This window comes from Rattus norvegicus, chromosome 1 (genome assembly GCF_021556685.1).
Source record: "Rattus norvegicus strain SHRSP/BbbUtx chromosome 1, alternate assembly SHRSP_T2T, whole genome shotgun sequence".
In the NCBI taxonomy this organism is placed as follows: Eukaryota; Metazoa; Chordata; class Mammalia; order Rodentia; family Muridae; genus Rattus; species Rattus norvegicus.
Window position 1 is genome coordinate 214157391 of NC_141534.1, and position 67787 is coordinate 214225177.

Genomic DNA, 67787 nt, shown 5'->3' on the forward strand with positions numbered 1-67787 from the left:
TCCCACACTGAGATGTGCTCCCTGCCTGGGTCCCGGAAGCCCCTGCTCCGTGTGGCTGTGACTGGGGGCACCCATGGGAATGAGATGTGTGGTGTCTACCTGGCCCGGTACTGGTTACAGAACCCAGGGGAGCTGCAGAGACCCAGCTTCTCAGCCATGCCAGTTCTGGCCAACCCAGCAGCCACAGCTGCCTGTCGCCGTTACATAGACCGTGATCTCAACCGCACCTTCACACTCACCTTCCTTGGGTGAGTACCCTCAGCCAGGTTTGCTGGTCCACAGCCAAGTACTAGCATTCCTACAGACTGGCCTCTGTGGCTAGCAAGGCACCTCTGCCTTTTCTTAATGACCAAATGATTTAGAGAGGCCCAGACCCATGTCACCTCTTTCAGGAAATCTACCCTGACTGTAGGCTGGCTCTATCACTGAACCTTAGGCCAGACTCTTACCAGCTGGAGTGAGACACACATGGAGAATAGGACTAACATGTGAGCCTCAGGTTACTGGAGACACAGCAAAAGACTGGGGTGGAGGTGGGACTACATGAAGCATCTGGCCTGGCCAAGAGCAATCAGGGAAGGCTTCTTGTAGGAAGTGGCATCTAGCTACACCCCCCCTCCCCTGCCCAAAAGTGAGAAGTTAGCCAAGGAAAGGAAGACTGCAAAGATGTGGACTGATGTCCCCCATTCCTTTCCCCACAGTTCCACCGCTACCCCCGATGACCCATATGAAGTGAAAAGAGCCCAAGAGTTGAACCAGCTACTGGGTCCCAAAGGCACATGTCAGGCTTTCGACTTTATACTAGACCTGCACAACACCACAGCGAACACTGGGGCCTGTCTCATTTCTGAAGTCTCCCAGAACCCCTTCAACTTGCACCTGTGCCACTACCTACAGGTGGTCCATAGAGGGCAGGGAGGAGGGCAGGGAGGAGGGCAGGGAGGAGGGCAGGGAGGAGGGCAGGGAGGAGGGCAGGGAGGAGGGCAGGGAGGAGGGCAGGGAGGAGGGCAGGGAGGAGGGCAGGGAGGAGGGCAGGGAGGAGGGCAGGGAGGGGACAGAGAGATCAGTGCCACCTCTCTTCCCCGGGGCCTGCCACCTGAGGTACTTCAGACTCACTGTAACCTTCCAAACAAGGAAAAGAGGTGGGTCGGGGCAGGTGACCCTGTGCTTCCTGTCCACTGCTTTTCCCAGCGTCAGTGCCTCAGTTCCCCCTCTCAAGAAGGCCTGGGTCCTGACTGGTCCCTCTCACTCCACAGCTGCAGAACCCGGGGCTGCCCTGCCGCCTTTTCCAGTTTGAGCCACCTGGGACAGAGTCCTACAGTATGGATTCTGTGTCGAAAAATGGAATCTGTGAGCTGAGGGGTGGGGAGGAGAGCAGGGGGTGGAGCTAGAAAGGCTAGAAAAGACCCCTGGGCCTGGGGTGTCTGCCTGACATCTTCTTTCCTGATCCCCAGCTCTGGAGCTGGGCCCCCAGCCTCAGGGCGTGCTGCGGGCTGAACTGTTCTCCCAGATGAGAGCGATGGTGGCCTCCATTCTGGACTTCATCGAACTCTTCAACCAAGGTGAGACTGCCCAGTAGCTTTTAGGGAAACTGAGGTCTGAGGAAAGGGCTGGCTTCTGGAAACCAGAGGAACAAGTGGTCACACACAGCCTCCCCACAGGCATGGAATTCCCCGCCTTTGAGATGGAGGTCTACAAGAACTTGGGCAGCGTGGACTTCCCACGCACCACAGATGGTCACCTGACTGGCACTGTGCACTCTAGGCTGCAGGTCAGTGTGGCAAGGGTTGGGGGGTAAGGGTACCCTGAACACCAGACTGAGCCCCCAGTACCTTGGAATCCTGAGCTGGAAGTAAGCTGGCCCAATCCACACTTGCACCTAGAGCCTCGCCCTGGGTCTGGCATTTGGAGAAGCTTAAATCTTCACTGTGGGATGAGGGAGGCTGGTGGATACTGTCCTCCTTTAACTGGAGAAGCAGAAGGGAGGAGACAAGACCCAAGTCACCTGCTTCGACGTGCAAACGTTCTTTTTCCATGCCTGTGAGCTGACTGTCCGCATGGGGTCGCTGTTAAACAGGGTCTTGTGCAGTCTGGTAGCCTTTTTCTACAGCAGTCTTAGTAGTTTTAATCTTGTTCTTGACATCTGGGAGAGCATCCTAAGCCAGCCCTGCCCACATGCAAATGTTGCATAACATCAGCTATATTGGAGAATCTACCTTAAAAACTATAAACACGCTCTCTATTTTGTCTGAGAAGAGACTGTAAGTATACAAGAATGATTCTGGTGAGAGTATTTCTTGATGGCATCATAGCCATTTTAATTTGCACAGTATGCACCATGATGTTCTTGAAACAGCAAAATCACCCTCGTGACACATTTCTCAGAACTAATCTTGTCTCTAAGCAGTGCTCCTTGGCAAGAGTAGGGTTACCCTCCTGGGGGAGCGTGGGGGCAGAGGTCACAGCCTCAGCAACCTTGGCCTCGGCTCTCCTCCCAGGACCACGACTTTGAGCCGCTGAGGCCTGGTGAACCTATCTTTAAGCTGTTCAGTGGAGAGGATGTACTGTATGAGGGGGACTCTGTTGTATACCCTCTGTTTGTTAATGAGGCCGCCTACTACGAGAAGCGTGTGGCTTTTCTGAAGTCTGAGAAGATCCGGATCTCGGTGCCTGCCCTGCCAGGGCTGACCCCCAGCTCCACCCAGACTCCATAATCCAAGTCATATGCCTACCTAACCTCAGTCTCCCTATCTGAGCAATGGGTCTCAAGACACAGTTCCAAGTCCGGGGTCTCCTGTCTCACTCTGGACACCATGTCCTTTTCCAGACAACTGATCTCATGATATAAAATAGACTGTGCCCCTCAAAAAGTCACGGTTGTTGTTCTTTGCCCAGCATGGATTTTGACTAGGAAGGTGGGTGGAAGAGGGGAGGGGTGCCCACAGGATCGTGCATGGACCTTCATATGTGGGCATACTGAAAGGGAAACTGGGAGAAAGCCAGCTAATGTAACCTTGGGTCTGGGGCCAGTGATAGCCTTCTCTGTGTCTGTGTTTAGTCACACATCCTGGGGATAAAGAAAGATCCTATATGTGAGGGAAGATCTGGAGATGGACTTCCAGGATCTAGGGGTAGGGGAATCCCCAGCCCCTCTACTGGCATGTGCCCATGTAAACGTACACAGCAGTGCTTGTCCATGTTTGTGCCTACCTGTGTTCTTCGAGTATGTGTGTGGTCCCAGGAATCCCGGGCCTGCAGTGTTCTTTTGAGGTGATCCCATGCATAGCTAGGTACATGGCCCGGGTGGCTCAGGGGAGTCAGGATGCAGGTGGGGTGCACCCAGGACAACTGCCCAGCTGCAAGGGCACTGGGAGGAGATGGCCAGGGTTGGGGCAGAAGTCAAGGTCCCTTCACCACAATCACACCACCTTCTCAACCACCCCTCACACCGGCAAGAAGGGACCAGTGAAAGGTCCCAGTGGTGTCCCTTAGTCCTTAACCAGGTGCTCTGCTAGGTAGGCACAGCATTAAAAACTACTCAGGAAAGGTCAGGATCTAGGGCCCAGAGCTCTGCCCTCCCACAGCTGAACTCTCTGGGCCTCTGCAGTCTGGCTGGCTCATTCATCTCCCCGCGGCCATGGCTGCCACGCTGCCTCCTGGTATTGAGCTGTGGGATGAGAAGGTGTGAAGGATATGGGTGCGCCAGGGAGCAGCTGGCAGGCAAGATGGATGAGAGGGCAGTGGGGGGCAACAGGAGCCTGGGGCAGGAGGGAGGACTGCAGGATGGCTTGCCTTGTACAGTGTGCATATGCTCATGTACTGGGCTGTGGGTCCTATCTATGAGACTATACATACAGAAGCCCCACCCACTGTCCTGTCATGGATAAGCCTTTGAGTTCATGAGTGTACATGTAGGAAGCGGCACACACACACACACACACACACACACACACACACACACACACTCAAGGCCCAGCAGAATCCAGGCTGGCTCACTTCTGAGAATCTGGGCTGAAGAGGAGCTGCTAAGACTGGGACAGGATCCCGAAACCTCTCCCTTTTCTCTCCTACTTCCCACTCACCACACTGAATTCTGGGGCAGGAGGTCTGGGGTACACGTCATTGGAGGACACTGGGAGATGCTGGCACCTTTTGACTTGCAGACAGCACCCTTTCTTGCCTGGCTGAGAGCACCAAAGGCAGGGCAGTGTTAGTGTCCAGTGGAGTACGGAACTGTGCAAGGTGTGTGCAAGGTGGGATCCTCCCAACTGCGCGCGCGCGCGCATGTGTGTGTGTTTTGTGTGTGTGTGTGTGTGTGTGTGTGTGTGTGTGTGTGTGTGACATGTTTCCAGCTTCAGACTGGAATCTGAGGGGCATTGAATGGATGGCAGGGAGAGGCAGGGCTATCTGTCACACTCAGACAAAAACACCCCTCCAGCCATGGCTTGTGTCCTGTCCGTTTGCCCCGGCAAAGACCATGGCCTCTATGAACACAGCCTTCTAGCACCAGACTCTGTAGAGGTCTGGATACTCCCTCCCAGGGTGGGCTGAGGTAGCCTGGCCTGCTGGGCTGTTAAGTACAGGCAAGGGATGTTCTCAATGAAGGAAGCATGGGCTTACAGGAAGCCCAACCCCTGGGCAGTGACTACATTTCCCTCAGAACAGATGGGGAAGCTTGGAGGAGGTGCCTTGCAAGGCTGGAGAGGACCAGCTCAGCCTGCCTCGGTGTACTTCCTGGAGACGGCAGGTGACTGTCATGTGAAGGATGACCCCTGCTATGCTACTCTTCAGCTAAGGCTGGATCATCAGATTGTTCACGGAAGTCAGCGACACTGAGACATTGGACTGGCAGGAGAATCTAAATATCTTCCACCCAATCTAGAGCTCTCCCTGCCTCCCTCGTGTCTCCTACCTGTCCATTACAGGGACAAGCTGTAGGCTTGTGGGGATGATACCAGTAGGCTGGGGTCTTAGGCTAGGAGAGAGGGCATCACCTCTGCACTTTGCCCGCATCTGCTGCCTCCCCTTCAGCCCTTCCATCTAGGCAGATCCTGGCCCCTGTGGACACCAGGCTGTCCTCAAGACAGCACCCCGCCCCCCACCTGCAAGGGGCCCATTGATCAGGAATAGCTGGGGGCCTCTTAGCTGGAGAAGGGAGAGAGAACCAGAAGAGGAGGGGGGAGTTTTGCGACGTCACAACCTTCTCACCTGCCCCCTTCCACGTGAGCCCGCCTTTAGAGCCAAACCCAGCCAGTGGCCCAGCTCCAGACACTGCAATCAGAGGTGGTTTGGAGACACCCCCAGAGCATCCTCCAGTGGGCTTTACGAACATCCAGACCAAGAGTCCAGCTCAGGAGGAAAAGCCTCAGCCAGGGATTCGGAGAGAAGACAGAAGGCGATCCAGGAGGGAAGTACTGAGGACTGGGCACGGGTGCATGCTTAAGAGTGAGGTGTGTTGCTGAGCTGAGCACAGGAACCAACCCAGTGTCACTCACTGGCTACCCCTCCCTGGGTGAGGCTGCAGCCTGAACTGAGACCCGGCTGTCTGCATGGCAGGTAGGTATAGGTTCAGGCTGTAGAGGTGACCTCGTAAGTGGATGGGCCATGTAAGAGGCTCCCTGAACTATGGGCTCAGCTCTTGCTGATCTTTCCTAAAGGCCTCAGCTCACTCTCTGTGGGTCAGGGCTGCAGAAGACATGACACAAACCCTGTCTGCACAGGCTCTGTAAGCAGTCCAGTGGCACTGCCTACCTGGTATCATGTTAGACATAAGACACTCCAGCCATCTGTCTCTTTATTACTTATAATTACTGCATGTGCATATTCCTAGACACACATGCATGTGGGTGTGCATGGTGGAGGTGGGTAGCCGTGGAATGTTTGCAGGGGTCAGAGGACAACTTTTGTGAAGCTGGCATTCTCCTGCCATCGCACTGGCTATGAAAATGAAACTCCGGTTGTCTGGCTTTCACCACCTCCATTTAGCCTGCCGAGAGGCCCCTCCACCCCTCCCACCTGTCTCTGCCTCTACCTGTCCAACGGTGTCCTTTGCTCCTGCCTACCAGGGGGCACTGCTGGCAATAGAGATCTTGCCTCCTGTCTCTTGGCCACAAATTCCGTGGATCCTCCCATGTGCAGCCCCTTACTGGAATGCTCACCATAAAGTTTTGGGGTTTTTGTTTTGTTTTGTTTTAATTCTTAACAGGGGTCTCGTGTAGTTGAGGCTTACTTAAATCAATATGTCACTAAGGATGACTTCAGTTTCCAAGCATTGGGAGTACAGACGTGCACCACATCTGACCCAAAAAAACCTTCTTTAAAATCCAATGCTGGGAGCTTGGGGATTTAGCTCAGTGGTAGAGCGCCTGCCTAGCAAGCGCAAGTCCCTGGGTTCGGTCCTCAGCTCTGAAAAAAAGAAAAGAAAAAAAAAATCCAGTGCTGGGCATTGAAACCAAATCCCCGCGCACGCTAGGCAGGTGGTCTATTGCTGAGCTGTGTCCCAGCCGCACCTTTAAACTGTGGGGCGTATACATAAGTGTTCACTACGTTTGAGCGCATAGCTCATGGCCTTAGGACAGTCACGGCTGTGGACTCCTAGCCACAGTCTGCTTAGGTTTAATTTTTTTTTTCATCTTATAAAGCTGAAACTCTCATCCCCACTGAACATTTCTCCTCCTGCTGCCCTGGCAACCACCACTTTTTTCGCCTTCTGTGAATAGAACTCTACGGACCGGCTCTGTGCTTCTGGCCTATCTAACGTAGCAGAATGGTCTCACAGTCTCTCCCCACTGCATCGGAAAGTCCTTTCTTTTGAAGGGTGAATAGTATTCCATTGTGGGATACATTTTCTTTATCTATTTATGTCAGTGGACACTCGATTGCTTCTGCCTTTTGGCTACTGATGCAGTGCTGCCGTGAGGTGGGTATGCAGACACCCGTGTGTGACAATTCTGTGTTTAGTTTCATAAGGAACCTCTGGTTCCAATTTCTCCATAATTTTGCTCACACCTGTTAAGTTCTAGATTTTTTTTTTTTTTTGGTTCTTTTTTTCAGAGCTGGGGACCGAACCCAGGGCCTTGCGCTTCCTAGGTAAGCGCTCTACCACTGAGCTAAATCCCCAGCCCCAAGTTCTAGATTTTTTTATTGTCCTCACAGATACCTTGACGGCTGGCCAGCATCTTACTGAAACTAGTACCTTGGTTTTGTTTGTAGTTTTTGAATCAGAGTCTTGCCTATTCTGTTTACTTGTTAAATTCCCTTTCCTTCCCTTTTGTTTTTATTTATTTATTTTTTTGGAGACAGGGACAGGGAGACAAGGTCTCATGTAGCCCAGACCAGCCTCAACTCACTATGTAGCTGAGAAAAGCCTTGAACTTCTGATCTTCCTGCCTCTACCTCTCACGTGCTGGCATTACAGAATGTGCCACCATGTGGTATATATTTTTAACGTCATGATGGGAATTGAGTCTAGCATTTTGTGCACAGTAGGCAAGTGTCCCCAGCTGGGGGTCATTATTTTGTAAATATTTATTTTATGTGTGCTGGTTAGGTGTCCACTTTATACCAACCAGTCATTTTGGACGTGGGACCCTCACCCAAGGGATTGCTTGCATCGGATTTGGCCTGTGAGCATGTCCTCGGGGCACTTTATTCATTAGTGATTGATGAGGATGCGGCCCACTGGTGTGCGGTGCCATCCCTGGGCAGGTGGTCCCCGATCGTATAACAAAGCAAGCAGAACAAGCCATGAGGAGAAAGCCAGTAAGCAGGCGTCTTCCATGGCCTCTGCCTCAGCTCCTGTCTCCACACTCCTGCTCGAGTTCCTGCCAGACCTCTCTCAATGATGGACTGAGAGTTATAAGCCAAACGAACCCTTGTTCCCCAACATGCTTTCAGTCATGTTTATCAGAACAATAGAAAGTACACTAGTCCAGTGTGTGTGCACACGGAAGTCAGAGGATAAGCAAGGTTGGTTCTCTCCTTCCACAACATAGGTCCTAGGAATTGAAACCAGGTATTCAGGCTTGGCAGCAAGCTTCTATCTCATAGCCCAAGTATTGTTACTTTAAATAAGAGATGGGGGGGGTTGGGGATTTAGCTCAGTGGTAGAGCGCTTGCCTAGCAAACGCAAGGTCCTGGGTTCAGTCCCTAGCTCCGAAAAAAAAGAAAAAGAAAAAAAAAAAAAAAAGAGAGGTAGGGGCGTTTGGAAGCTTTTGGCCAAGATTATGACTGAGACTGTCCAGAACGGGGAGGGGGTGCATACACAGCCACAAATGTCCTAATGCCATGAACTGTATGCTTAAACATGGCTAACATGGTCAGTTTTACACTATGGAAACTCTAGCCACAGTTTGAAGGCTTTGCTGGGGCTATAGCTCAGGTTTCGGTGTCTAGGGAAGATAATTTGTATGATCTGAGAGCTCCCGTCAGCGTCCTTCTCATCAAAGAGCACCAGGCTGCTGGGGCTCCACGGAGCTTCGTGAACTCCTGTCACACACTTCCTGCCCCCTCAGGTGTACACCATCTATAAACCTGCCACCTTAGAGCCTCCTGTGTGTCACATTCTGCTCTCACACATGTGTGTCTGCCCTCTGAGATGGGGAAACTGGGGATCCAAACAACTTGCCCAAGGCCGTGTGGCTGTTTGTCTATAACCACCACCCCCACCAGGAACTTGCTGGCGGAAGGATTTTAAATTAAACACGGTGGCCGTAATCCTAGCATTTGAAAAGCTAAAGCAGGAGGATTCCCTCTAGCTTGTAGCCAGCCCTGGCTACCAAATAGTTGTGGTGACACATGCCTGTCCCTAGCTCCTGGGAAGTGAAGGCAAGAGGATCAGGAGTTCAAGGATATCTGGGGGCTACATAGTGAGTTTGAGGCCAGCCTGGGCTACCTGAGACGATGTCTCACGGAAAAACTAAAGAAGATAAGTTCACAGTAAGGAACTGCACAGTGATGTTGGCTGACATCACTGGGGACAGAAGCCTGGCAGCAGGGGGCCTTCCAGAGGAAGAGGTCACAGACAAAGCCTGAAAGATGAGGCTGAACAGACAGTGGGTCAGGATGATCAGGTCAGGGATTCCTGCTCTCTCCACAGTCTTCCTGTCTGCTGGCCTTGGGGTACTCGCTCCTCCAGAGACCTATCCCCCTCCTGTGAACAGTGCCAGCTAGGAATCCCAGCTGGGGACACCATTCCCCTCAGGCTCCTGCACCATGTCCACAGAAGCCTACGCCATGGCAGAGCCCACTGGGCAGGGCCCCAAGAACCCACGTGTGTCCAGCGTGATGGTGCAGCTGGAGATGAAGCCCCTGTGGGAAGAATTCAACCAGCTGGGCACGGAGATGATTGTCACCAAAGCGGGCAGGTGTGGGCATGGACGATGGGGGCTGGGCCGGGGCTGGGGGGAGGGGCACGGCCAGGCTGAGCACCTCCTTCCCACAGGAGGATGTTCCCAACCTTCCAGGTGAAGATAGTGGGCATGGACACGCTGGCTGACTACGCGCTGCTCATGGACTTCATCCCGTTGGATGACAAGAGATACAGGTAGACCTGGCAAGGAAGCAAGGGGGCTGAGAACAGGAACTTGACCCTGAGGGCAGAGAGGGTGAAGTGGAACCCTTCCGAGTCCATGCCAGCAGGGCCCAGCCTAGAGCAACAGGTCTTAGGCAGAAGAAAGAGGAAATGGGCTATCCTGAGGCATTGAAAAACAAACTGAGCATGACAGGGTGGGGATCAGCATCTTCACCGTCACCTTGGTTAGACATGGCACTGAGTAGGGCAGGGACAGCCCCTGAATTCTCACTCTACTCCCCCACCCACCCACCCAGGTACGCCTTCCACAGCTCCGCTTGGCTGGTGGCGGGCAAGGCTGACCCTGCCACGCCCGGCCGAGTGCACTTCCACCCTGACTCGCCAGCCAAGGGTGCCCAGTGGATGCGGCAGATCGTGTCCTTTGACAAACTCAAGCTGACCAACAACCTGATGGATGACAATGGCCACGTGAGGCACAAGCCACTGGGCTGTCATGGGGAGGAACTGAGCCAGTTGTAGCAGGGTGGGACTGTGATTGTGATAAAGCCTGGAGCTAGAGCTCGAGGGGCTGGTGTGGTGTTTGCATGGAAATCTAAATGAAGGAAGGAAGAGGAGGTGAGAGGGGAAGCAGTTTGAAGGCTAGGGGACCAACTGAGCAAAGGTCCCGAGGCCAGAAAACATGGAGTGAGTTGAGAGACCGACCACAAGGAGACTCCCAGTGGGGCTAGAGTAGACAAGGAAGCGGTAGGTAGGGTGTCCCACAGGGCCAAGTGCCCTGGGTGAGAACCCAGGTTATGGCGGTCAGAGCAGGTGTATGTGTCCTGCCCGGCTGCTGTGTGGAGAACGGGTGGGCATAAGGACGAGGTGTGGAGGCAGGGAGGCCAGCCAGGAGGCAGCTGAGGAGATTGGGTGAGAGACGACCAGTGCTGCTACAAGGTGGTGGGTGGAAACACTGGTCAGGTTCTACAGTTCTGAAGATAAAGCTACAGGTGGATAGTAGGCAAGGAGAGGGTAAAAGAGTCTTGGGCCCAGGGAGTGTGGCTGCACGAGCTCTACCCCTACACTCGGCTCCCCCCTCCCGCAGATCATTCTCAACTCCATGCACCGCTATCAGCCTCGTTTCCATGTGGTCTTCGTGGACCCGCGCAAGGACAGCGCCCGCTATGCCCAGGAAAACTTCAAGTCCTTTGTCTTCATGGAGACCCAGTTCACAGCTGTGACAGCCTATCAGAACCACCGGGTGGGTCGTCCCACAGCTCCCGAAGACCAGCCCAGCTCTGAGGGGTAGAGACTGAGGCTGGAGGTGCCTCTGTCCTTGGACATCTGCCCTCCTGCTGGCACCAGAGATTCTGGGCCAAGGGGGTCTGGGTCCTGCTGACTAGAAGCTCCCAGGGGACAGAGTGGCTAAGTGTGGGCTTCCAGGGCTCAATGGCTGGAGGCCAGTCCACAACTATACTTTCTCTCTGCAGATCACACAGCTGAAAATTGCCAGCAACCCTTTTGCCAAAGGCTTCAGAGAGGCTGACCCGGACTCATGGTATTGTCTCACTCCTGCCTTCTAGCTCTAAGCACAGCTCTGCCCCGCCCCTCCACCCCAAGCAGCTCCTAAGGCCTTCACTCCTGACCTGCTCCATGGTCATGTCCTCTAGTTTGCCCTGGGATCCCCTATCTGACTCTGACTGTAACATCTGGAGTGGGGTGACCAAAACATCTCCCTTGGTTTCCTGCCCCATTCCTGCCTTCCCTATCCTCAGGCCTGCGACACCCCGGCCACTGCTCAGCATCCCTGCCCGGAGTCGTAGCAGCCTTGGTCCCTGCCTGCTTAAGGGCTCTGCAGAACGAGAGAAAGGTGAGGACCCAGCCCAAACACACTGACAGGCACATAGGCCTCCAGGAAGGAGCTACACCATGACCGGCAACATCCTCATCCCCCACCCCTACCTGGGCAGGAAGGCACAGAAGAGAGTGGGGCAGGGACAGGGTTTAGAGCTAAGGAGGGGTGCCTGCTGGGCTTCCTGGAGGAGGTGGATCCTGAGTTGGGCATTGAGACTGGAAGCTCAGCTTGGGACTGGGAGACAGTCGAATAGAGAAGGTAAGGAAGAAAGCTCCGGCAAAGAACAGGGACAAATACTACATAGCCTCAATATCAGGACTGGGCATGTGAGGGGAAATCTGCTGCGGTCCACTCACACCATTTTCTCCCTCAGATACCAGTGGAACTTCAGCTTCCAGACCCAGGACCCCTACTCAGACACACCATCAGCTGCTACCTGCCCCTGATGTCCTGCTGGCCCCTGCCACCTACAGACCCCTCCCTTACCAGAACCTGTACCCAGGATCCCCAAGCCACGCTGGGACCTCAAGAGCCCGGCTGGCACCTTACCCTCTCCCCAACATTAGCACTGCTGGAAATCAGGAAGACCCAACCTTCGCAGCTGGGCTGGGGCTCCTGCCCACCTCTGCCCTGTGCTTGGTGCCTAACCAAGACTCGAAGTGATGGCCAAGTGCTGTGGAAGCCCCTCTACCCTGTGCCCCCCCCTCCTACCCTCCTCTGTAGAGACGTCTCCTAAGGAGAGCAGCACAACTGGAAGCCTGGTCAGCAGTGGTTTCTGCCTAAAAGCCAGTCTGGGGCCTGCCAGCCTCGGAATCAGGTCTACTTCCTACTCAAAAGCCCTGAATCCTGCCCCCCAGCCTCAAGGATGATTCCTCTAAATCCTGCTTCGATTGTCCTTCCCCCACATTAAACTGCTTGGCACCAGCAGTCACAGCACTTCTGTCCACAGGAACTCCCAGACCAGACAGTCCCATCCACTTTATAGATATCCACTTTATAGGTTGGGGTGGGCCCAGAGCACAGGTTGATGGTAACTGACGACACCAGCAAGGCTGGTGCGTCCCCTATTTTGTGCACCCATATAAGGACGAAAGCGGTTCAAAGAGGTTTCTGCTCACAATCACACAGCAAAGTACAGCTGACACTCGTCACTCCATTTAAATGCAATGCTCTAAGGCTCGTCCTGAGGACCAGAGGGAGGCCATCAAAGTGTGCCTAATATGTAGATAGGGATCACATAGACCAAGGTAGAGGATGGGTGTAGACTTGGAGAGCCGATCAAGGCCGGAGGTAAAAGTCCAGATAGATAGGGGTTGAAGTCCTCTCGGTAGAGACTGGTGGGATAAGGCTGAGGAAGGCTGGTGTTCTCCGTTCTCCATGGGTACCTAGGAGCACCGGAGGACTCCAACTCAGCTCCGACTCAGAGCTCTTCCTGTGAGACGTTCTGGAAAGCACGAACACCCACGAAACGAGAGACAAGGAGCCCAGAAGATCTTCAACAGCCAGACATCCCCACTCCCGAACCCGAAGTCAGGACCCATTCAATTCAGGTTACAGAATTCAATTCGGAAACAGAGTTCAAACTACACTGATAGGGAAGTTACGCCCCTGAAAAGAAACTCAAGCGAAGTGGGCCAGCTTTACCTGACACGCTTTCCACCAGCTCTAGGCCAGGTCTTTCCTTTAGGTGGAGCTCTGGTCCCTGTACACAAAACCACTACAGCCCTGGCCTAGCAAGCTCCGCCCCAGATGCCCCAACCCAATCACCTCTGTCGCCCAATAGCAGCAAAACCTGCTTTAAGTCACACCCTCGACGGTCTCCCAGGCTCTGCCTCAGCAGGCCTGGTCTGGAACTCCTCCAAGATCCCACTCCAGCAGGCACTGTCTCGTCCATCTCGGAGGCTCCACCTCTGCAGGCACTGTACCGCCGGACTCTAAGGCTTTGCAAGGGCAGTCCCAAGCCTCCCCGCCTCCCATACCGGGCTCAGAGAAGCCACATCCCTCCGAGGGCACGCCTCCTTCCGGCTCCCACTTAGGTCCCCGCCCAGCGCCGGAGCTTGCGCGCTGCCGCGTCCCCTCACTTGCGGACTGGTGTCACCGTGTCCGGGACGTCTGGGACATGCTGCCTGACTGCCTGTCCGCAGAGGACGAGCAGCGCTGCCGGCAGCTGCTAGCACGGACCACTGCCGGGTTACGCTCGCGGCCCGCCGCGGCCGCAGTGCTTGTGCCGCTGTGCCTGGTGCGCGGGGTCCCGGCGCTGCTCTACACTCTGCGCTCTAGTCGCCTGGTTGGGAGGCACAAAGGGGAAGTCAGGTACGCCGGCTTGCCGACGCACTACCTGTGGCCCGCATATCCCTCTGAATTTTCCCCCTTCATAAATAGGACTCTACCCCTTATTGCAAACTGGAGAGAGACGATCCGGCGCTCCCCTTCTTTGACTTCGCCCTCAGCAAAAATTGAGGACACCGGGGTCGATATCGCACCACTCGGACACCATAGGCAGACATGGGGTGTCTGACCCCCAGCATAGTCTTAGCCAGCTGCCAGACCGTCATGCTGTAATCTGTATCTCCAGTGCCTGTCCCCTTTAATGGCACAGGGAGGTAAATGCCTCCTGATGGCCTGTGGTCCCAAGACTCCCTCTGCTCGTTTAGTTTCCCAGGTGGTAAGTGTGATCCTGGCGACCAAGATGTAATACATACGGCCCTTCGGGAGACTCAGGAGGAGCTGGGCCTAGAGGTGTCCAAGGAGCACGTGTGGGGTGTCCTGCAGCCAGTGTATGACCGGGTGAGCCACCCTCATCCTGTCACACCCAGTACCCCAGGTGACCGGGTAAGCCAGCCCTGCTCAGTTCAGGACAGGGTCCAGGAAGGCTTGCAGGGTAGGCTGCATTGATCTGGGCTCGGATGACAACTGGGAGATTTTGAGTAGTACAGGTAAGGGAAACCTGCGAAGCAGCATGGCAAGAAACCAAGGACTGGAGGGTTTGGCCATGACTACCCAAGGCCTCTGGATGGCAGAGTCGGGTCTGCTTCATAGGTTTGCTCCTCCTGACTGCTCTTTCTCTTCCTACCCCCAGAGAAAGGCAACCATAGTCCCGGTGCTTGCCAATGTGGGCCCACTGGATCTGCAGAGCCTCAGGCCCAACCCTGAGGAGGTGAATGGGGGCTACTGGGGAGCTGGGCTAACCTACCAGGGGATTCACAGGCAGGCCTCTGTCCAGCCCCTCTCTGTCTCCTGTCCACAGGTGGATGAAGTATTTGAGCTGTCTCTGGCCCACTTGCTGCAGACACAGAACCAGGGGTATACCCACTTCTGCCAGGGTGGCCACTTCTGCTACACACTGCCTGTCTTCTTGCATGGACCACACCGTGTCTGGGGCATCTCAGCTGTCATCACTGAGCTCACCCTGAAACTGCTGGCCCCTGGCATCTACCAGCCCTCCCTAGCTGTCCCCGAGTTGCCTAGAGGTTGAGGCCTGCCTGGCCTTTCAGTGCCTCTGCCTTGATTTGGCCAGGCTACTCCAGAACTGATTAAAAGAGTGTTTGACAACTCTGCTCTGGCATCTTCCATGTGGAAAGTGAAACATGGGGCATGGTAGCACACCCTTGCAATTCCAGCATTGGGGAAACAGACAAATGGATCTCTTGGGGCTGCTGGCCAGCCAGTGTGGGCTGCTAGGTGTCACACAGCCCAATGAAAGACCCTGTTTCAAAACCATGATAGAGACTTGATGAATGAAGGCACCTGTCACAGAGCTTAATCTTTAAGACCCACATGGTGGGAGGAGAGAACCAACTCCTGCAAGCTGTCCTCTGGCCATGACAAGCATGCTCATGTACATACATACATACATACATACATACATACATACATACATACATACATACAATAAGTGTTTAGGAAGTGGCGAAGCCAAGCATGTGACATACCCCTCTAGTCCCCACACTCCAGAGGATAGAGAATCCAAGGCCCCCTTTTACTTGGGTGAAATCGTGAGACTTTGTCTCAGAAACCAACAAGCTGACGTGGAGCAGAAGGGAAGGGGTGCTGGGCAGCTCCTGTCAGTGAGCCCCCCTCAGAACACCTCAAACAACATGACCAATGGCCAGGGTGAAGGACAGTCAAGTCAAAGACACTGCCTGGTAAGTGGAAGAAAGGATCTATAGGGAGGTGGAGTGAGAGGCCGTTCCAACATACAGAGACCACCATAAGGCCAAGGGGAGGAAGACAGAGGGACATCACTGCTTTGATTGTATTCACAGCCAGGGGACAGGGCAGGAGTGTGGCGATCCCAATAGTTTCCTTCAAGGACTAGCATGTAGGGCCCTCCCAGACACTTCTACAGGAGGACCCCATCCCTCCATCCCTCCAGTCTCCTGTCCCTCTCTCTTCCCTCTCCATCCCCCCTCATTTCTGCCCTTCTCACCTATTCTCTCCTGACTACCCCCCTCACACCCCCTTTGTCACCTCTGGCCCTGCAGCCTCTTTACCCAGCAACAGGACCACATGATGTGGTAAAAATAGCTCCTTTCAACAGAGTGTGAATGGAGAGGGCAGAGGCAGGAGGCAAGGCTGGGCCCCCAGTGCCAGGGAAGGGCCCTTGGGAGGTGCGGGCTCCTGATCCTCTCCCTGCTCAGTCACACACTTGCTCAGATGGGTCACCTCAGTCTCAGGCTCTGTCACGCCAAACATACACCTAGAGCCGGCAGCAGCAAAGCAGTGTGACCCAGCTCTTAAGAGGTAAGGATCCCAGAAGGCTGACTCCAGCCTTGACCCTCAGGTGGGGCAAGTGTCTTAGGACACCTTGGTCTGTCCCAGGGCCTTGGTGATGGCTTTTATTCCATGTTGGTGGCCAGGTGCGTGCCCAGTGTTCCCAGTAGGTGGGAGCTTCTCTGAGTCTCTATGTCTGGACCACCATGGCATGTGCAGGGCGAGCCAGCGGGCGGCAGCGGGTGAGCATGCAGGAACACATGGCCATCGATGTGAGCCCTGGCCCCATACAGCCCATCCGCCTCATTTCCGACTACTTCCCACACTTCTACCCCTTCCTGGAGCCGGTGTTGCGTGTCCCAGATCGACAGGCAATGCTGGCCCCGGCCATCCACTCTGCACCCCAGCTGCAGCCCAACCCTGAGGCTGAAGGAGACTCGGATGACAGCAGTGAGTAGGGGAGAGAATGGGATGCTCCCTAGGATGGGGTCAGGGGTGTCTCTAGCACCCATGACAGAGGCCAGGCAAGTGGCACTGTGCCATGTGGGACAAGTGGGTGTAGGAGTGGGGTGACCATGCTTACTGCCTACTACCTTAGCTGCCCTAGGCACCCTGGAGTTCACACTTCTCTTTGATGTGGACAACAGCACCCTGCACTGCACAGCCCATCGTGCAAAGGTGAGGATGGAGGCAGAGTTCCTGGGATGGGACAAACCACAGGTCTCTCTACATCCATTTTCTGTTTCCAGGGCCTCAAGCCACCAGCCACAGGCTCTGTGGACACCTATGTCAAAGCCAACTTGCTGCCAGGGGCCAGCAAGGTGAGGGTAAGATCCAGGCCCTTAGATAGCAGGGCCAGCAAGGTGAGGGTAAGATCCAGGCCCTTAGATAGCAGGGCCAGCTTAGGGACCCATTGTGATCCTACCTTACTCTACTCCAAGAACTTTAAATATCAGTTGCTAGGACCCAAGAGTCAGAGCAGAAAGCCAGGAGCGTGCCTGACTTGCCTTCCTGACCCCAGGCCAGCCAGCTTCGGACACGCACTGTACGAGGCACCAGGGAACCTGTCTGGGAGGAGACACTCACCTATCATGGCTTTACTTGCCAGGATGCTGGACGGAAGACCCTGAGGTGAGGACACAGCCACCATTTGGGAGGCAGGGGGGGGGGCTTGTATGACCAGGACTGACCTGGACGGCCACCAGGCTATGTGTTTGTGAGGACTCACGATTGCGGCGCCGGCGGCGAGCACCCCCCTTGGGGGAGCTACGAGTGCCCCTGAGGAAGCTGGTGCCAAACCGAGCCAGGAGCTTTGACATCTGTCTGGAGAAGCGGAGGCTGGTGAGTGGGCTGAAGCTCAAGTTGGGTCTACAGGACCAGGAGCCATGTGACTAGGAGAGTGGGGGAGGGGTCCTAGACAACATCTCCTAAAGTGACCAAGTGCTCTGATTTTTTTAGACCAAGAGGCCCAAGAGCTTGGACACAGCCCGTGGCATGTCTCTGTATGAGGAGGTAGGTAGCAAAGCTTGACTGAGCAGTCATGGAGACAGGCAGGTCTGTCTCAGGGGTGAGATGGACAGGGGTGCAGGCCTTTAAGGGCTTAGAGAAATTTGAGTCCATCTCTCTCATAAGTTCAAGAACTGCCAGGGTCTCAGGGGCTGGGCAAGGTGACAGTAACTCTTTTGCTAGGGCAGCCTGGAGATGAGGAACACTAGGCAGAGTCTGCAAAGGTCTCAGACTATAGGTAGGAGGACCTGAAAGGTGGTGCTTGTGGTCAGAGGTGGGAGGAATGGGCAGAGTAGGATGCTTATCTGCTACTAGTGTCAGCGAAATGGATACCTCTGGGGCTGCCTCTCAGGAGGCGATAAAGATGACTTCAGTGCTTACTCAACCCCGTCTGAGATCTGCCCAGAAGCCCCAGCAGGAAGGACAAGGCTGGGAGGCAGGCCCTCCTCCTGCTCCTGTCAATAGTGTAGGTGCTCTGCCCTTTAGTGGAGCCCCAAGTTTCTGTGGTGTCTAACTGGCTGAGCTCAAGCATGTGAGGCCCACAGAAATCATGGACATCACCGAGAACCCTGATAGCCCCCACCAATCCCAGAGCCCATGTACACTCATCATGTCTCTGCACACACTGCCGGCAGAGCACGCTGGGGAGCTCTAGTGGCTAAGAATATGCAAAGAACATTCATAAGATGGTCTGCCAGGCAGTGGAAGTGAAGGTGGGCTAAGACTGGTCTCTCCCTGATGACAGCCTCTCAGAGCTACTTCCAATGCAAGGGAAAACCACTTAAAAAGCCCCTGGCATGGCTGTGACACTCACCATCAGTCCCCTTACTGTCCCCTGCGCTGACATGATCAGCAAACCCTTACCTCTTTTAAGCTTTGGAGGCTACAGATCTACTGTAAGGTCTCTTCACTGGGTACTAGGAAAACGGCTACCTAGGGAAATAAACTTGACAGCCTGGTTTCTCTACAGCCATTTGTTCTCACGCTGGGACCTGGTCTCTGCCGGGGGTGGGGTGGGGTGGGGTTGACTGCACGGGGTCTGACCACAGCTTGCACCTGCAGGAGGAAGTGGAGGCAGAGGTGTTTAGGGAGGAGCGTGGGCGCATCCTACTGTCCCTGTGCTACAGCTCCGAGCGTGGTGGCCTGCTAGTGGGTGTGCTGCGCTGTGCCCACCTTGCTCCCATGGATGCCAATGGCTACTCAGACCCCTTTGTCCGCCTGTGAGTAGAAACAGGCAGGTGGGCATGAAGGGTGAGAGGCTCCTTGGCTCTGCAGGGCCATGACTAACCAGCCCATCTCTCCCTCCAGTTTCCTGCACCCAAGTTCTGGGAAGAAATCCAAATATAAGACCAGTGTTCGGAGGAAGACCCTGAACCCTGAGTTCAACGAGGTGGGCCACAGTTGGGAGACTCCAGTCAAGTGTGGTCTTGATTTAGCAAATCCAGCCCTACCGGACCCTGTTTCTTAAGCTGCAAAGAACTCATTCATATCTTTCCTGTCCCTTTCCCTACAGGAATTCTTTTATGCAGGTCTTCGAGAGGAGCTGGCCCAGAAGGCACTGTTGGTGTCTGTGTGGGACTATGACCTGGGCACAGCTGATGATTTCATTGGTGAGCAGAAACACAGGGTGCAGGAGGGAGCCTCACAGGCCTCTGAGGGCTACTAACCCCTCCCTTGGCAGGTGGGGTGCAGCTGAGTGGCAGATCCAGTGGGGACCGCCTACGCCACTGGTGTGAGTGCCTAAGCCACTGTGACCGCCGGCTAGAACTGTGGCACCTGCTGGACAGTGTGCCCCCCCAACTTGGTGACTAGTCAGCACAGGGCCCTGCTTGCAACTTGTTCAGGGGCCAAGATGTCTGCTGCATCTACAAAGAGTTCTGGGTTGGTCCCATCTGCTATGCTATGCACATTCTTGTCTCCTTCCACTCATGCAACCCCAAACACAAGCAAAATAAACACCTGCTTCTGCCAGCCAGGAGCCTGTCCTTTTTCTAGGGATGTCTGCCTCTTCCATGCCCCCACCTCACAGGGCAGACCAGCCCCTATTCTGTCTCTCACCCCTTACAGCAGTGGTTCTCAAACTTCCTAATACTGCAAACCCTTTAATACAGTTTCTCATGTTGTGGTGACGCCCAACCATAAAATTATTTAATTTCTACTTCATAACTGTAATTTTGCTACTGTTATAAACCCTAATACAAATACGATGAGACTCCCAAAGGGGTCATGACCCACAGGTTGAGAACCGTTGCCTTAGAGGCTATGATAGACGGGGTGCGGCTCAGTGGCAGCACATCTACCTAGCACGTCCAAAGCCCTGGGATTGGTCCCCTAGTGCCATAAAAAGAGAAGTGGGCCAAGTCCACCCTTCACTGCCTGGTCCTACTCTGCTTCCCTTGCCCAGTGAAGGAACAAATCTGCACTCATGGGTGGGGGATAGAGGGGAGAAAAGGGAAGTCCCAGAAAAGCTGTGATTGGAGAGTGGGCAGCACTTGTTTATTGTCCAGCTTCCCAAAGGGATGTAAAATTGGCAGGCTAGGATGCAGGCTCAGGAGGCCGCCTGCCTGGCCTGGTGCTGCTGGGCAAATCGTTGCATCCGATCCTCAAGCTCGGGCCGGAAATGTCGGATCAGACCCTGGGAAGGTGAGGGAGGCATTGAATGAACCAGAGTTCCAAATTCCCAAAGCTCCGGGCTGTCACACAGCAGGGCAGTGTGTACCTGTACTGGCCAGGCGGCCCCATCACCCAGAGCACAAATGGTGTGGCCTTCTATCTGCTTGCTGATCTCCCACAGGGAGTCGATCTCAGCTGGCCGGGCATCCCCCTTCACAAATCGGGCCATCACCTTGTTCATCCAATCAACGCCTGTAGCAGAGCAGCACAAGAGGTCTGAGGGTCTGCCACCATGAAGGGGACAACCCTGAAAGGATGCAGGCCTCATGGGGGAGGGTTAAGAACAGCTCAGCAACCACATCCCAACCTTCCCCAGAAGCTCACCCTCCCGGCACGGGGTGCACTGGCCACAGCTCTCATGCTTGTAGAACTCAATGAGACGAGCGATGGCTTTCACAATGTCTGTCTAGGAGACAAGGAACAGTGCGCAGGCACCTTAGCCTCCCACAACACCCCTGACCTGGGCTCCAGAGTTTTGGCCCACACTCTCCCACTATACAGGGCTTTCAGCTGTAGGAATGGGGAGCTAAGAGCTAGTCAAGTGAATTCTCAGAGGCCCAGGGAGGGCACACACCCAGGCTGGCAGGAGGTTTGTGGGGCATGAGGGCCATTACCGAGCTGTTCATAACAATAACCGCAGCTGTGCCCAGGCCCGTCTGAGCCTGCACCAGGGCATCAAAGTCCATCAGCACTGTCTCACACACAGATTTGGGGATCAGTGGAGTGGATGAGCCACCAGGAATCACAGCAAGGAGGTTGTCCCAGCCACCTAAGACACCACCTGTGACAATTTCCAAAAGGATTGTCATGGCTATGCCACTGTGCCCTCTCACAGCTCTGGCCCCCCCGAGTGGCCCGGGCCACTTACCAGCATGTTTCTCAATCAGTTCTTTGAGTGGCACAGACATCTCTTCCTCCACAGTGCAGGGGTGGTTGACATGGCCAGAGATGTTGAACAGTTTGGTACCTGAGTTGCGTTCTCGGCCAAAGCCAGCAAACCAGGTGCCGCCACGACGGCAGATGGTGGGGGACACAGCCACCGTCTCCACATTGGCCACAGTTGTGGGGCATCCAAATACTCCTTCAAGGAAATGAAAAGAGACCAGTGGCTTCCCAGGAAAGGGAACATGTTTTGTTTTTTGAGACTGGGTTTCTCTGCATAGCCCTGACTGTCCTGGAATTTACTCTGTGGACTAGGCTGGCCTTGAACTCAGAGATTCACCCACCTCTGCCTCTCAAGTGCACCATTACCCCTCTGGGAACATGACTCATTAGTGGGATGTCCGCCTCTGTGGCAGTTCCTACTCTTGTCTCCACATCACTCCTGGTCCGCACCGCACCTGACTCCAGGGAAGCTTATTTTCTGTTCACCACCACAACCCTAGCTCCTGGGACAGGAAGAAAAGTACACTGTCCAGAGAGGACATGGATATCTGATGTCAACCGAAGGCTGTGGGTGGCTCTGGCAGAGCCTGTGTTATTAACACCTTCCCCATCAACCTGTCCTCCCCTCCAAAGGGTACAGAAAATACTGCAAGAACTACCCAGAAGGTACCTGGTCAGAGCCAGGATCCCGCTGAGCAGAGCTAAGGCAGAGCCTCACTCTGGGCGGGGCAGAGTCTTACCCACATCTGCTGGAAAGGGCGGCTTCAGGCGTGGCTTTCCCTGCTTGCCTTCAATGGACTCAATAAGCGCAGTCTCTTCTCCACAGATGTAGGCCCCAGCCCCACGCACCACAAACACATCAAAATCATAATCAGAGTCACAGGCATTTTTGCCAATCAGACCTGCTTCATAGGCCTCTCGGATAGCTACCTGTGGGACAAGGTGTAAGTTTCCCAGCCCCACCACACCCCAAGAATATTAGACCCCAATCCAGAGCCCATGGAACCCTTGAAGACCTCCTAAGTTGAACTTTGGAGCGCAAAGGAAGAACTCTGAGGCCAGGTCACGTTGTTGATAGATGCAGGAATAGACTCCCCCTTTACCCACCCCATTCTTGCTGGCCCAGAAACTGGTACTAAGAATGGTTGTGCCAGGAAAGACAGCATATGAAGTGTGTGTGTACTGTCAGCCAACACCCATGTGCTCACCTGCAAATTGGAGGCCTCATTGTAGAATTCCCCTCGGATGTAGATATAGGCAGCCCGGGCCCCCATGGCCCGGCCTCCCACCAGGCAGCCTTCCACCAGCTTGTGAGGGTCATGGCGCATGATCTCTCGGTCCTTACAGGTGCCGGGCTCACCCTCGTCAGCATTCACCACCAGGTACTTGGGCCTGTGGGGTCCTGGACATCAGTCAGGCTACAGACCCACCAGGACCCAGTGCTCAACCAAACTCCACTCCTTCTGCACTCAGACGCCTCAAGGCGGCCAATCCTCTCTGTCCTACCCAAGGTTCTCTTTGTTCTACCTGTGACAGGACTCCTACTGCCTATTCCGTCTGTGACCAGGTATGCCACAAGATAATCGATGTTCTCCTTAGAGAACAAATCCAACACCTCTCCCTGTGCTTCCCTTGAGAGTCAACTCAGTTCTTGGTCATAAGAACTGTTCTTCAACCTCCACCACAGCCCAGAGGCCAACAGGAGGGAGAGTGAGTGGATGACTTAAAAATAAAGTCAGGTAGTGGTGGTGCACACCTTTAACCCCAGCACACTCAGGAGGCAGGGGCAGGCAGATCTCTGAGTTCAAAGCCATCCTGGTCAACAGAGTGAGTTCCAAGACAGCCAGAGCTACACAGAGAAATGGTGTCTTGAAAACAATTTTTTTTGTCTATTACATTTATTTACTAGTGGAGGCAGCATGTGCCATAAGACATATGAAGCTCAGGGAACAACTTGTGGGAGCCAGCTCTCTCTCTCTTCTACGTGGATTCTAGAGATGACCTCAGGTAACCAGACTTGGAGGCAGTACCTGCGGAGCCATTGTGCCAACCCAGGGGTTAACCTTATAATTTACATTCTAGGTGTCAACTGCATATCATCCTCAGACTCGGTCTGTCTGTCTGTCGTCTCGGTCTCCCCCCCCCCCCCCCGTACATGAAAAAATAAAAAAAGAAGAAAGAAAATTCAAAAGGACCAGATTCTCCAAAGCTTGCTAATTACTAAAAGGTGAACGAAGTTGGAGTGTGAATAAGGTCTGCCTAAATCAAGATCTTGGATGGATTGTAAATCTTAAGTCTCTGCTGAGGAGAGACACCTCGTAAGTTCTATCTATCCTCTTATAGCCTGCTAAGTTTCCCAGCATCAGCCCCAAAGCCCAGTGACTCAGCAGCCCCCTAGTGTGCCCTGCAACCAGAGCTCAGGATACTCCCCCACAAACCTGCCATCCGAGGGCTTATTCATAAAGCTCCATTTGAGGCCAGTGGGGAAGCCAGCACCACCACGGCCCCGTAAACCCGATGTCTTCATTTCACCCAAGATCCAGTCAGGCCCCTTCAGCAGGATCTCCTTTGTCTTGTACCAATCACCCCGCCTCTGGGCACCCTTCAGCCTGCACAGAATGGGAATGACGGGAAGGAGCCTTCAGCCTGGACAGAATGAGAATGATGGGAGGAGACGTCCTGCTCTATGGGCCCAGCAGGCTAAGGGCACTGCCTCACCTCCAGTCATGGCGCCCATACAGGTTGGTGAAGATCCGGTCTTCATCCTTCAGCGAGCCAAATGAGGTTTTCTTGGGTGCTGTCTGGGGAGACAGAAGGTCAGGAGGTCCAGCAGAGCTCAGGGACCATGAGGGGTTGGGGCAGAATTTTCATTTTCTTGGGTCTTTCTACATAGGAAGGGCTGGGCTACAGAGGCTTCAAAGTCTTTGAAGCATCACAGCTTCCGACTACCACTTATATCAGTGCTTCCTCTTTAGAAGTTACCAAGCTAAACATTCCATAATTCATCCTGGTAACATCCCCAAAGGAGGAAAACTGACGCCCTAAACAAAAGAAACTGAGGGAAGTTCACAAAGCTAAAAGCAGATGGGACCTAGTAAGCCCACTTCAGTGACAGCACCAACATTGCTTCCCCAAGCCCAGCATAGATTTGTCTGGCTCTCCCACTAGAATAAAACCTTGTTAGAAGGAGGGGCTTAATTTTACTAACTCTGTTAAAGAGGTAGTATGTGGTCACTGGCAGAAGAGAAATGCCTGATTGGGGCTGGGAAACAAAAGGTGTTTGGGGTCTATCTGAGCTAATGGAGAGGTGTGCGCTGGAATGGTTCATGACTTAGTAGAAAGTGGCTTGACATCCACTCCTACCTCCCTAAAAGCACTTCTCCTCAGTTGTAGTGATGGAGGTCTGTGGTCCCAGGAGCACTCAGAGAGACTAAGATAAGAGCGTCGCCACTAGTTTGAATACAGCCTAGAACCATATAGTGAGCCCCTATCTCATAATAAAGGGGGGGGGATCACAAAAGCGCTTTCTGGCCACTACAGGAACCAGAACACTGTCGGGGGGTTGAGGGGATACACATCTTTTCCAAAGTTGTTTTCTGAACTTTCAAGTGGGGCAAAGACCCCGATACTCGGCAAGGCTGCGAAGAAGAAACAACAGACTAGCTAAGATGCCTCAAAACCTGCAAACCTTACCCTAGGACGAGGTTGTTAAAACAAGAGAGGCTGGCCGGAGAGCATCAGTCCCGAGTTGGAACCGCTCATTTTTAATCCAGGCCGGGTAGTAGCCCGGAGAGGAGAGGCTTCTACCGGGGGAACCAAACCCCGCTCGCCACGCATACACCCCAGGCCAGAATCAGGGTGGGCCTCACCGTGCCGCTGCTGAGACGCACAGATACCCGCACGGGAACCGACCCGCCGAGAAAATGCCGTGCTGCTAGCATCGCGGAAGCCGGACCAGTCACCTCCGGCTGTCACCTTCACAACTCCGAACCGAGGGACCGGCGCGACAGAAACACACGGGTGGGGGGCGCACAGGAAGTGCGTCACACGTCCCGCAGCCAGAGGCGTGTCCAGATGCCTCCGCGCCTTCGCGCTCCACGCTCCGCGCTCCTTCCCCCCACCCCCCTCACTAAGGGGTGCGAGGGCACAGAGACCGGAAATTTATTCTGGTACTGGTTCTTCTGGGAGATGTAGTCCCGCTGAGCCAGACTCTCCTTTCTTGGAGACCAGTTTCCTTTCTCTAGAAAACAAGGCTCACATGTCGCCCTCTGCTGGTAAGTTTTTCACTTCCTACAGGCTCTGTGTTTAGTGGGCACCAGGTACAAATAGATGCTGGGGAGAGAATTAGTTGGGCTACAGCGGGATCGTCCTGATCTGGTGTAATTACGCTGACCTAGCCAAGCCCTGCTGAACTACCTCTTGAGCATCCGTGTGCCCTGGGGAAGTATTTATTAACAACAGAACCATTGCTGCCTCCCCCACTCCATCCCCACACACACCTTCCACAAAGCTGACCCAGCATCTTTGCATAGTTCTTCTTAGAGCAGTGTGTCTGTAAGTCCTTTAGAGTAATGCAGAGACCAGGGATGGTCAGTGGGTGTCCAGGCTCCGGTCGATGCTACAAGGCTTCCCCTCCCCTTGTCAGGGATTCAGCCCTTGGCGCTCTGGTTACACACTGCAGCCTGACTCCTCCTGTCTTCAGAAGCTGTCCAGCTCTGGGTTGATATTTAAGGACCTTGATCTGGTTCTGGTGTGATGTTTAAAGAGCAAAACAAAAATGTTTTGCTTGTTTTTCTTTTAAGATAGGGTTTCATTAAGCCCTGGCAAACCTGGAAATCACTATAAGCATAGGCTGACTTTGAACTTGCTGTGATCCTCTGACTTTCTAATGCTGGATTCACAAACCAGCCCCAGATATAAGTTTTCTTTCTTTCTGCTTGCATAACCATCTTCCTTCCTTCCTTCCTTCCTTCCTCCCTCCCTCCCTTCCTTCTTTCCTTCCTTCCTTCTTTCCTTCCTTCTGCTTTGTCAGACAGGGTCTTAATAGTCCCTTAATATGCTTTAAACCAAGCCTACGAATACACTCGGGTGTCTTAGTAATGGAAGAGCCCAGCATGCTGGACTTCTGAGAATTAAACACTCTTTGTGTTTACATACTGTTTGAGTCCAGGGTATCATTCTTTGGTGAATCATGGACCCTTACACCTGAATAAAGTCAGGGGTCAGATAGGGGGCAACGTTATCATTAGACTACTTCCTGTTGATTAGAGGCATGGGTTCCTTGGGGCAAGTCTGACCTTTGCTATTAAGATATCTAATTATTTCTACTTTCTCTTCCTCCTCTTCTTCCTCCTCCTCTTGTTTCTTCTTTGTGCACAATTACTTAACAATCTCTTGGGGCCCTAGCATTTATATTCCCTCTGAAAACTCCACAGAGTTCCAAATGTCACATCATCACAGAAACTCTCTGTAGCTGGCAAAATCACGCCCTAGCTAGAGCATGAGGTAAATCATAGTCAGCTGCTGTGGACAATCTGAAGCAGCCCCGTATCTTCACACTTGGGATCAAAACAAAAACACATTCCCATAATATTCCTGTGTTTTTCAAAGAAACCAAAACTCCAAAATTGTCACTCCAATGTCTGACTTAGAAATGTAGTATGTTAAGAGAGGAATGAGGGCCTGTTTACCCACACACTGCCCACAGCGTATGCTGGTTAGAAGTTTTTGTTGTTTTGGGGATTTTTTTGTTGTTGTTTTTGTTTTGTTTCAACTTGACATATGAAAAGGGGGACTCTTGACTAAGGGATTACGTCCATTAAGTTGCCTGTAGGCAAGTCTGTGCAAGCATTTTCTGGATTAAGGATTGATGTGTGAAGGCCAAGCTCACTGTGGGTGAGGTCATCCCTGGGCAGATGGTCCTGTATTGTATTTTTTTTTAAAGATCTGAGCAACCCATGGATAGCAAACCAGTAAGTAGTGTTCCTCCTGGCCTTCGTATCATTTCTGCCCATAGGAACCATGAGTCCTCAACATAACGCCCCACGATGATGGGCTGTGACATGGAAACTCAAGCCTTTCCTCCCCGAATTATTGTTGTTTTGGTTTGGTTTGGTTTGGTTTTTTTGGTCATGGCACTTACCACTGAAATAGACAGCAAACTGGGACAGTAACCCTGCATGGCATTAATTCCATGGGGGTGAAAATGAGGCTCTGAAGGATTTCTCCCTGACTGGTAGAACTGCACCCAAATCTGTATTTTCCTTCCCGTCATGCTTGTCACTCAGCAGGGCCCACAGCACTACAAGCCTGCGACAGTCACTGTGTCCATCAGTGCTCCCCAAAGAGGCACCAAGAGCATCCACAGCCTGGCAGGGCAGTCCCAGGCCCCCCTCTCCTGGGTAGAGCTAAAGATTACACAGCTAATCCAGGGCTCAGACCTAAGTCTGTGGATCATTTTAGGGCAGAAGGAGGGGGAGCGGTGCGGAGCCAGGGTATTCCCGGACCCCCCCTCTCTTCATAAGTACTTAGATCACAGGGAGATGATGCAGGTCATGGAAGCGACAGAAATGGAGAGTGGAGGACAGGACCTACATTCATCTAGTGTCAGGCACAGCACCAAGGGCTTACCATGTTGTATCCTCTTAATCCTTCTACGTACATCAAATAGGAATAATGAACCCCATTTGCAGAAGCAGACAGTGTAGCTATGATGCTAAGTGGTCCACCCAGCTGGGTACAGCTGCCAGTGCACTTGTTTGCAAGGCTCCTCAAGTAAAGAAGGGAGTCTGGGGCTGGGGATTTAGCTCAGTGGTAGAGCGCTTACCTAGGAAGCGCAAGGCCCTGGGTTCGGTCCCCAGCTCCGAAAAAAAAAAAAAAAAAAAAAAAAAAAAAAAAAAAAAAAGAAGGGAGTCTGAGGTGGAGGCAGGAGGGTTGCTACAAATTTAAAACCATCCTTGCATATGTAGTAACACATATAGAGACCCTTTCTCAACAATGAAAAAACATTTTTTAAATGAGGCAGCTGGAGATGTCCCTTAGCTTGCCTTGCATGCTCGAGGTCCTCTTTTTGACCCCAATAACGAGGTGTGTGTCACACAGAAAGTCAGAGAGAGGCAGAGAGAGAACAAGGAGACATGGTTGTACAGGCTCACACTTGTAATTCCAACACTTGGCAGACTAAAGCAAGAGGATTGCCATGAGTTTGAAGCTAAGTTAGGCTAGAAAGAAAATATTTTTAAATGTCCACTCTGGTGTCATTTCCTAAGCAGTTTCCTCTGAAGAGTCCAAGGCCTGGTGCTCCCTTCTTTCTCAGCCTGTTCCCTGCTGTGTCTGGCTTCTGTCTGGACACCGAGAAACATAAGGGATGTCTGCCATCTCACTTGCTTCATACCCACTGTCCCTTCCAACAGACACTCCTGCTCCCATGTCCTTCCTCATAGCCATGGCTCTTTATCTGCCACCTGGAAACTTCCAAGTCACCTAAGACCCCCATTTGTTACTCTAATTCATCCTCTACAAATGTGGAACCAGCAGAGGTGTGTAAGTCCCAGGCCTGTTTGCCTCTTCCCTCTACCAGAAGTTCTTCACAGTTCCTCGCTGACTTGGAACTGTGCTTAAGGTTCCTAGGTCCAGTATTCAAGGCTCCAACTGCCCTGTCTGCACAGCTGGCACACACCAGGGTCTGCTAGTCCCTTCAGCCCTTTCTTCCTATTCCTCCTCTTGAGGAGCCCTGTGGATGTCACCATCCCCAGGAAACTCTCTTCGTCCACCAGGACCAACTGTACAGAGTTACTGGTATCCTGGCCAAGCGGGCGAAAGCCTGCCTGAGTTGACCTTCTCTTTAGGAAATGTTTATTTAATACTATAACCGGTTTTATATTTCAAAAATTTAAAAATAGAGCTTTCCTTTCATTGTAAGTATACAAAATACAGAGACTAGAGGGGTTATGTTCCAATGTTGTATAAACAAGGTCTAATTATATGAGTTCAGGATCACCCTTGCTGACATAGCAAGGTAGTTTGAAGCCGATCTACGCTGTACGAGACTCTGACTCAAAGAAAAAAAAAACATTTTACAATAGCACATGAGTTCAATGACCCAAAACATTTACAATTTGACAGAAGAAACTAAACTCCTTGCCCACCATCCTGGAGCCAGATGCTTTTAAATCTGAAATTCTTATGACCACTAGGGTAACTACATATGACCACCGGTAACTAAGAAGCTTGCTAAAGCTTTTGGTTTTGAGACAGTCAGTGCTGCCCAGCCTGGCCTCCCTAGAGGAGCAGTGGAGGCTTTGGCTTCTCTCTCCTGTCTTTACCTCCTGGCCATTGGGGTTCCAGGCGTGTACCCCAGCACCTGATTTTATGCAGGGCTGGGAGTTGAACCCAGGGCTTCATGCATGCTAGGCAGCCTCCCCCCCGCCACCGTAACCCCAACAACCAAGCTCTGTCTGCCCCTTGGGAGAGAGGTCTTGATGGTGTTTGAGATGGTCCCAGGAGCACGGCTTTATCCTGAAGGCTGTTTGGCGGCTGGCATCTGGGATGATGGAGTAACTTCCCTTCTTAATTTGTGCTTTCCCATCAAATAGACTGTTGTTGCCTTAATTGGGATACCTGCTGAGAGTAGGATCTGAATTCAGTCTGGTTTACTCCTCTGCCTTTCTGTTGGCATGCTCTGTGGCTTTGATCTAGTTCCTTGACCTCTCTGTGCCCCAGGTGCGGTTGCATTCATTCATTGTTTTTGTCCGTAATTAGAACAGGAATGGCATGCAGTGTTTGTACAGACTTGTCTGCTACATTCATTTTTTAAAAATTTTTCTTGCTTTGTTGTTGTTTTATGACAGGGTTTCTTGGGACCCAGACTGGCCTCAAACTTGATATGTAGCCCAGGATGACCCTGAACTCCTGACTTCCTGCCTTCTGAGTGCTGGGATTACAGGAGTGCCTCCCTACACCTAGCAGGTCTGTTTGTTTGTTTGTTTGTTTGTTTGTTTGTTTTGTGACAGGGTCTCACTATGTCCTAGAACTCACTCTGTAGATCAGGCTGGCCTCAAACTCACAGAGATCCACCTGCTTCTGCCTCCTGAGTGCTGGGATCACACTCAGGTCTGGCTAAGTCATAGCTAAGTTTCATTTCCAGCCTAGATGACATGAATCAGAACACAGATGGAATGCAGCTGCAGGAGCCCAGCGTACAGCCGAGACAAGCCTCTCTCCTGGGAGGGAAGTGGGCAGAGAACCAGCACCAGGCCCCATGGCCAGCCAGCCCAAGCCCTGTGTGCTCACCTGGCTTCCCAGGGGGTCCCAGATGTCAGCCCCACCTGCCTGGTCATCCTGCCATTGTCCCTGTCCCTCTCTGTCTTCTGTCCTGATGGTCACAGTAGACATCCTCTGCAGTTTCCTCAGGGGAGCCACTGAGGTCGTAACTAAGACAGGCCATGAATTACAGGGACAGAGCACTCCAGCTGCCTGCCTGAGCTTAGACACCCAGCAGGTCAGGGCTGACTATCTGGCCTGTCCCCTCTGCCAATCCCGAGTTGTCCCGGGCACTCTGCTTTCTCTCTTTGTCCTCAAATACTAAGCTGTAATATTTTCTTCCTCTGGAAGAGCAGCCAGTATATTTATGTCCAGTGTGTCCTTGATGGCTGTGTGGGATGGCAGATACAGGAGGTGTCTGTACGCCCTTTGGAAACTGTTACAAATGTGAACTGAATCACCCTACTCCAAAGAATCCAGTTTTTAGAACAGCCTTGGTTTGTAAATCAGTGGTTCTCAGCCTGTGGGTCACGACTCCCTTAGGAAGTTGAACAACTGTTTCACAAGTGGTCGAATATCAGATATCCTGGAGTCAGGTACTTAGGTTACAATTCATAATAGTAGCAAAATTACAGTTCCAAAGTAGCAATGAAATAACTCTGAGGTGGGGTCACCACAGCATGAGGAAGTGTATTAAAGAGCCTCAGCGTTGTCGGGAAGGTTGAAAACCACTGAAAAGGAAAACAGCTGGCCCGGGTCTCTGTGGGCAGACACAGGGTGAGCTCTGCTGCGCCTTCGCCTCCAGAGGTCACTGTTTATCTCCCAAAGGCAATTCATGAGGCCCAGGCTAGTACTTAAAATGGTTTTCCTTGCATGATTTGGTCTATGAGCCCTAGAGTCAGCCAGAATTTCAGATGCTCAGGAATTGTGCTTACCAAACTCAGTGCAGACTCTGCCCAAGGCTCACACGACTTCTCATAGAACTGAGAATTTGGAAGTAAAATGTGTCTCGAACAACGAAGAGCCAAGAATGGCCAAGATGTTTCTTTTCCAATGCTGAAGGTGGAGCCCAGGGCCTGGTGCAAGCTGTACAAGTCTTCTACCACTGATCTATGCCCCTAGTCCTTCCATGGTGGCTCCTATGTGTAGCTCTACCACCAAGCCTCCTGTGATAGCCAGACTGAACTTGAATAAGAACATGGAAATATGGGGAACCTGCCTTTCAGAGAGCCACAGAATCAGGCAGTTAGGGCAGTGGAGAGAGAGGGGCGGTGATCCTGACAGATGGGGGTTCATTTTATTGTGGGTTTTTTTTTTTTATGTGTGTGTGTGTTTAGCCTGTATGTATGTCTGTATACCACACACATGCCTGGTACCTGAAGCGGCCAGAAGAGGACTTCAGACCCCTTGGGACTGAAGTTACAGATGGTCCCAGCCACTATGTGGGTACTGGGAATTGAACTCCAGTTCTCAAGAGCAGACTGTGCTCTTAATTGCTGTGCCAGCCCTCCAGCCTCTGAAACCATGATTTTTATTTATTGTGATTTTCAAAATGTCTGTGGCTTCAGCCTTGCCTTCTGTCTGAGGAGTCTCCCCAGCCTGAGGTACATAGAATAACACCACGTCAAACATCAAATCAAAACAGGGCAGATGAGATCACTCACTGGGTAAAGGCACCCACTGGCAACCCCGAGACCTGACTCCAGTCCCTAAAACCCACTTAGTCGAAGGGGATATCCTTTTCATGTAGCCCAGCCTGTTTGCTTATTTATGGCTCTTTTTTGAAGTATTCTTTTATTTCATGTATGTGAGTACACCATTGCTGTCTTCACACACACCAGAAAAGGGCATCGGATCCCATTACAGATGGTTATGGCACCACACTTAGCTCTTTTATTTTCTTTTTAAATGATTTATTTTTTTATTATATGTGTATTAGTGTTTTGTCTGCATGTGTGTCTGTTTAAGGGTGTCAGAACTCCTGGAACTGGAGTTACAGACAGTTGTGAGCTGCTATGTGGGTGCAGGAAATTGAACCTGGGTCCTCTGGAAGAATAGCCAGTGCTCTTAACTACTGAGCCATCCCTCCAGCCCATAAGTTAATCTTTAAAAAAAATGACGCCAGGGGCTGGAGAGATGGTTCAGTGGATAAGAGCACTGACTGCTCTTCCAGAGGTCCTGAGTTCAAATCCCAGCAACCACATGGTGGCTCACAACCATCTATATTGAGTTCTAATGTCCTCTTCTGGTGTGTCTACAGTGTACTTATATATAATAAATAAATAATTCTTAAAAAAAAAAAGAAACAGTCAGTTCTCTTAACTGCTAAGCAATTGTTCCACCACCTGCCGCGTCATTCTTAAAAGTCATTTTATAAAGGAGAAGGTGCTAAAGTGACTTGTTGCCTGACTTTGTTATTTTTAGTTTTATGATTTTATAATTAGCCTACATATTCTTTTTTGCTGTCTGAAGGCAGGAGAGATGATTATTGTAATATTGTGCTTTTTTTTTTGAGCAGTTGAACAGATGACAGTTTTCCCATTGTATTTTGAAGCCTGTGTTTAAACGCCAAAGTCTTTTCATTGACTTTTTGCTTGTTTATATTATGTGTATGTGTGTATCTATGTGGCTGTCCATCTGTCTGTCTGTGTGTGGGAATGTGCATGCAGTGGCATATGTGTGGTGGTCACAGGATAGTTTACAGGAGTCAGTCCTCTCTTACCGAGTGAGTCCTAAGGTTTGAACTCTGGTCTCAGATTTGTCAACCAGCACCTTTATCAGATGAGTCATCTCCCTGGCCCTGCTTGTTTTCATCTGTTTGAGACTGGGCCATTCTACATAGCCCAAGCTGGCCTCCAACTCACCCTCTTCCATAGTCAGCCTGCTGCGAACCAGGTTCCAAGGTGTTCCCTAACACTGAGCTTCCCTTTAGCCTCTGGTTTACGAGTTCCAGGCATGCAGTCCGAGGCTAGAAGCTCAGGACTGGACTTTTTTTTTTTTTAAAGGTTTTTATTATTTATATGCGAGTTCGTTGTCACTGTCTTCAGACACACCAGAAGAGGGCATCAGATCCCATTACAGATGGTTGTGAGCCACCATGTGGTTACTGGGGATTGAACTCATGACCTCTGGAAGAGTAGTCAGTGCTCTTAACCGCTGAGCCATCTCTCCAGCCCAGGACTGGACTTTTATTTTTGTTTTTGTGGTCTTCATCGTTTGGGAGGATTCTCAGAGGCCAGGAACTTCAGCTCCCCTGATGAACACAAGTCCTGCCTCCTGTGCGGGGGATTGCAGTCATTTCCTCTGATAATGTGATATGACAATGAGCGCTGTGCAGAGGAAATCCTCAACTATAACAGGGCCTTGCTTAGGAAACATATTCTAGGCCTGAGGTCACAAGGATAGTCTTTCACTGTTACTGTTTATTTATTCGTTTTGAGACAGGGTCTCACTATGTAGCTCTGGCCAGCCTTGACCTTGGAATCCTCCTGCTTCTGCCTCACTGCTGTTGGGATTACAGGTGACTCCAGAGACAATCTGAGCAGCTGCCTCTTGCTCCTGCCACCGTGACTTCCAATCGTAACAGACTGCACCCTAGAACTGTAAGCCAGAACAAACCCTTCCTGAAGTAGCTTTGCCAGTGCCTTTTATCACAGAAAAATGAACTAACACGTGAAGTGATGTCTTCTAGCCCTGAAAGCCAGTCAGGGTTACTCCCTCAGCCACATCCTCCTCAGACAGTGAAACATTTCACTGAGAAGCTACAAGTCAAAATATTTCAAATAACTTGTTTGAAAACCACCCAGGCCCAGTGGGGGTGTCACATGCCTTTAATCTATGCACTTGGCAGAGATGGCAGAGGTAGAGGCAGAGGCAGAGGCAGAGGCAGAGTCAGAGGCTGGCAGAACTTTGTGAGTTTGAGGCCAGCCTGGTTTACAACATTCCAGAACAGCCAAGGCAAAACAAAACAAAACACCTACCCCCAAAATCTAGTGTAATTCCCTGTTGCCTTCTGCTTTGCATTCTTGTGACTTACAAGTGTGTGTGATGGTTAGTGTTCATTTTAACCTCAGGGAATCTAGAGTGACCTGGGAGGTGGTCTCTGGGCATGCCTGTGGACTTTCCTTATTAGGTTAGATAGGTGGAAAGACCAGGCCTAGCTGTGGACATGGCCGCATCCCCACAGGAGATACTGCACCCTGTAAGTGGATAGAGGGAGCCGAGCTCAGCAGAAATGCACATCCCCCTCCTCCTGGCTGTGCCTATGATGTGACCAACAGCTTCCGGTCCTGCTGCTGCGGCTTCCTGCCATGATGGTCTGCACCCTGGAACTGTGAGGGAAACAAAACCTTCTCCCTTAAGTCGCTGTTGTCACAGCAACAGGAAAAGACTAAGACACGGGGTCTCTTCACTTCTGGGAGTTTTGGATTCCATGAGATGGTCCTTCTGGATCTTCCTTGTGTAATGTCCCAAACCTCGGTCAGTGGTACTTACTTCGAGACACCCACAAGTGAGATACCGAGACGGAGATGGATGCAAAAGCAAGAGGTTTCTTTTCTGGCGCATCGGGGTCGACCCTCAATCAGTCCCTTGAGGTGAGTGTCTAGAAGGTGACCCTGGGTGGCTATTACAAGCAGTTTCTATGCTTTTTAGGGGTACAGGGTACATCAGCAAGGTTACAGTTTAAACTTATTGGCTAAGCATATTGACCTTTAAATCTATTGGCTAGCAAGCATCAGTCAGTACATTCTGAGAATTTTCTACTCCAGAATGTTCCCATGGGTGAAGAATGGAACTTGGCCGAGCCTTGCCCCGACGCAAGTGGGTGTAAGGCTGGCGAAAGCCCCTCAGGTCCTTCTGTTGCTCTATTCTCTGGGTACTCTGTGTCCTCTGTTCTTTAGCCGTGGGAAGCCACCAGTGTTCAGTGACCACTTGCTACCTGCCATTAGGGTCCTGCCTGCTCTTCTCTCTGGACATCGTCAAACAACACTCCCCTGCTCTGAGTCATCACGGCTTCATCTGCTCTGTTTTACAGCCCTCTCAACTCTTCACCCCAAGATCTCTCATGCGTGCTACCCTGTGATAGACCCCAAACTCTTTCTTTTTCTCTTATTCATATCCTAGATGCGGTAGTATCTTTTAATCTTTCTCCCTGAGAAGAGTAATTACTGTTGGCTTGGAGGTTTGTTCCCACTGTCGCTGTTTCTGTGGCTGCATGTTCCCCTCCCCCACATTAGATCACTCTCGTGTCCCTTGCTTTTTGTCACCTTGAGCCCACATAGAAAACCACGTTCTTACTTTCTTTTTTTTATTTTAATTTTATTTGTATGAGTGTTCTGTGTGCATGTCTGTCTGTCTGTGCACCACTTGTGTATTGGGCACCTGTGAAGGCCAGAAGAGGGCATCAGATCCTCTGGAACTGGAGCTACAAATTGTGAACCACTATACGGGTGCTAAGAATTTAGCCCAGGTCCTCAGGAAGATCAGCAAGTGCTTTGCTTTTTTTGATTTATCAAGACAGGGCAGCAGGGTAGCTCAGGCTGTTCTAGAACATTCTCTGTAGACCAGGCTGGCCTCACATTCACAGAGATCTGACAGCCTCTCCCTTCCAAGACTGGGATTAAAGGCTGTGCCCCCACTGTCCGGGCTCAGCCACTGCTCTTAATTGCTGAGCTACCTCTTCTCCCTGACATCATTTCAGTTTTGACCCACCCTGTCTGAATCCAAAGGCCTCCCTATGGCAATATAGGCTGCAGCCACTGGCTCATTTCTTCAGTCTCTTGGGCAGTGCCTGGTGTGACCTCCAGCCATGCCTGGGATTTACCAAGTTGTCCAGGCACCCCATCTTGATACACTATCCAGGATTACTCTGATACCCTGAATACCCTGATACATCTATCCATGTAATCAGCCCTAGCCATTCCATACCCAGCCCCACCACCCCATGGCACCTGGGCAGACCTTCTCAGTCAGGACACCAATGCCCTTTCTTGGCTCCCCAGTGGCAAGTCCTGGAAGGCTTCATTTTATTACAATGAGGTTTTGTTTTACTTTGTAAGCAGAGGAGGGAATTTGGTATCTGGATGGACTTTAGTATGTGACTTCTGGCCTTAGGTAAGACTCTCCAGAAATTTCCTTTTCCCCTTCAGGCTACTCCAAGGAGGCCCTTTTCATCTCCAGCTATCCCCAGGAGGAATGAGACCCACTCTACATTCCCTGCAGCCCTGATCTGCTCACACCCAGGGCCTCTGTCTGACCCAGCCTCCCTCTGTGCTGGTTACCTCACCTCCAGTTACCTTTATCTCTTTCCCGTCTTCATCCTTCAACAAAATGGGCCATCAGAGGGGGCAGTGGAGATTTGGGATTGCCCAGATACGATGTTGTACCTGTCAGTTTGGCTAAGCCATGGGATGCCTAGATAGACAGATGGACATTATTCCCACACACAAGAGACTAGCATTTGAATATGAAAAAGCTACCCTGCTGTCCAGTGTGGGTGGGCTTCACCCACTGGTCCAGTGTGGATGGGCCTCATCCACTGGTCTAATGTGGGGGGTCTCATCCACTGGTCCAATGTAGGTGTGAAGGACCCTAGGGGCTTTCACCAGCCTTACACCCCCCGCCGTGGGTCAAGGCTAGGCCAGGTTTCATTCTCCACCCACAGTTCTTGGGAGGAGCAGCAACATTCTTGAAAAACCACAGAATGTACTTACTATTAGTCACCTGATCCTCTGGTCCCAGATAGAGTTTGAATGCATATCTTAATCTTCCTATGTTTACTAGGCAATAGAGTCAAAGGTCAATATGCTTAGCCAATAAGTTTAAACCTTGCTGATGTAACCTGTATCCCTAAAAAGTATAAAAACTGCTTGTCATAGCCATTCCGGGTCCCTTCTAGTCACTTGCCAGGAGGAGCTGATTGAGGGTCAACCCTGAGGCACTGGAAAATAAACCTTTCGTGTTTTCATTGAACTCCATTCTCGTGTCTCACTTGGGGAAGGGGGCTGTTTTCCAACAATTAAGACTCTCTTTGAGCCTTACATTTGGTGCATTGGCCAGGAAACCAGATCCCCTATGAGGTCTCGAGGAACAATGGTTGGAGGAACAGCTCAAGCTTGATGTCAGGTACCCCGGTTGTCTGTATCCGTGCTGTCTGTATCGCTTTGTCTGTATCGCTGTTGTCTGTATTGGTGTTGCCTGTCTTGCTTTCGGCTTGCTCACGAACATCTGTTAGGCTTAAAGAGCCTCTGGTCTGGTTCGGTAAATTGCGACCGGCAGAGTGCCTTAATGTTGTTAGCGCAGGGAGTCAGGAGGACACTTCAGGCCCCCAGAGGGAGTCAGGATGACTCTGCTCTTTTTGGAACCTGTGAGACTCAATACCAGCAGGAGCTGGCTGAGTTGCCTGATTTCTATGCCCATGGCGGGGTGAACTGTCTGTATGTTGATTGTCTGTCTCTGTGTTCTTGGACTTGGACTTGGACTGACGGTATTTTTGGACATAGGACAAACTGAATCTACCCTGTTAAACATCCTAGTTAACCACTGGAGGGAAGTTGGGGAAAGAGGAGAAAACTTGTCAGCAGCAGTAAAGAAGGGCGGTTTAGTTACTCTCTGCTCTTCCGAGTGGCCCACCTTCAGAGTAGTTGTCTGTAAAGAACACCATCCTCCAGGACCTTCCTCAGCGGATCTGATACTGATGGATCCTCCACCCCCTACCACCCTACCATGGCTCCGGTTCCCACAGCCCCTCCTCAAGGATCTCCCTTGAGCCCTCATCCAGTCCCCCTTCCTCTGGCCCCAGCAAGGGGAGAGGGTGGGGAGGGACCCTTGGAACCAGGATAGCCATGAGGACCCAGAGCAAAAAGGCCACTTCACCAATACAACAGTGGCCCTGCAAGGCCCATAGATGAGGATGGCAATCAGGCCATGCAATACTGGCCCTTTTCTTCAGCCGACTTGTACAACTGGAAGGCCCAACACCCCCCTTTTGAGATAACCCCAAGGGGCTGATCAATCTCAGACTGTTTTATTTACTCATCAGCCTACCTGGGATGATATCCAAAACTCATGAGAGCACTCTTCATGACCATAGAGCGAGAGGATAATGAGGAAGCCAGAAAGAATGTCCCCTGAGACACGGGGCCACCATCGATTTACCAGGCTGTCATTGACAGATTTCCCCTGATTAGACCTGGCAGGGACTTTAATATGGCAGGAGGTAAGGATCACATGAAGGTCTACCACCTGACTCTGTTGGCAGGTCTCAAGGGGGCTGCAGCATGACCCACCAATTTGACCAAGTATGTGAGGTTAAGCAGGGACCAGATGAGTCACCCTCAGCCTTCCTGGAGTGGAAGGCATTTCACCTAGTGTATATTCACACCATGGCCCCAGCATCGAGGAGCACAAAGCTGCTGTGGCCATGGCTTTTATCCAGGCTAGTAGAGATGACCATGGCTTTTATCCAGGCTAGTAGAGATGACCATGGCTTTTATCCAGGCTAGTAGAGATGACCATGGCTTTTATCCAGGCTAGTAGAGATGACCATGGCTTTTATCCAGGCTAGTAGAGATGACCATGGCTTTTATCCAGGCTAGTAGAGATGACCATGGCTTTTATCCAGGCTAGTAGAGATGACCATGGCTTTTATCCAGGCTAGTAGAGATGACCATGGCTTTTATCCAAGTTAGTAGAGATGACCATGGCTTTTATCCAGGCTAGTAGAGATGACCATGGCTTTTATCCAGGCTAGTAGAGCTATCAGGAAAAAGGTTCAGAGGCTAAGGGGGGTACAGGGTAAGTTGTTGAGGGTTAGTGCAGGTTACTGAGAAAGTCTACCATAACAGGGAGACAGAAGAGGAGAAGGAGCAGAGAAAGAAAAAGGGAAGATGAAAGGGAGATACAAAAGTGACAGGAAAGGAATTTACAGAGAAGCTTGGCTACAGTAGTTAGGGAAAGCAGAGAAGAGAGACCCCAACCAAAGAGAGACAGAAAACCCCTTGAAAAGGACCAGTGAGTATATTGCAAGAAGAGGGGCCACTGGGCCTGAGAGTGCCCTAACAAATGAAAGCTGGAGGAAGGAAATCCCAGGCCTTGGGAAAAGCGCCCCCAAATGGTGAAGGTGTTAGCCCAGGGGAGACAGCGACTAGGGAGGACTGGGTTTGGACCCCCTCCCCGAGCCCAGGGTAACCTTGAAAGTGGAAGAGGAATCCACCCAATTCTTGGTGGTTACTGGGGCCCAACACTCGGTCCTCCTCCAAGCTGATGGGCCAGTCTCCAGCAAAAAATTGTGGGTCCATGGGGCCACTAGGACTAAACAATATTCATGGACTACCCAAAGAATTGTGGGCCTGGGCGTAGGCTGGATATCCCACTCGTTCATGGTCATCCCTGATTGCCCCATCCCTTGTTCAGGAGAGATTTGCTCTCCAAGATGGGAGCTCAGATCCACTTCCTTCCTGAGGGCCCTCAATTAAGGGGGTCTGCTGGAGAACCTGTCCAGGTCCTTACTATTAGGCTGGAGGACAAATACCAATTGTCTGAGCCCAACACCCAAAAGACAGAGGACGTTGCTTGGTGGCTGGAAAAGTTTCCTCTTGCTTGGCCTGAAACAGCCAGGCTAGGTCATGAGTGTGGGCCCCTGTGTGTGTGGAGCTTAAGACCCGGCTGATCCTGCCTCGGTGCACCAGTACCCGATGTCAAGGGAGGCACAAGAAGGAATCAAGCCATACGTCTCCCGGATCCTCCAGCTTAGGGTGTGGCTTAGTGCCATTTGACCTGGAACCCACCACTCCTGCCAGTTAAGAAACTGGGCACTAATGATCACTGCCCAGTCCAGGACTTAGGAGAGGTAAATCGTGGTCGAGTTACCACTGTGCGTAACCCTTACACACTGGGTTCACCACCTTCACCACCTTCCAGAATTTGGTACATGGTCTTAGACTTGAAAGATGCTTTCTTCTGCCTGACCTTGGCACCCCAAAGTCAATACTTCGCATTGAATGGAAAGACCCAGACGATGGGACCACCAGTCAGCTGACATGGACCAGATTCTCTACCCATTGGACTCAATCCGGCCACCTTGCTGCCTGATCCTAACCTCGAGCCACCACAGCACGAGTGTCAAATACTGGCAGAAGCCCATGGGTGGAGGAAAGACCTCTCCAACCAACCCCCCCTCCCCCGGGAGCTGAGGCTACCTGGTTTACAAGCAGGAGCAGTTTTCTCCATGAAGGTCAGAGATGCAGCACAAATGTCATCTGGGCTGAACCTCTACCTTCCCCTCCCCCCCCCTCATGTCGGTGCAGAAAGAGGAGCTAATTGCCCTCACCAAAGCCTTGGAACTTGGGGCCAGCAAGAAAATTAACATCTACAGGGATAGCAGGTGTGTATTTGCCACAGCCCACGTTCATGGAGCTATATGCCAAGAGAGAGGACTGCTCACATCAGAGGGAAAAGAAATACAAAACAGGAAATCTTGGATCTCTTGGATGCCCTGATGAGGCCAGCAGCTGTATTATTCATTGCCCAGACATCAGAAGGGAAGAGACTCAGTGGCCCGGGGGCAATAACCAGGCTCAAGGAGTGGCTATGCAGGAGCCTGTTCTGGTTATGGGCCTCCAAGAGACACCCATTGGGAACTGGGATTGAACTAAGGGATGGCTTCACTTAGAATATATGGCAGAGGGTGGCTGGAGAGATGGCTCGGTGGTTAAGAGCATTGACTGCTCTTCCAGAGGTCCTGAGTTCAATTCCCAGCAACCACATGGTGGCTCACAACCATCTGTAATAAGAGCTGATGCCCTCTTCTGGTGTGTCTGGTGAACTTAAATAATAAACAAATAAATCTTTTTTTAAAAAAGAATATGTAGCAGAAAAAGGCCCAAACTGCTAGCCACCCCACCAACTGTTACTTAGAGGAGGAAGGACAATGACACACTCAAAGGGGAAACCTATACTCCCCAGGGAACAAACAAGAGACTCACTTGGCCAAATGCACAGATGGACTCATTTAGGGGATAAGAAGCTCATCCAAGCAGTCAAGGTCTATGTAATGGACTTAGGTTTTTAGCCAGAGAGACAGTAGAACAGCGTAAGGTATGTCAGCAAGTAAATGCTTAGCAGCCAAGAGCAAACAGGGCAAGAGACTTAGGAGAGCATGACCTGGGGTATATTGGGAGGTCGATTTCACAGAGGTTAAGTCAGGAAAATATGGTTACAAATACCTCCTAGTGTTTACTTTCTCTAGATGGGTTGAAGCTTTCCCCACCAATCAGGAAACAGCTACTGTGGTAGCCAAGAAGATATTATGTTGTTGTAAAAATATAAAAATAAAAGAAGTATCATTGTCTTTTACCCCGCTAGGTCCACACAGTGGTGCCCAAGATATCTGCTAGATATCTTGGCGGAAACACAGCCCAGCTGCGCACTTTCCTACACTCAAACCCTCACATAAAAGAACACACAACACAACAATCTTAGATCCAATTGATAAGATATAATTGCCCACTTAAACATACAAAGCCCGGTACCATCCATCCCTTGAGCAGAATCTTAACATCACCTGCCAGGGATTCTCCCCTCTCTCCGTCTCTGTCTCCAGTCTCTTCCTTTCTCTCCTAGTCTCCTCCTCTTCCTTCAAACTTCTCTCCCGCCCATCCTTCCTTCTCCTCCAATGATAGGCCTCCTTCTATCCTGTACCTGCCCCTCACCTGTACTTTACAAATTCAATGGGGAGGTGGTTCTGGTGAAGTCACCTGAATTCTGAGTCCTTGACTAGGCAGCTGTCCTTGAGGCAGTGGAATTAGCATCAAAATACAGATAAATTCAGGGCAAACCACATCATTTCCCCCTTTTTGTCCAGTTAAAACGCCCTTTTCACTTACATATAGAGTACAATTATTACCATCCTACAATTTATAAAGCATATGATATATTCAACACCCAGTCCATCATTATATCAGTTAAACAGAACATTTAGTTATCCATTCCAGCTTAAGAAAGGCTTAAAATCTATATTATATCTTGGCTAGCTTGTATACTATCTGATAACTATCCAATAAAATATGTATATTCAGAGTTAAACAGCCTGATAGGCTATGAGACTATAATGTCTTCAACCCTGTCAGAAATCTGAGAATGACCAAATATCTATACACAAAGGAAGCCTAACACGGCTTCCAGAACTGAGAGGTTGTAGAGACAAATCTCCACTAGCACATTCCCCTGTTAGCAACATGTGAGCTCAAGTCTTCAGCCTTCTGGCCCAAAATCAACTGACAGACTCTAGAAATGCAGATTTTGAAGGGCTGATCACCCTGTCTTGGCAGGGTTTATCAGTCAACTATTCTGCATAATTTGTCCTTTTCTGGACAGTATTAGTCTGCAGATGAAACAGGCAGTTTTGTCCAGTGACTGCCTAACCACAAAGTATTGCCTCACCTGGAGGTAGAGATGTTCACATTCTTCATTTAATCCACCGAAGGGGAACTGTTAGGAGCAGATATGTCTCAACAAAAGATAAGTAACTTTACATCTCAAATTTTGTGGACTTCTGACATTTTTGAAAATCATCCATCTATATAAGACAATCTGGACTGTTGTCTTTGAAAGGAAAATTATACAGATTTAAGGTTTAAAAATATGAAGTTAAAAGAGTATGTTTCAACTCAGGACTAAACACTGTGAAAAGCAAGTCCAGGCAGCCCCGCCCTGCCGCTAGAACTAACAGACCATAAAAGGAAAGGAATGCAGAACAGACCAGGAGTACCGGATCTGACTCACAGGCCACCTGGCAGGAAGAGATAAGCCCCCAGCCCCCGACATCCAGGACGCCCCCGACATCCAGGACGCCCCAAACCTGCCAATGTGTGTAGCTATACCTTATTACCTCATCATGTGAAATAGCCAATCATATGTGAATATGTCTATGTCCCTCGTTTGAATCCACCAATCCCCGTAACTATGCATCTGCTTCTGTATGCCCGCTTCTGCTTCCCCAATCCCTATAAAAGCCCCATGCTGGAGCTGCTGGGCGCGCAAGTCCTCCGAAGAGACTGTGTGCCCGCAGGTACCTGTGTTTTCCAATAAACCCTCTTGCTGATTGCATCCGAGTGGACTCGGCTCGGTCATTGGGCGCTTGGGACTCCTCCTGAGGGAAAGGTCCTCTCCGGGGGTCTTTCAGTCTTTATATCTTGATATCTTGAAAGTTCTCTCACAAAGTCAGAGCCATGAATTTGCTATTTGGCCCTTAACTCACATGTGTAATCAACTCAGAAGTTTGTAATGACATCAATAGAAGGACTGGCTCTAAACCTTGTACTTTTAAACTCTTTTAACAAATAAATTCTATACCCAAACAAAGATATGATTTAAGCTTAGTTACTAAATGAGACTGTACAATTCAATCTAGCTAATTCCTCCCTGTTAAATTACCATTCCTAAATTCCTCATAAAAACAACTTTAGAATAACCACTTTCAGTCCCCCAAAGTCCAGGGAATTGGGACGATGACTCTTCCATAACTTCTTCAAGCTGTACATGAGCGTTGAGATCTCCTTGGGAGTAGGGGGTAGGAAGAATAAAGCAAATGCTGTAGCAGGATGTGTCCTGACTGGATCCAGCTGAAAGTTCTTGAGACCAGGATTCCAAGTAGGCACACTCTGTAAAATACAACTCTCAAGACAAAAGTTTAGAATCGAGATATCTTTTTGTTTGATTCTCCTGAATAAATTTTTCAGGCAGTCTACCTCTATCAAATCTGATCAGTATAACTCTGTGAGGTTTCCAGAGCCTAATCACATTTTTCAAAAGCACAAAGACAAAATCTTTCTCCCAAAATACTGTGTTCCTTAGTCTGTAACCAGAAAATCTTGTATCTTGCACTCTCTCCCAGAGTAATAATATAACCATAAAACTCAAAGTCACACCCATCTTGAAGGCTAAACAATTTTTTAAAAAGGAAGTAAGCTAAACAATGAGCCTGATAGGCTTCTGTACTCTGTGATATCAGGAAATTAACTCAAAATTCCCGTGGAGCCCACGTTAAGAGAATTCGAGCTTCCTGTTGTGGTAAATATCAAAAGTAACCACAAACCCTTGCTAGCCGCATCAGTGAGCCATATGGCCTTTAGCGGGATAATTTATAAAACAAACTAAACACCTTTTGTCAATTCCAATATCAATAAGCAACACATCAAACCAGAACTTTTGCCCAAAATATCTCAATCTGTTAAGCTCTCTACCTGGAGCCACAGATTTTTATTTAACCTTAATAACTTCTATAATATATGCCTGCATTCACTCTGCCTGGTGTTACAGACATTCATCACAACTCTCTATTTGGAGTTAGTGACTAATTTTTCCCTAAGTTCTGAACTGTGGATGAAAATCCCCACCTGATTCAGGTAATCTCTTTACTCTCTTCTTTTAAAAACAAAACTCAATCACCTTTTAATAATACCTGTAATTAAGAAGTAGCTTGTCTAACTAGGATTTCAACCCAAAATTCCCGTGGAGCCCACGTTAAAAAGAATATGAGTATCCTGAAAGACTTTCTAAACAACTTTCTTTAAAAAGCAGCTTTTAGGGGTTGGGGATTTAGTGGTAGAGCGCTTGCCTAGGAAGCGCAAGGCCCTGGGTTCGGTCCCCAGCTCCGAAAAAAAGAACCAAAAAAAAAAGCAGCTTTTAATTTCTAACTCTCCGAGCTGCCATTACTTATCACACAGTAGGGGACCTACAGCCTGCCAGCCCAGGTGGCTTCCCCATTTTTTTGTTTGAATTCCCGCACTTAAGATATCACATGACTTAACTTAGCGCCGGCCTCCTCTTAGAAAATAAAAACTTTCTCTCAACTCTCAGGATTACTAGTGGATTCTTGCCCATCACCTTGGCTTGCCATCTGTTGTTATAAAAATAAAAGAAGTATCATTGTCTTTTACCCCGCTAGGTCCGCACAGTGGTGCCCAAGATATCTGCTAGATATCTTGGCGGAAACACAGCCCAGCCGCGCACTTTCCTACACTCAAACCCTCACATAAAAGAACACACAAACAACAATATTAGAAGAAATTTTCCTGAGGCTCAGAGTGCCCAAGGTAACTGGACAATGGTCCTGCTTTTGTTTCTAAGGTAAGTCAGGGATTGGCAAAGATATTAGGGACTGGACTGGAGAGAGATGGCTCAGTGGTTAAGAGCACAGACTGCTCTTCCAGAGGTCCTGAGTTCAAATCCCAGCAACCACATGGTGGCTCACAACCATTTGGAAAGAAATCTGATGCCCTCTTCTGGTTTGTCTGAAGACAACTACAGTGTACTTATATAATAAATAAATCTTTAAAAAAAAAAAGATATTAGGGACTAATTGGAAGCTCCATTGTGCGTACTGTCCCCAGAGCTCAGGGCAGGTAGAGAGAATGAACAGAAACCTAAAATAGACCTTAATTAAATTGACCTTGGAGACTATTGCTGACTGGGTAGTGCTCCTTCCCCTGGCCCTGTTCTGAGCCTGGAACACCCCCTACCATTTTAATTTGACCCCTTTTGAGATCCCATTTGGTACCCTTCCTGGTGCTGTTAACCCCTCCCACAGTGGACAGCATTGCTATCTGGGTGCTCATGTCCCATGTGAAACCTGCAGATGCCCCACTCCCCAGGGACTCCTGCTGCCCCCATGTGCCCGTCTATCAAACCTGGGCTGTGGTTTCCACTGGAACTGGAGATGAGGTCGCCTCCCTAACAGCCTCCAAACCCTCAACATCTGGTGGCCCGACCTCATTTTTGACTTGACTTGTAGGACCTCTCCATCCATGGTGGGAGCAAACTGCTCATATGGGAGAAGAGAGGCTCTGGGTGGGGGCGGGGTAGGATGTGCATTCCCTACATGGAGCTGTCACTTGCAGGAGACCCCATTTACGTTTGCCCTCAAGATGGAAGAAGCCAGGCTGAAGTTCACGGATGTGGGGGTCCAGACCAGTTTTATTGAGCCTCTGGGGATGCAAGACTATAGGAGACACCTACAGAACCCCTCCTCTTGGGACTTGATCACGGTAAAAAAAAAAAAAATTACACGACTGGATAGCCTTTCCTGGGGGACCAAGGGTATTAGGAGCAAATGCCACCTATAACCCAATAATAGTCAGATTCACTCAGAAAGGTGAAGAAGCAACGGGATGGCTAAAGGGAAAAACATGGGGACTCAGGTTGTACAAATTGGGGTATGATTGCCAAAGTGAGAGAAGGGCTGGGCAAAGGGAAGAGAGAAAGAGGTCAGGGCTGGTTTGAGTCTTGGTTTAACTCCTCCCCTTGGCTAACCACTCTCATATCCACCTTGTTAAGACCCCTAATTGTTCTCCTGCTCTTGTTGACCTTTGGACTCTGCCTATTGAGCAAGCTTATAGCCTTCATAAAAGAGAGAATAGGTGCAGTACAGCTGATGGTCCTGTGCCAACAATATGAGACCCTGAGGACAGGACCTGAAGAATATGGTTAGTCACCAGAGACCCCCGAGAGCTCCAAGATTGGACCTTGTACAAGGACTCTAGGGGCTTTCACCAGCCTTACACCCACCCGCCTTGGGTCAAGGCTAGGCCAGGTTTTATTCTCTACCCACAGTTCTCGGGAGGAGCAGGAACATTCTTGAAAACCCACAGAAGGTACTCACTATCAGTCCCCTAATCCTCTGGTCCCAGATAGAGTTCGAATGCGTGTCATATACGTGGTAGCTAATAGATTCAAAGGTCAATATGCTTAGCCAATAAGTTTAAACTGTAACCCTGCTGATGTAACCTGTACCCCTAAAAAGTATAAAAATTGCATGTTATAGCCATTCGGGGTCACCTTCTAGTCACTTGCCATGAGGGGCTGATTGAGGGTCGACCCTGACCACCGGAAAATAAACCTCTCGTGTTTGCACTGAACTCTGTTCTTGTGTCTCACTTGGGGAGGTCTCCTGGTAGTTAAGACTCACTTTGAGTCTTACAGGTGGCCCTCATCCACTGGTCCATTGTGGGTGGCCCTCATCCACTGGCCCAGTGTGTGGCCCTCATCCACTGATCCAGTGTGTGGCCCTCATCCACTGGTGAGCATGAGCAGGACACAAAGGTGGAGGTGTTGGCTTGACTGCCTGACGCTGTAGCTCCTGTGTAGCCAAGACCTGGAATCCACCCGATCAGTGCTCTAGGGCTTGGAATTACTCTGCCTTCCAGCTTGCAGGGCCTCCAGCTTACCCATGATATGTTGTAAGGCTCCCTGCGACCCAGAACACTATAATAAATATCTATGTGCATGCGCACATGTATGTACACATGAAAAAAAATAAGATGCCATTCCCAACCACGCCCCTCTGGCATGTTGACTATTTTGAGTTAAAGACATTTGAAAAAGAGCAGGTGCAAGAAAGACCACACTGGCCTGGCTCTACTCACTGAAACACCCATCAGCACAGTGCCCTCCCTTCAGCAGAGCAGACTCATCTTCAAGGACAGAAAGCATGCTGGCCTTCTGAATGATGCCTCGCACTGCCCCAGCTGCTCTGTGACCCGACACTCACAAAGCATCATCCGGGTTTGCTTTGAGACCATGGATGGTTCCAAACATCGACCTCAACCCATGGGACCAGCCCTTGCCATCCACATCAACTCCACCACCCTTGAGGTACTATTTCAGCCAGGACACTCTTTCTTGTCCCTCTGCTTGCAAGGTCTGAACTTAACTGTAGTGAATTCTGTCAGGCATGGAGGTGGGTGTGGTCTCTGGAAGCCATTGCTCTTAACCTAAGCTTGGGCTAAGGTTAAGTAAGAAGAGAGAATACTGAGACTGAGGGAAATCTACATAAATGGCTCACTAAGCCAGCCCCCATCTTCTAGTCACTGCTCCACCCTATTAACTGCCCTCCCCAAGTTCCTTGGCTTTGTCCTGTTTTGGCAAATTGATCACCACATGACTATTCAATACCAGTTGTTTCCTGGGAGCTTCATTTCCTAGTGAAGGCTCCCGTGCCATGGGAAACTTGCCTTAAAAAATGTAAACGCATGGGGTTGGGGATTTAGCTCAGTGGTAGAGCGCTTGCCTAGCAAGCGCAAGGCCCTGGGTTCGGTCCCCGGTTCCAAAAAAAGAACCAAAAAAAAAAAGTAAACGCTTCTCTCTTGTTTGTGGCACGTTGATTTATTTCCCAGGGCTAGGTCCAAATCTCCTGCATAATAGCGATATTTTTAAAATATCTGTTTATTTAGTATGTATGTATATGGGAGTAGTGTACCATGGGTAGGCAGGAGCCAGCCAAGGTTGGATACTCTAAGCATGGAGTTACAGGCAATCGTGAGCCGCCATGTAGGTGCTTGGAATTGAGCCAGTCCTCACAAGTAGCACATCCACCTAACTACCGAGACATCTTTAATCCTTTAAAAAGATGTATTTAGGGGCTGGAGAGATGGCTCAGCGGTTAAGAGCACTGACTGCTCGTCCAGAGGTCATGAGTTCAATTCCCAGTAGCCACATGGTGGCTCACAACCATCTGTAATGGGATCCGATGCCCTCTTCTGGTGTGTCTGAAGACAGCGATAGTGTACTCATAAAATAAATAAACCTTTAAAAAAAAAGATGTATTTATTTATATGTGTATGGGTGTTTTGCCTGCACATATATTTGCACACCAGGAGAAGGCATTGGATTACCATGGGACTACACTTATAGATGGTTGTGAGCCACCACGTGGGTGCTGGGAATTGAACTCAGGACCTTTGGCAGAACAGCCACTGCTCTTGACTGCTGAGCCATCTCTCCAGACCCCTGTAACTTTTTTCACAAGGAATTTATTTATTTATTTATTTATTTATTTATTTTACATTTTAAACTTTATTTTTATGGTATTAGGGGTTTAACTGAGGGCCTCAGACAAGATAGGCGAGTGCTCTATGGCTGACGTACATCCTCACCCACCCCCCCAAAAAACCACTTTAAACCAGCAGGTACATTTAAACCAGCATTTGGGAAGCAGAGGCAGGTGGATCTCTGTGAGTTTGAGGCCAGCCTGTTTTACAGAGCGATATCCAGGACAGTCAAACCTACAGAGAGAAACTACTTTATTTGTGGGCACATGCATACCATGGAGCACATGTGGAGGTCAGAGGACAACTGGATCAGTTGTCTCCTCCACTACATGAGTCCAGGGGATTGGACTCAGGTTCTCTCCGTGGGCTCAGCAGGGTGTGCTGCACAGGCTCCTTTACCTGACAAGACAAGGCATCTCTGCTCACCAGATCTAGAAGTAAATTTTGTTTTCCCGAGTTTCTCAAAACAGGGAGATTCCCTGATGGGGACTTTTCTTGTTTTGGTGGTGCTGTGCTCAAGTGATCCTGAAATATCCACTCAGGGCTTCTCAGCATGTCATGCGTCAGACCCAGCTCAACCCCAGAAAGCTCTGGGGTGCAGCGGAAGAATGAAAGGACCTCTCTTAGGGGCAGGGACAACAGTCAGTAAAGTGCTGGCTCTGTGAGCATGTGGACCTGAGTTCAATCCCTCATGTCTGGGTCGAAGCCAGGTGTGACCAAACACTCCTGTAAGCCCAGTACAGCCTGCCTCAGATAGGAGCACCCTGGGGCTCACTGGCAGCTAGTCTAGCTGACTCCTGCAGAGAACTCTAGATACAGTGAGAGACCCTGTCTCAAAAGTAAGATGGTGGCAGAGTGTGGTGGCGCAAACTCTAGTCCCAGTATCAAGGGAATAGATAGAGGCAATCTCTTGAGTTCCAGGCCATCTAGAGCTATAGGGGGAGACTCTGTACCAAACAGACAAAACCGTGGAAAGTAATTGAGAAAGATGCCAGCTGCTAATCTCTGATTATACACAATCACACACACACACACACACACACACACACACACACACACACACACACACACACCGACAACCCTCCCTTTGTCTTTTGTTCTAAATTTAGATTTGCAGGGGAATCTGGGTGAACTATGTCTTTGGGGACAGATTCTGTCATGAGGACTCTTGCGCCTGTCCTCCTTTTCATACAGACAGATGTTATCATTGTTCTCTGCCTTTTGTGTCACTGGCCAAGTGGAAGGGAGTCACATGGTAGAACCAGGAGTGACCCCATGAGCTTGTGACTCCAGCCCACCTGTAGACTAAAAGCCTGGGCTCCTTGCCTGGCCTATATTCTTGTGGATAAGCTTTTCTGTGGGGCACCAATCAAACGAATCAGGGTGTGCCTCTCTCTCTCCCCTATCTCACACGCAGGGCTGATTATTCTCGGTTTGGTAGGAGTCTACTCATGTAGGAGTTAGGATCATAAGATGCCCGCACATTCATTTAATGACCTCCAAGTTAGACGATGATGGGGGTGTGGGGGTTGGGAGCACAGCACAAAGGTCCTGGTGCCCACAGATCTCCAGAGAAACCAGGAATGTTAAGCACAAATGATTGATTGTCTTTGCAGTGGGAAAAATGAAAACCTGTTCTTCCATCCAGAAAGCTGGGAGTTGTAAGTGACATCCACTGGGCCTGGTGCTATCTGTTGGGCCAAGCCATATCAGGCTCCCACAACCAGGACCAGAGGTGGCTAACAGCCCAAATGACCTCTACTCTACCTGTATGACGGAGCCCAGTCCAGCCTTCCCTCAGGCCCTTAGGTTATACAGGTGGCCTATCTTTAAAAACCCATCTTCTCGGAAGAAATGACATGTATCCCGAGTTGAATTTCAATGTAATTATGTGTCTTTGTGCATGGAGGATTGTATTACACCAGGAAACTTTTTTTTCCCAAACTATACTGAGCTTAAATAAATTGGGATAAACCCCCGGCTATCAGACTCTTGCCTCGTTTCTTTGGGAGTTGCTTCCTGCCAGATGTTGCAGAGATGCATGCCCTCAGGTGATGCTGAGGGTAGTGATGAAGATGATGGTTTGAGGCAGGCTCTCGGTTAGCTCAACCAGACCTTGTGTAGCCAGGCCCAGTGTCACTCTCTCGTCCTGCTTTCTGGGGATACAGAAGTAAAACTCTCAGCTCCTTCTCCAGCACCATGTCTACCTGAAATGCCACCATGCTTCCTGCCATGATGACAATGGACTAAACCTCTGAACTGCAAACCAGCCCCAATTCAATGTTTTCCTTTCTAAGAGTCGCTGTGGTCATGGTGTCTCTTCACAACACTAAAACCCTGGGCCTGGCTTTAGCTTCTGAAAACTCAAAGCCCTCCACCTCACCCCTTTGTTCCCTCAGTGAAGCACTTTCTCCAACAAGGCCACGCCTACTCCAATAAGACCATATCTCCTAATAGTGCCATTTCCTATGGCGGGGGGGGGGGGCATTTTCATTCAAACCACCACAACTATCTCAAACTACCAAAACTCAGTTATTTTGGTTTGAAGGTGAAATGTCCTCCACGGGCTCCTGTGTTTGAACACCTGGTCCCCAGCTGGTGGCACTGTTTTGGGAGTCTGTGGAATTTTCTGAACATAGGCCTGGCTGCTGCCTGACGTAGGCCACTGAGGTGGACATTGAAGGTTGGATTGAGTTCTCTCTCCTGATCCACTAAGAAGTGAGCAAGTCATGGCTGATGCTCCTGCTGCCAGGACTCCCTCCAGGCCTCTGCACTCTGGCAGACTGTAGCCCTGGGCTATAATAACCTCCATCCAAATCGTTTCTGCAAGGTATCTTGTCCCAGACAGGAGAAAAGCAAGTAACATAAAAAATGAAACAGTAACAACAAAAGCACTGATGTTATGCCTCAGGCCACATTCTTCTGTGGATCCACTCACACGAGGAGCTCACTTGGTACCTGGAATCCCCTGAGGCAAAGACTCTGGGGCTCTTGTCAACATTCACCCCATGGTACCCCCCCATCCTCAGAGCAACATAAAGTCAGATTCAAAGCACTCGAGCCAGGTGTGGTAGCACACGTCTTTAATACTAGCACTTGGGAGGCAGAGGCAAGTGGATCTCTATGAGTTTGAGGTCAGGGTGGTCTACAAAAGTGAGTTTTAGGACAGCCAGGGCTTCACAGAGAAATCCTGTCCCAAACAACAACAGAGCACTTGAAAAGTCTGCTGAGAGCTGGATTCAAGCTACTGGCAGCATCACCCTCCAGGCTCATAAAAATTCAGACAGGGCTGGAGCAATGGCTCAGTGGTTAAACGTGCTTGCTACTCACTCTTCCTGAGGACCAAAGTTCATGATGCTCCACGATCTTATCAGTGTAAACAACAACCAAAAAGTCTGCTTTTCCCTCAGGCCATTTAGATCCCATCAATAACAACTCTGAAACTATGTATTAATAAATGTCTTTCCCCGGCTGGAGAGATGGCTCAGAGAGAGGTTAAGAGCACTGGCTGCTTCCAGAGGTCATGAGTTCAATTCCCAGCAACCACATGGAGGCTCACAACCATCTGTAACGGGATCTGATGCCCTCTTCTGGTGTGTCTGAAGACAGTGACAGTGCAGTCACATTTATAAAATAAATGTTTTTTAAAAAAAATAACTAAAAGCCTTGCCCACAAGCTTGACTCATTCCCCAGCTAACTCATAGCTTACTTAATCCCTTCAAACTATTCTTCGTTTTGCACATGGTTAGTACCTCTCCTTCAGTCCCCCTGCTTCTTCCTCAGCATCTCCAGCATCGTGCTGGAATCTCCTTTTATGGTCTCACTATTTCCCAGAATCCTTTCTCTTCTGGCCAGTGTCCCACCTCCTATTTCCTGTCTCAGCTCATTGGCCATAGGCTTTTTTATTGACAGATGATGCTTATAAGAGATTCTCTCTACACATAGGCTGACTCAGAGGGCCTGAAACTCTCTTCTGGCCTTAGGGACAGATGTCTGCACTCATGGGCATGCTCAACCTCCACACTCAGGCATATGTCTGCAAGTACACATGCATTAAAACACACTAAGTAAATAATAGAGGTAATTAAAATGTTTTATTTTATGCGTGCAAGTGTTTTGTGCACCTCTGTGTCTGTGAACTATGTGTGTGCCTGGTGCCCATGAAGGCCAGAAGAGGGTGTCAGATGCCCTGGTACCGCAGTTATAGTTGTGAGCCACCATATGGATGGTGGGAACTGAACACAGGTCCTTTGGGAAAGCAGCCTGTGCTCTTAACTACTGAGCCATTTCTTCAGTCCCAAATGAAATGTAATTTAAAAAGAAAGAAAGAAAGAAAGAAAGAAAGAGAGAGAGAGAGAGAGAGAGAGAGAGAGAAAGGAAGAAATAAAGAAAGAAAGAAAAGGCCGGTCTAGTGTAGTCTAGTACTTCTATTTGAAGCAATCTGGATTTTTTAAAAAGTTTTATTTATTTTAGTTGTATGTAAGAGCTAGAGATCGAGAGACTTGGACTCAGTTCTTCTTTTTTTTTTTTCCCCCTTTTTTTCGGAGCTGGGGACCGAACACAGAGCCTTGTGCTTGCTAGGCAAGCGCTCTACCACTGAGCTAAATCCCAACCCCTTGGACTCAGTTCTTGACATCCACATGGCTACTCACAACCATCAGAACTCTAGGACCAGAGATCCAATGACCTCTTTAGGTTCCCACAGACACTGTATGTAATGTGGTGCACAGACATACAGACAGGCTAAACACCCATTCACAGAAAATAAATAGAGCTGGAGAGATGACTCAGTGGTTAGGAGCGCTGGCTGCTCTTCTAGGAAACCAGGCTCAAATCCCAGCACCCACATGGGAGATCACAACTGTGGGTAACTGCAGTTCCAGGGGATCCAACATCATCACACAATTACACAGACACACTTTGCATAGATATACATGCAGGTGAACACACCAATGCACATAAAATAATAATTTTTTAAAAAGCAGTGTGTGGGGCTGGGGATTTAGCTCAGTGGTAGAGCGCTTGCCTAGGAAGCGCAAGGCCCTGGGTTCGATCTCCAGCTCCGAAGAAAAGAAAAAAAAAAAGCAGTGTGTGTGTGTGTGTGTGCATATGTGTCTGTGTGTGTGCGCGAGCGCGCATGCATGTGTACATGAATGCATCTGAGGCTGTGTGCTGGTGTTCACAAATAGACCAGAAAAGGAACATCTTGCTTCTTCTCTCTTTTTTTTTTTTTCTTTTCTTTTTTTCTGGAGCTGGGGACCGAACCCAGGGCCTTGTGCTTCCTAGGCAAGCGCTCTACCACTGAGCTAAATCCCCAACCCCTTGCTTCTTCCCCTATCACCTATGTATTCCTCTGAGGCAGGGTCTCTCCCTGAATCTGAGTTCAAGTTTCTTTGACTAGGCTGAAAGCCAGCAACCACAGCAGTCTCCTGACTTCAGGTCCCCCTGTAAGCTAGGGTTACAAGTGTGCACAGGCCCACCCCTGGCTTGTTACCTAACTGCTGGGATCCAAATTCTGGTCCTCATGGCCATGAAGCAAAGGGCTCATAACTGTTGAGTCATAATTGTCTCCAGCCTCTGATCTGCATGATTGGAAGGACAAGGGAAACACGCCAGCTAAGAAGCTCAAGGACCAACTAGCTCCCAGGGGTGACAGATGAACTTAACCTCCCAGCGAGCTCCAGTCTGCTCTCCTCCTTGTCCCTCCTTAGTCTTTGTTTGCCAGTCTCCAGCATCTCACCTGACTCTTCTCTTCCCTCAGCACAACTCAGTTTTTAAGAAAAATTCTGGAGAAATTTTGCACAGCAGATAAAGCAGCTATGCATGTGCCACTCCAAACCCAACTCTGTCAACTATTTCATGTTAAAAATATTTTAAAGGAGTTGGGGATTTAGCTCAGTGGTAGAGCGCTTGCCTAGCAAATGCAAGGCCCTGGGTTCGGTCCCCAGCTCCAAAAAAAAGAAAAAGGAAAAAAAAATATCTTAAGGATCTGAAGAGGTGGCTTGGTGCTCAAGAGCACTGGTTGTTTCTTCAGAGGAAACAGTTTGGTTTGGTTCCTAGCACCACACCACACCTCTAACTGCCTGTAACTCTATTTCCAGGAGTGCCGTCACTCTCTTCTAGCCCCTTTGAACACTAGCACAGCACTTGGGAAAACACTTCTATATTCGAAATAAAAATAAGTAAATCTAAAATAAATAAATACATACATACATACATACATACATACATACATACATACATAAATACATGAGCAGCAGCTCGGGAAATCCCCCTGGGAAAGGCACTGTGGCTTAATGTAACTTCTCCTACCAAAACTCACAATCACATTTAACTGTCAACATGACAGTATTAAGAAATATCCAGGTAGCAGGAGGGCTGGAGAGATGGCTCAGAGGTTAAGAGCACTGACTGTTCTTTCAGAGGGCCTGAGTTCAATTCCCAGCAACCCACATTGTGGCTCATAGCCATCGGTAATAGGATCTGATGCCCTATTCTGGTGTGTCTGAAGACAACTATAGTGTACTCATATTTTTTTAAAAAAAAAAGCCGACCAGTGGTGGCAAAAATCTCTGAGTTCAAGGCCAGCCTGGTCCACAGAATGAGTTCCAGAACAGCCAGGGCTTCACAGAGAAAGCCTGTCTCAAAAATCAAAAACACAGATACAGACATACACACAGGCATGCAGAAAAGAGAGGGAGAGGGAGAAAGAAAGAGAGAAAGAGGTGTCGGGTGCTGGCACCCCCCCCTCCCAGGAATGCTTTATTCCCGAAGATGAGTTACATTTCCTTGCCAGAAGCTGTTACAATTCCTTGCCAGAAGCTGTGTATCCGTATTCAGATACAATGTTTTTTCAACTCCAGAACTTTGTAGCCTCTTCCCTGAAGACAGACGTGTGGCTTGTCAAGGTGTTACAATGTATCAAGTAACAATGGGCTCCTACTCAGCACTCTCCCTGTCTACTGTAATTTATCAAGTAATCCCGGTTTCCCATGACAGCATGAATGCTGGGAACATCTTTCTACTGATCCTAACTTATATTAACCCTCGGATCTCTCCTTACCCTTCCCAGGGCAGAAGGAAAGAGGCTGAAGGCTTCAAAGAGGAAATCACTGAAGGACAAGGCAGAGAGCCGATGCCGAGGCAGAGTGGCAGGCAGGGGCATACATTATTAAGGAAGCTAATTGGAGGGGAATGCAGAGCTCAGCTACCCGAGTACAGGATCCTTACTCAAGGTGTAAGCCAGGAGTCAGAAGGATGGATGGATGGATGGATGATGGATGGGTGGATATTTGAGTGGGCCTCACCAAGCAGTGGGGATAGGGCCATGCAAAGCTGGAGCCCAGGAGATTCTCTGCTCTGCCAATTGGTCCCTTGGTGTCTGTGCTGTGTCTGAATGGTAAGGACAGACTGGTAAGGACAGTGTGCTGCTTTCTATGGGATCTGGTGGAGATGCTGCACTTTTCCTTGGCCTGGAGTGTTTGGTCAGTTCTTGGGTTCATTTTTTTCTCTCACGATTTTAATATACACATGTGCCCATGGGTTCCAATCTAAATTGATTAGCTTATAGATGGTATCAGTCGGTGACTTGTGGGTGGTGCCGGTTGGATAGAAGGAAGTCATCCTGTGTCTGCATTTATACACCAAGGAAACTCTCGACCAGAAAGCCACTGTCTCATCCAAGTTAGGGCATGGTGGGGACTCAGAGCAGTTAGAGGACAGTGACAATCTCCACAGTTATCTAGCCTCAGGTGTTCTGTTACAGCAATAAAATCCAGGCTAAAGAGAAGAAAACTGTCCTTATCTTCAAGTGCAGAATATGGAGGCTAAGAGAAACCTGCAGAAACAACCTGAGCATGACACTCCTCAGCTGTGATCACAGCATTTGGGAGATTGACACTCATGCATCGCCAGCCAAGCAGAGGCCCTTTGAATAGTTTATAATCCTCTACCAGGCCTGCACCCAGGTGCTGAGTGTTCCTGGGACTGACTGGCAAATCAACATGAAACCCTCTTCATTAGATGCTGGTTTATTTTACTTCCTATCCACCACACACACACACACACACCTTTCTGTTTCAAAAGGTCAGCATATACTAAGCAGGAAGATGTCCTGGTCCCACCCTTGTGTGTAAGCTTTCTGGTCTTCTACCCTTTCCCAGCCTGAAGTTCCCAGAGCCCCTTTCACTAGGAAACAGCAGCCAAGGCACCTCTGCCTTACAAACTTTATTAGTCTGGGAAAAGGGGGACAAGGAGTTCCTGTCCCTTCGTCCACTACTGTTTACCATTGCCGTTGATGGGACGGTTCAAATGGTCAGGGGAGGACAGAAAGGCCTTGATCTTGGGGCGGGCACTGAGGCGAGCCACATAGGCAGAGAGCAGGGGGAAGTTGTCCAGGCAGCCAGGGGCCAGGACTTGGTGGACCAGCAGCAGGTCCAGCAAGTTGTAATCTGCAAAGGAAATCTGCAGGGGCAGGAGGTGTGGGGATCAATAGCTGGAAAAGGCTGGGGGGCAGAGAGCTAAGGGACCCCCACCCCCACCCCATATCTCTGCTCCATTTTACAAATGACGGCTCCTTGGTTTTATCCATAAGGAAAAGGGAATGCAAGAGATGCTCACCTGGTTACCCACAATGAAAGCTTTGCCTCCCTGGTTCTGGGACAGCAGGGTCTCAAAAGGTTTCAGATGCCCAGGCAGGGCCTTCACATAGTCATCCTTACCATTCTCCTGCCAGGAAGACACCCAGAGATGTACCATCCTCCCACCCTCACAGGGCAGTGGGCACTGGAATCCAGCTGCCCTATAATGAATTCTAGATACCCCATCCCCAGGGCCATGACCTACCATTACCTACCTCCCGGGTTACCACTGTGCCTGTGGCCAACACCCAGGCTTTGACCAGTCTCATTCACTTCAGCTGCTCATTCTTTCCTACGCCATCCTACCAGTCCATCCCTGCCATGATCTCCTTCTCTACTCTAGGCTGCCCTGGACAGCTCACAGTAGCTCAGGCTTCCCAACTACCACGATTGCAGGCGTGTGTTACCATCAGTGTTAAGTTCTCTGGCCGTTGTTCCTGTAAAGCTCTTAGAGCTGGCACCTCTGAGGATCATCACATTTAAATCCAGCCATCAAGAGAGACTCTTCAACAGCCCCACACAGAGTCCAAGGCCTCTAGGATCTGCCTTGCTTGCCCCTCAGCTCTGTCTCTTCATGTTCTGCTCCTATGTACACACCTACACACGTGTGGGCGCACACACTCTTCCTATCTGTAACTGCCGGCCCCACCCCCTCCTGAAGCTGTCTATTGGTCTCTTTACACTACCCCAGCCCGCCCCAGCCTGCCTCGGGCTCTGACACAGGAAAGGAAACTAGGGAGGTAGAAGTGCACAAAGCTCCTTTGCTCAGCTTCCCCCCCCCCCCCCCCCCCCGGGGAATCCAGGCTTACATAGTTAGTGTAGATGAGGGTACCATATTTGCATCGAAGGTCCTCCACCCCATCATTCACCATATCCACCAAGGCAGCCTCCTTCTGGTCTTTCCCATAAAGCCCTGCAAGTGGAGGGAGAGCGTGACTGACACCTAATTTCCTCACCTCAACCTCAACTCCCTGCCCGCAGGTGTTTGGCTGTTGGCAGGTCCCAGTCTTGGGGGAGGGGATATGGGCAGTCACATGAGTCCTAAGCTCCTGAGAGGCAACAGGAAGTCATAGCAGGCAGACCACAGCTGCAGCCTGAACAAGGACTATCTCTGTGCGCCCTGCTTTGCTCTGTCCACACTGGACCAAAAGGGGAGTGGCCAGGAGGGCAGATACCCTGAAACAAAGACTGATGCACCACCACCCCGTCCACCAGCTGGACTACCTGAGTTCAGGACTTACCTAAAGAGCGACCCAGGTGCCTCAAGATGGCATTAGATTGGTAAAGGGTGAGGTCTCCATCTTCAAACTTGGGGAGCTGCCCATACAGCTGGAGGGGATAATCAAAGCTTGATGAGGCTGCCGTCTCCCAGTTACAGCCCTCCTAAGGCCCTACCTCTGCCCCCCTCCACTAGGTGTGTCACTCACACAAGTGGACTTGAGCGAGCCTTGAAGCCAGACATCTATGGTAACCACCTCCTCCTTCCAGCTCTGGCCCTGGTCAGCCAGCAGCATGCGCGTGGCCTCACAGCGCCCTGTATAGAGTCAGGGTAAGGATTTGGGGACAGCATATAGGCCCAGCCTCAAAGCAACCTCAGGTCAGGGTACTGGCCATGGTGAGGGAGGCAGAGCCTTGCAACCAGAAAGCGGGTAGGGTCTGGAGGTTCCCCACAGAGGCTGCAGCCCCTACCCGAGACCTCCCCTCATGCAGTCATTAGCTCCTACCTCGAACTGGGAAGTACACAATGGTGTACGGTGGCACTAGAGTAGACAGAAAAAGAATGTTAGGTAGGAGAAGGGGGATGACTAGGGTTCAGAGTTGTGCATCCTCCTGCCCTATCTCCCGGGTCCCTTCTCTGTTTTGTCCCCCAGAACTCCCCAGCTCTTGGTGCAAGCTGCCCGGTGCAGAGAGCCCAGGCCCCAGAAGCTGCAAGCTGGTAGTCCGGGGAAGCTGGGCGGCGCGAACTTACTAGCTGCTGCGTAGACAGAGGTGTGGACTCAAAGCTGCGTGGACGATGAAGTATCTCAGACGCAGACGAATAAAGGCCCCAGAGCCGCCAGCCTTATAAGGGGCATTGCGCCCCGCCCCGGATGCTGAGTCAACACAGTGGAGGGAATCGGGTAGCGGAGCTCGGCAACTCCCGGCTCCTGCCGGGACACTCAGCAGCTGGACCGGAGTCTGCAGCAGTGCTGGGTTCATTTTTGGGTCCTGCTCCAAGAAAGGTGTGTTCAGCTCCCTTTCCACTTTGTTTTGGAAGGAGGCAGCTTTCTGGAGCGTGTGCAACTCTGTCTGCCTTCTGCCCATCCCTATTTACCAACCTCTCCGGCAGATTCCACCAGTGGCCATCCTAACTCACCAACTTCTTTCTCCTGCTCCAAGAGCTTCATTTGATCATTTGACCTTCGCCAGGAGCAGCCAGAAAACTGAGATCCTGGATCCTCCATGCCAGAGATCAGAGGTGCTTCAAAAAGGGAAGAAAAATGAAGCAAGGAGACAAAGCTGCATGTCAGAACTTCACAGTTGGTGCTTCCTCGCCTTTCTGGCGTGGACGCTAGTTCTTCAGCCCTTCAAAAAAATAACAGCTGAAGAGATGGCTCATGGTTAAGAACACTCCCAGCTCGGGGCTGGGGATTTAGCTCAGTGGTAGAGCCCTTACCTAGGAAGCGCAAGGCCCTGGGTTCGGTCCCCAGCTCCGAAAAAAAAACACTCCCAGCTCTTGCAGAGGACCCAAGTTCAGTTCCCAGAACCCAGCCAGGTGGCTCACAACTGGCTGGAACTCTAGGGCCAGATCTGACAGTTCTGATTTCCTTGAGGTCCCATGTGCACAAACACAAAGAGACATACTTTTTTTTGGGGGGGGGGGGGCTGGGGACCGAACCCAGGGCCTTGCGCTTGCTAGGCAAGTGCTCTACTACTGAGCTAAATCCCCAACCCTGAGACATACTTTTTAAAAATAAAAATTAACGAAATAAACATCTGTTCCTAAAGGCTACCACACACAACCTCACTGTTACACACACCCAAGTGTGTTATCCCACAACCTAAAGGAAGGGAGGGAGGGGAGAGGGGAGGGGGAGGGGAGGGGAAGGAAGAGGGAGGTTACAGAGAGAGAATGAGAGAGAGAAAGAGGGAGAGAGAGAGGAGGGGGAGAGAGAGGAAGGATTGAGAGAGGGAGGGAGAGAGAGAGGAGGGGGAGGGGAGAGGGAGAGGAAGGATGCAGAGAGAGAGAGAGAGAGAGAGAGAGAGAGAGAGAGAGAGAGAGAGAGAGAGAGAGTTAAAGTTGAATTGACAGCCACACTACTGTCTTCCCTCAGTCTGGCTAAGGCCTGCTTCTTTCTCCAGGCTCCCCTTCCTCCCTGGCTTCTCTCTCCTCCATGTCCTATCTCCCTGGGTAATGGGGATTTGGACTATTCAAGCAGTTGTGAGTAGCTATGTCTGTGTCTCACTCCCCCCAACCCCCCAGCCATTCCCCTTCCCCCAGAACAGTCCAGGCCTTTCTGGCCCTTCAATAGAGCACAGACATGTGTATGGGGGTGTTAAGGGGCTACTAGATTCCTAGTCCATGTTGGACCCCAGCCTGAGCCTGTCCTTTCTTATATGTGTTCATCTACTTCACTCTCGGTTCCTCCACTTGCACCCAGGGTGGAAGTGCTGGTCCCCAGTATGTGGATCCTTGATGGGCACACATAGAACTCAGTGGCCCTCAGGAGCAGCCGCACGCACTCCTGCCTCATATTCTCACCCACTGTCAGCTCCCTCTGGCCCCAGTTCTCATTAATGAGGGTCTGGGCCCTCCTTGAGTTCTCGGATCTTTTCTCTTGCCTGGTGGAATTGCTGGCTCCTAACCATGGGCTCTGTTTAGACTGCATGAGCTGGACTTGAACTTGTAGCAACTCCTCTGCCTCAGCCTCATTGCTGGAATTACAGGTATATATCACTGAACCTTCTACTCTGGTCTCAGAGGGCTGGGTAGATATGAATGGAGAGAGGGGAATCTCTGCCCCCCCCCATACTTTGGGTTACTGCCTCATTCAGAGCATCTGGCCTGAGGGCTAGAGGACTTTATGTAGTAACACGTGTAGATTTTTGACCTGTAATCCTATCACCTGAGAGACAGAGACAAGATTCCTGACTAGCTAGTCAGGCGAGCTGGGATTAGTGACCTTGAATTAATTTCTGCCTCAATTTAAAAAAAAGAAAAACAACACAAAAGCAGAGAGCAATCAAGGACAAAGCCTGGTGTCAGTTTCAGACCTCTACACACAGTTGCACACATGTGAACATGCATTCATACACATGCAAAAACCCACAGAAATACCACATGCACATGCAAAAAGAGAACTGAGCCGAGCTGAGTACGATGATGTGTGACTAGAATCCCAGCACTCTGAGGCAGGAGGATAGTTACTGCAAAAGAAACCTGACCTGTAGACCGAGGCCCTGTCTGAAATGACTTCCTAAAGTGTCATGAAGAAGGCTGGAGAATTTTGTCTTCCCACCAAGGAATCCAATCCCAGGGGGAGGTGAACTCCAGTTCCACAAACTGTGTGTTCTCATGCCTGTGACACTCAGATAAACAGGAAACTCCCAGGGGGAAGAAGAAAAGGGGAGGGGGGGAGGGGGGCGGGGGAGGCAAGGGGGTGCTGGAGGCGGGCCAGCTTCTCTGGACAAACCGATGGGATATGTGTGGATGTGAGGGTTTTGTTGCTGAATCATAGTGACTGACTACTTTTGCTACAGTTTATCCATTTACCAGCTGAGGCGCAGCTGAGCTCCTGGGACCAATGGATTCAGGGGCCCTACATGGTTGCACATTGGTTAGGTAAACAGTGGGGCTCACGAACTGTGTGATAGTGTGCAGCAGAAAGATGGCAGAATCAGGTCAGAAGAACACGTGTAACTTGCTAAGGTGCTGCCTTGGTAGCTGGAATATTTTCCACTTCCACCAGTGCTGTGGAAGAATCCTTCCATCCTCCCCAGCAGGACACAGCAGCAACAGCTGCAGCTTTCTTCTTGCCCTTCTCATGGCTGTGATGCATGGCTGTGGTAGAGGACTTGCTCCCTCACACCCTTGCTTTTTTTTTTCTTTTTTTCTGAGCACTGAGGTTTGAATTCCAGCTGGACAGTGGGTTGTGTTAACTTAGTTTCTTGTGTTGAGTTTCTTTTCCTGGACTTGTCTGCATAGCTGGCTGTGCTGTGCCCTGTCTTTAATTTCAGCAGACAGAAGACAAATTAGTAGACCTCTGTAAATTTAAAGCCAGTTTGATCCATGCCCATCAAAGCTACTTCATGAGACCCTGTATCAATAAATAAATGACTGAAAAAATCAATCTTCTGCATATTTTAATAGGATTTCCCCCCTAACTATTCTCTTCTAAAATGTATTTATATAGGTGACGCCATTGACATATGAGATATACCACAATCCCCCTACCAAGACTCAGTGAACATCTCAAAAGAGGGGGGCAGGAAGGAGCAGAGGATGGGGAGGAGAGCTGTGAAATGCTGTCTCCTGGCTACCACACTCCAGAACTCACCAATTACTACCTGCCAGCATTATCAAGCCAGCCATTTTAGCATAGATGAGGATGGGGTTCTGCATGTCCCACCCCATACTGTGGAGCTATGGGCTGTTGATCGTGGCGTAGAATAAGGTAGAAAAGGCCAATTATAAAAGAGAAAAGAAAAAAAAAAGACCAATTATCAAATGCTGATTTATTGATTTCTTTGGTGACCGACTTCGAAGCGCTGATTTTACTGCCTGTTTGCTAAGCCTACTTCCCTCGCTACAGACTGACTTGCATAAGTAGCTGGGACAGTGAGACTCTGCCCTTAACAACCTGACAACCAGCTGACCAGTCTATAGAATCTTGCTTGCTTGCCCCACCACCATGTGGTTTTAAGTATAAAATAAAAATACAAACTGGGGGGTGGGGATTTAGCTCAGTGGTAGAGCGCTTGCCTAGCATGTGCAAGGCCCTGGGTTCGGTCCCCAGCTCTGGAAAAAAGAAAAGAAAAAAAAAATACAAACTGGACCCAGCAGCCTTTCATGAGCTGACCTGGCTTCCTCCCTCTCTTCTGTCCTCTCTAGTGTTGGAGTGCTTATTTCAGAAACATCTCCACAATTCTGGGTTGCCCTCCCCTGCCCCCATTTAGATCTTTATCAGAAAGCCTGTAGCTCTCAGACATCTCCGTCTTCGAGGCTCTGGAACTGGGAAGGACATGCCCCAGGATGATTCCAAGGTTCCCTTCCAATGGCTTAAAGGAACCATAAGAGCCAGGGCTGAGCCTCTCCATGGAAGAATAGGCTAGGCTAGGCATCCAGATCAGGTAAGGACCCCCACATTACTAGATATAATTAATAAAGACAAACATTTAAAATATCACTATGGCACTTCGTTATTATTGCTTTGTTTCTGATATATACATATATATGTATATCATATGCACATACATATACATATACACATACATATACACATACACATACATATACACATACACATATACATATACACATACATATACACATACACATACATATACACATACATATACACATATACATATACACACATACACACATACACATACATATACACATACACATATACATATACACATACACATACATATACACATACACATATATACATACACATACATATACACATTCACATACATATACACATACATATACATATACACATACATATACACATATACATACATATACACATACACATACATATACACATACACATATTTATACACATACACATATTTGAGACAAAGTCTTACAATATAGGGTAGGCTTGTCTGGAACTTTCACTAATACTCTTGTCTCAGACTCTCATGTGCCAGGATTATTATAGCATCAGCCATCATCCACGACCACCATGAAGGTTTGTCAAATTTGAGAAGCCTGACTAATGTAAGCAGAAAGGAGATTTCTGAACCAGGCATGGTAGGGCACACCTGTTATGCACCAGAGGCTGAGAAAATGACGTTTTCTGTCTGGTGCTTTGCTAACACATAAAATATATAACATTTTTCTAGATTATCTTTTCTGACGTCTCCAACACATACATATATCACTCATCATTTTATTCTACACTTTAAGGTGCCATACATACATACATACATACATACATACATACATACATACATATGTACATACATTTGCTTATTCATTAGCCATGTGGACTCTAGCCCAGGCTGACCTCAAACCCTCCATGTTCTGGAAAATGATCCTGAACTTCTGGTCCTCCTACTTCTGCCTCTTTAGTGCTGGGAATGCAGGTGTGTACCACCACACCCAGTTTCTATGGCACTGGGGGTGGAACTCAGGACTTTGTGCCTGGTAAACATACATTCTGCAAACTGAGCTACAAGCCCAGCCCGATATATTTGTATCTAAGATAAGGTCTAGGGATTTTGGGGAGGTTGGCCTGGGGCTCCTGAGCTATAGTTGTCTTCCTGCCTCAGTTTCCCATGTAGTTAGAACTGTAAGTGTCGCTTACTGCAACCAGCTTTTTATATTCTCATCTTTCCGTTTTATATAGTATATAAATCTGTTATTTACTGTTTTAACGTTGAGAAAATCATTTACTTACTATGTTGTGCAAGGGAGTGTCACATCCTGCTTGGTGGCAGATGTCTTTATCTGCTAAGCTGTCTTGCTGGCCCTTCAAATTTTTCTTTTTTGTCCATTATTTATTCTGTTTTACATCCATAACTGTCCTTTTTGTGCTCTATATTTCTAGAATGTGCACTCTCTGTGTGTACATGGTTCTGCAGACCGCTGTTGTAGTTGAGGCATCTGGAACGTGTGAGCGTGCGCCCCCTGGTGGTTAGTCTATTGTTTTACTTAGCCAAACTATGGCCTATTAAAACTCTGGTTTTAGTTGCCAAACAGGCTAGCCTGTGGCTTCGAGAGAAAGAAGCTGAGTTCCAGGGAAATAAGGTGACAGCCAATCTCTTGTCACCCACAAGCAGAGCCTGAGACAAGAGGTTCTTCTCAAGACCCTTGGGGCTGGGAGGAGGCTTCCAGATCTAATATGTCAGTCCTAGGGCATTTGAGGAGAAAGCATGGATGGGAGAAATTCCATCTTCGCCCGAGTGCCTCTCCCCAGCAAAGTCTGCACCCATCTGACTGGGAATGCCTGCGGCTGCATTAGGTCAGTAAGTGGCAGTGTAACAGCAAGGACAGTCCTTCCCCAACCATGGCAGTGATGAGGACTGGGTAACAATGGTTCCTCAGCCTCTCTTTGCCAATACCCTCAGGCACCCTCCGTCTCTAAGAAGTATGTCTGCTCAACAACCCCCAACTTCTTGGGTTTTTTTTTAACATTGATTTTATTTTATATGCATGAGTGCTTCCCCTGCATGTGTGTATGTGCATCATGTGCACGACGGTAAGAAGAGAGTGTCAGATCCCCCCTAGAACTGGAGATGTGAATGCTTGTGAACCACTATGTGAGCATGCTGGACACTGCACCCAGGTCTTCTGAAAGAGCAGCCAGGACTTCTAACCACTTAGCAGTCCAGCTTTTTTTTTTCTCAAATTTTTTTCCTTGAAACTACTTCTCTGCAGTTTGCTACTGGAGTTGAGGTTAGTGTGTGCTAGGTCTCCACAGAAAAGGGCTCACACATGGAGGACCTTGGCCATCACCTGCCTCTGTAGATAAAATTTTGTTGGACCGATCTTGTATATTTGTTTCAAGACAGGGTTTCTCTGTGCAGCCCTGGATGTCCTGGAACTCACTTCAGGCTGGCCTCTAACTCACAGAGGTCTGCCTGTGTCTGCCTCTTTTTTTTTCTCCTCTTTCTTTCTTTCTTTCTTTCCTTCTTTCTTTTTTAAAAGATGTATTTATTTATATGAGTACACTGTCACTTTCTTCAGACACACCAGAAGAGGGCACCAGATCTCATTAGCCACCATGTGGTTGTTGGGAATTGAACTCGGGGCCTCTGGAAAACTCTTAACCACTGAGCCATCTCTCCAGCCCCTGTCTGCCTCCTGAGTGCTGGGACTTAAGGTGTGCTCCAGAACTACCCAGCCATGCCTGTCTTTTACATGGTTGTCTGTTTGCTTTTGTGCAATGGCAGTGGTGGGGAAGATGAACCCCACAGCTACTGTGCTGTCACAGAGATTAAACGCATGCTCTCCATCCAGTGTAGAAACTGCTGACCCCTTGTACCGTGTCCCCCAGACACTGAGTCGTGAGCATCTTTCGGTGTCATTTGCTTCACCAGGGTGGTTGGTATGGAGTGCCCCAGGGCGATGTCCAGCACCTGCCGACATCCCTGTACTGACATCAGGGTCCAGGGTGTGGGAGCTCCAGACATATTCCTGCAGTAGGCTCAGAGGGTGGTCAAGCAGCTTCGGATACTGCCTCACAGCTCGGGGGCAACAGAGAAAACGCTACTGAGCTGGCTCAACATCTTTTCACAGACAGACCACGGCCCCCTCAGAGTGAGTGCTTCTCTCCATAGAATGACAGATCCACTGCTCTGCAATGTGCCAAAGTCACAAAGGCCTCCCAGGAAGCAGAGAGCACGAGGGGAATCATCAGCACTTTTTACATACCTTTCTGTTACATTTTGGTATGAGTGCATGAGTGTGCGTGTGCACACATGTGTGTGTGTGTGTGTGTGTGTGTGTGTGTGTGCTTGTGCTCACACAAGTGGTGCTGTGGAGGCAAGAAGACAATCTGCTGGAGTTGGCTTTCTCACTCTATCACATGAGATCCAGAAGTAGAATCCACGCCATCCAGTTTGGTAGCAGGTCCCTTCACTCACCAGCCATCTCGATAGCCCAAGGTTCTCCATTCTGACCCTGTGCAAATTAGGCTTTGGTGTGGACATCTAGCTAGGGAGATGTCCCTCTAGCCTCTGTCAGTCGCCACCTCCA

At 49.9% G+C, this 67787-nt stretch overlaps 6 protein-coding genes and 1 long non-coding RNA gene across 22 annotated transcripts in view; 4 read left to right on the plus strand and 3 right to left on the minus strand.

Annotated features, from left to right (window-relative positions):
- Positions 1–2870, plus strand: part of Acy3 (aminoacylase 3) — a 3361-nt gene extending 491 nt beyond the window's left edge. For 3 of the 12 annotated variants that reach the window (XM_087547916.1, XM_087547912.1, XM_087547919.1), the window contains exons 2-7: positions 1–248; positions 702–897; positions 1257–1350; positions 1455–1562; positions 1662–1771; positions 1884–2870. The exon at positions 1–248 is cut by the window's left edge. In XM_087547916.1, the coding sequence (XP_087404042.1) occupies positions 13–248; positions 702–897; positions 1257–1350; positions 1455–1562; positions 1662–1771; positions 1884–1919 (780 nt within the window). In that variant the 5' untranslated portion in view covers positions 1–12 and the 3' untranslated portion in view covers positions 1920–2870. The remainder of the gene's footprint in view (positions 249–701; positions 898–1256; positions 1351–1454; positions 1563–1661; positions 1772–1883) is intronic. The other 9 variants (XM_087547883.1, XM_087547875.1, NM_001009603.1 and 6 more) reach the window with 3 other exon arrangements.
- A 1772-nt stretch (positions 2871–4642) lies between these two features.
- Positions 4643–12294, plus strand: Tbx10 (T-box transcription factor 10). 3 transcript variants are annotated; one of them, XM_087591678.1, is made up of 9 exons: positions 4643–4747; positions 5239–5556; positions 9098–9365; positions 9443–9544; positions 9829–10000; positions 10617–10772; positions 11002–11069; positions 11287–11381; positions 11740–12294. In XM_087591678.1, exons 3-9 carry the CDS (start codon positions 9214–9216, stop codon positions 12027–12029), a joined length of 1035 nt encoding a protein of 344 aa, XP_087447804.1. In that variant the 5' UTR covers positions 4643–4747; positions 5239–5556; positions 9098–9213; the 3' UTR covers positions 12030–12294. The 3 variants fall into 3 exon arrangements, with proteins under 3 accessions (XP_087447804.1, NP_001413973.1, XP_087447800.1); NM_001427044.1 differs by lacking the exon at positions 4643–4747 and having other exon boundaries at positions 5196–5556; positions 11740–12293; XM_087591674.1 differs by lacking the exons at positions 4643–4747; positions 5239–5556 and having other exon boundaries at positions 7972–9365.
- Positions 12295–12499: 205 nt separating this feature from the next.
- Positions 12500–13302, minus strand: LOC147997021 (uncharacterized). The gene is made up of 2 exons (XR_015652782.1): positions 13134–13302; positions 12500–12751 (listed from the first exon to the last, which is right to left on the minus strand). It is a non-coding gene; the product is annotated as an uncharacterized LOC147997021 (long non-coding RNA).
- Positions 13303–13412: 110 nt separating this feature from the next.
- On the plus strand, positions 13413–14923 carry Nudt8 (nudix hydrolase 8). Of its 2 annotated transcripts, none has more exons than NM_001400850.1 (4): positions 13413–13679; positions 14021–14153; positions 14446–14523; positions 14614–14921. In NM_001400850.1, the coding sequence occupies exons 1-4, from the start codon at positions 13486–13488 to the stop codon at positions 14839–14841; spliced, it is 633 nt and encodes a 210-aa protein (NP_001387779.1). In that variant the 5' UTR covers positions 13413–13485; the 3' UTR covers positions 14842–14921. The 2 variants fall into 2 exon arrangements, with proteins under 2 accessions (NP_001387779.1, XP_087429772.1); XM_087573646.1 differs by having other exon boundaries at positions 13446–13679; positions 14021–14198; positions 14614–14923.
- Positions 14924–15901: 978 nt separating this feature from the next.
- Positions 15902–19556, plus strand: Doc2g (double C2-like domains, gamma). 2 transcript variants are annotated; one of them, XM_087547961.1, is made up of 11 exons: positions 15902–16109; positions 16226–16529; positions 16678–16757; positions 16829–16906; positions 17101–17210; positions 17285–17420; positions 17538–17591; positions 18648–18805; positions 18894–18975; positions 19099–19195; positions 19267–19556. In XM_087547961.1, the coding sequence occupies exons 2-11, from the start codon at positions 16286–16288 to the stop codon at positions 19395–19397; spliced, it is 1170 nt and encodes a 389-aa protein (XP_087404087.1). In that variant the 5' UTR covers positions 15902–16109; positions 16226–16285; the 3' UTR covers positions 19398–19556. The 2 variants fall into 2 exon arrangements, with proteins under 2 accessions (XP_087404087.1, NP_001011937.1); NM_001011937.1 differs by having other exon boundaries at positions 16032–16109; positions 16829–16900.
- A 503-nt stretch (positions 19557–20059) lies between these two features.
- On the minus strand, positions 20060–25096 carry Ndufv1 (NADH:ubiquinone oxidoreductase core subunit V1). Its single transcript, NM_001006972.1, has 10 exons — positions 25013–25096; positions 23862–23944; positions 23582–23752; positions 22352–22535; positions 21884–22073; positions 21127–21339; positions 20873–21039; positions 20583–20664; positions 20305–20450; positions 20060–20220 (listed from the first exon to the last, which is right to left on the minus strand). Exons 1-10 carry the CDS (start codon positions 25082–25084, stop codon positions 20134–20136), a joined length of 1395 nt encoding a protein of 464 aa, NP_001006973.1. The 5' UTR covers positions 25085–25096; the 3' UTR covers positions 20060–20133.
- Positions 25097–57440: 32344 nt separating this feature from the next.
- On the minus strand, positions 57441–59911 carry Gstp1 (glutathione S-transferase pi 1). Its single transcript, NM_012577.2, has 7 exons — positions 59841–59911; positions 59596–59631; positions 59299–59405; positions 59113–59200; positions 58681–58784; positions 57852–57959; positions 57441–57695 (listed from the first exon to the last, which is right to left on the minus strand). Coding segments are annotated over exons 1-7 (633 nt in total). The 5' UTR covers positions 59842–59911; the 3' UTR covers positions 57441–57506.
- Positions 59912–67787: the final 7876 nt, after the last annotated feature.

Coding starts and splice junctions, on each gene's coding strand:
- Tbx10 (XM_087591678.1), top strand. CDS start 9,214: ATGTCCACAGAAGCCTACGCCATGGCAGAGCCCACTGGGCAGGGCCCC. Junction 9,366..9,442: donor ATTGTCACCAAAGCGGGCAG/GTGTGGGCATGG, acceptor TCCTTCCCACAG/GAGGATGTTCCCAACCTTCC. Junction 10,773..11,001: donor CAGCCTATCAGAACCACCGG/GTGGGTCGTCCC, acceptor TTCTCTCTGCAG/ATCACACAGCTGAAAATTGC.
- Nudt8 (XM_087573646.1), top strand. CDS start 13,486: ATGCTGCCTGACTGCCTGTCCGCAGAGGACGAGCAGCGCTGCCGGCAG. Junction 13,680..14,020: donor AGGCACAAAGGGGAAGTCAG/GTACGCCGGCTT, acceptor CTGCTCGTTTAG/TTTCCCAGGTGGTAAGTGTG. Junction 14,524..14,613: donor TCAGGCCCAACCCTGAGGAG/GTGAATGGGGGC, acceptor TCCTGTCCACAG/GTGGATGAAGTATTTGAGCT.
- Doc2g (XM_087547961.1), top strand. CDS start 16,286: ATGGCATGTGCAGGGCGAGCCAGCGGGCGGCAGCGGGTGAGCATGCAG. Junction 18,806..18,893: donor TCAGACCCCTTTGTCCGCCT/GTGAGTAGAAAC, acceptor CTCTCCCTCCAG/TTTCCTGCACCCAAGTTCTG. Junction 18,976..19,098: donor TGAACCCTGAGTTCAACGAG/GTGGGCCACAGT, acceptor CTTTCCCTACAG/GAATTCTTTTATGCAGGTCT.
- Ndufv1 (NM_001006972.1), bottom strand. CDS start 25,084: ATGCTAGCAGCACGGCATTTTCTCGGCGGGTCGGTTCCCGTGCGGGTA. Junction 22,074..22,351: donor ATGAGGCCTCCAATTTGCAG/GTGAGCACATGG, acceptor CTTGTCCCACAG/GTAGCTATCCGAGAGGCCTA. Junction 20,665..20,872: donor TTATTGTTATGAACAGCTCG/GTAATGGCCCTC, acceptor CTTGTCTCCTAG/ACAGACATTGTGAAAGCCAT.
- Gstp1 (NM_012577.2), bottom strand. Junction 58,785..59,112: donor GCACCTGGGTCGCTCTTTAG/GTAAGTCCTGAA, acceptor CTCCACTTGCAG/GGCTTTATGGGAAAGACCAG. Junction 57,960..58,680: donor CCCTCATCTACACTAACTAT/GTAAGCCTGGAT, acceptor TCTTCCTGGCAG/GAGAATGGTAAGGATGACTA.